Source organism: Miscanthus floridulus, chromosome 6 (genome assembly GCF_019320115.1).
Source record: "Miscanthus floridulus cultivar M001 chromosome 6, ASM1932011v1, whole genome shotgun sequence".
Classification (NCBI taxonomy): domain Eukaryota; kingdom Viridiplantae; phylum Streptophyta; class Magnoliopsida; order Poales; family Poaceae; genus Miscanthus; species Miscanthus floridulus.
The window spans coordinates 2,416,459-2,474,388 of NC_089585.1; the positions used below are offsets into that span (position 1 = coordinate 2,416,459).

The following is a 57,930-nucleotide window of genomic DNA, read 5'->3' on the forward strand; positions in this document are numbered from 1 at the left end:
GCATGTGCTCCTCACTTGAATGCTCTAAAGTTCTTACAATGGGGGATGCAAAAATGATAGAATAGGTAGAAGAACCTAAGCTAGGTGATGGACTGCTTGGAGAGAAGCTCTAGGAGCCCTACTATGATTGAGAATGAATGAAATGGTAGAGGATGGATCTGATCCCCCAAGAGGGGTGCCCTGGATGCCCTTATATAGAGTTCGAGGCCAGGGCGCATACAATGCAATAGGTTCTCTCGACTAAAGGGTCGTGAGCCTAGGGAGGGCCTAGCTAACCTAGCTTGCAAGCTATGCCGTCTTGTGGAGCTCGTTCGGACATATCTATCATCATGGTCTTGTGGCCATATCGTGGCATGGCATGGCGTGGTGCTACTGTGCCGGCCGTGGTAGCACTGTAGGCCCGATGATAGTTCGCCAGGCGTCCTGTGCGATGTGGTCTCCACCGTGGCCTTCGTCATCGTCTCCTGGTTTCCTAGGGCGACGTACATGAGTTGGTGGTTGTCTCCGGATCCTTGATTGCCTTGTTGTCTTGAGGAGCAGGGGACCACAATCCCTATCATTGGGGTCATGGTTCCCGCTAGCCTGGATGGCCTCTAAGTTAAGGCCTCCGTCGTGGATCCCATCCCATAGTGGGTAGGACGTACTCTTGTCTTGTCGGGCCATATCCCAACATGAAAAGCGGCCTGACAGGCCATGCCTGGGCCGTAGGTGAGGCATGATGCCCACCTCGGCATGGGCCGAGAGGCACGTCGTGTCATGTCGGCCCGACCGCTGTTGGGCCGTGCTTGGCATGGGCCCATGTCGGGCTAGGCCAGGTCGGCCCGTTAGACATCTATGCTGTGTTCTCCACGGGTATCGATGCCTTGATCTTCGAAGTTGATGCGTCATTAGGTTCTGGCATGTCGTGTTTGACGAATCACAGTTTCCTTTCCGAATGATTTAGTTTGCTCCTTCATCGACAATAGTTGGACCAGCTAAGATACTGTCATTCTTCAGCAAACATCGCCTTTGCTTGCATCTGCTTCTTTGTCCCTAGTCACAAGTACACCATCCGGGACATCATCATCCTCATCATCACCACCCATCACCAACATGTCGCCACCGCACGTCGGATCGACTTCTCCATCTCCAGCACCACCTGCCGCTCCGGCGCCGCAACACCCAATGCTGACTCGAGCCCAAGCAGGCATTTACAAGCCTAACACCAAATATGCTCTCGCCAGTACCACCACACCAGCTCCATCTTCTTCTTCTACTGCTATTTCACCACTGTCCAGCTCCACTCGTGCTGCACTCAAAGATCCTAATTGGCATCAGACCATGGCCAACGAGTACGAGGCTCTGCAGCGCAATCGTACTTGCCGTCTTGTCGATAGACCATCCGGTGCCAATGTCGTCTCTAGCAAGCGGGTGTTCCGCCACAAACTAATTCCCGACGGCATGCTGGAATGCTACAAAGCTCGTTGGGTCGTGCGCGGATTCACTCAACGCGGCGGGGTTGATTTCGGTGAAACTTTCACGCCGGTCGTCAAACCAGCGACAATTCGAACTGTGCTCACTATTGCTGCTCTCGGGGCTGGGCCACTAAACAACTTGATGTCTCAAATGCATTTCTTCATGGCCATCTCAAAGAACATGTTCTATGTCAGCAACCCATTGGGTTTGTTGATCCTGCACAACCCAATGTCGTCTGTCTATTGGACAAGTCCCTCTATGGCCTTCGCCAAGCTCCACGTGCATGGTTCACCAGATTTGCCGAGTTTGTCACCCGTCTCGGGTTCACTACTACCAGCTCCGATTCATCTCTCTTCGTTCTTCGTCGTGGCACCGCCATCGCTTACTTGCTCTTATATGTTGACGACATTGTTCTCACGGGCTCAAGCTCAGCCCTGCTACAAGACATTGTCGCATCCCTTCATGCCGAGTTTGCCATCAAAGACATGGGTGACCTCTGCTTATTCCTTGGCATCGATGTCAAGCGATCAAGTGCCGCTTCTACCTCTCGTAGGAGCGCTACACCGAGGATATTCTCGAGCGCGTTGGCATGACCACCTGCAAACCCGTCGCCACACCAGTCGACTCCAAAAGGCAAGCTCGACGCCGACGGCGATGCTATTGATGACGCTGCCTCCCACAGAAGCCTGCGCGGGGCCTTACAGTACCTGACGGTGACCAGGCCCGATCTGACGTTCGCGGTTCAGCAACTTTGCCTCCACATGCATGATCCACGAGCGCCGCACATGGGGTTGCTCAAGCGCATTCTACGATATGTGTGCGGGACATCGTCGCATGGTCTTCTCCTCCGTGCTTCCCCCAAGCTCGCTGTCACCGCATACTCCGACACCGACTGGACGGGCTGCCCCGACACCCGGCGTTCAACATCCGTATTTTGTGTATTCCTTGGAGACTTGCTGGTGTCGTGGTCGTCAAACCGATAGCCCACGGTGTCGCGATCGAGCGCCGAGGCAGAATACCGCGACGTGGCCAACGCGGCGGCCGAATGCATCTGGCTCCATCAATTGCTCGACGAGCTCCATTGCGGCATCTCCAAGGCGACCGTGGCATATTGTGACAATGTGTCCGCTGTCTACATGTCCTCCAATCCCATTCACCATGAGAGGACGAAGCACGTAGAGCTTGACATTCACTTTGTTCGGGAACGCGTCTAGCTCGGCGACTTGCGCGTTCTACATGTTCCAACCGGAGAACAGTTCGCAGAAGTCATGACAAAGGGTCTTCCTACAGCTACCTTCGAAACTTTTCAATCCAATCTTTGTGTAGTACCTACCACACTTCAGACTGCGGGGGGTGTTGAGGATACATGCACTGTGTTGACTTGTAACTGACACACACAGAGCGCGGTCACCACACGCACACAGCGTGCACTGAGTTGGGTCAGTTGCTGAAGATAGCGACTCCCGTTGTTGTACTATATATAAACATTCAACAGAGATCAATACATGTTGTTGGCTCTCCATTCTATTCTACAGTAAGAAGCACAGGGTTAGCTGCATACCTGCACAAGGAATTAAGAAATACCTACATCAGCTTTTTTGCCAGACATGCAACAGTGCAACCGTATTGCCGCTCTAGCCGTCCTCTGCCTTCGCGAATTCTATAGCTGTCTGGGATCACCTTCGTTGTGGCGCTACGTATCTAGCACACCAAGAAAAATAATAAAGTAGTCTTTGAATATTATGTTATTGTATGCCACAAAAAAATTAGGACAAAAATGTTTATAAACGTCCCTTCGCAAGCTTTCCATCTAAGAAAAATAATAAAGAAGACTTTGAATATTAGACCATTATTGTAAGCCGCAAGGAAAAAGAACAAAAATATCTATATGTGTACCTTCACAAGCTTTTTATCTAAAATGAGAAAAATAATGAAGATTACTTTGAAGATTAGATGTAGTGTATACTGGGAAAAAAAAAGAAAAAAAAAGCTATACGTGAGCCCCTCCGCAAGCTTTCGATCTAGCATTCTAGCTTCAATATATAATATATACATCAAATCTATACTATAAAAGTCTACCACTGATTTAAGATTGAATTAATTAAAGAATAGGTAATCATGCACGCAATCTTATGTGAAAACAACTCCGACACGAGACGATGCCAACATCAGGGCACGCACAGACTCGTTGGTAGTACTTGACGTACCTGTAGCCGAAGTAGCTACCTCCGAAGAGCACGTGATTGGGAGTCACCCCGGGTGCTTTTTCACCGAAAACTGAACACCGAACCGAACCGAAACCGAACCGAAACTGAACCGAAAAGTCGGTAGTTCGGTTTTTCGGTTCCATTTCGGTTTCCAGTTGCTGTGAAGGTCGGTGTTCGGCTTCGGCTTCAGTTTCTATGCCATACCGAACCGAAGTACCGAGAAACCGCTGAGCTGCTCGCCGCTGAGCGCTGAGCCGCTGAGCGCTGAGCGCCAGCCGCCAGCCCACCAGGCACCGGCCCACCACCCACGGCTGCACCCGCACCACGGCACCACTTCACTTCCCCAGTTCCCCGCATCGAATCGAGTCGCACCGCATTCCGCACGCAGAGCCTCCAGCCTCGCACTCTCGCTCCTAACCCTAACCCTTCGGAGGCGCGGCAGGCGGCTGGCGGCGCACCCAGCAGGCTAGGGCGCTAGGCGGCCAGCAGCGGCGGCTCCACCGTCGACCGTCGTCAAGCTCCTCAACCACGACCACAAGAACAGAGCAGTCCTCCAATGTAAGTCCTAATAGATCAAGATGCCTGTTGGTTGCTTTGTGACAATGCGAGTTGATTAGTTAGTTAGTTTGTACCCTGACTAAGTACCTAGATGGCTGGTTTTTGTTTTGATGTCTTGTAGATGGGGGACACTGAAGAAACAGTGGCGCATCTGAATGTTCAAGTGAATGAGAATGAAGTTGTAAATGGGGAGAATGACAAGCAGGATGAGCAGCAGCAGTCCAAGGATGGAGAGGAAGTGGGAGATGAGGAAAGCAAGAAAAGGAAGCCCATGGTTCCAAGATCAGATGTTTGGGAACACTTCAGCAAGATCAAACTTGATAATGGGGAGGAGAGAGCCAAGTGCAAGTACTACGGCAAGCGACTCCGCTGTGACACAAAGTTAAATGGTACGTCCTCCATGAAGGCTCATTTGAAAATCTGCAAGAAGAATCCTCACAAACCTGTAGTAGATAATCAAGGTACTTTACAACTACAACCTAGCCCTAGCAATAGTAGTGTTGGTACTCTATCTACTTGGAAATTTGATCCTGAGGAGTTAAGGAAGAGTTTTGCTGAGATGATAATAGAAGATGAGCAACCTTTTGTGTTATCTGAACGTTGTGGCCTTAGAAAATTTATGTCAAAAGCATGCCCACGTTTTGTTTTGCCATCTAGAAGAACAATCACTAGAGCCTATGTGAAAGTGTTTGATGATGAGAGAGAAAAACTTAGGAAATTTTTGAAAAACAACTGTGAAAGAGTTAGCCTGACAACAAACACATGGACGGCTAAGAACAGTCATAATTACATGTGTGTTACATCACATTTTATTGACAATGAGTGGAATTTGCACACAAAAATTTATTGGTTTTTTTCTTGGTTAAGGGCCATAGGGGGGAGGACATTGAAAAATCTTTAGAGAATTGCTTGGCTGACTGGGGAATTGAGAATGTTTTTACAATAGCAGTAGACAATGCTAGTGCAAACAACACTGCAATTAAGTACATGCAGAGGGTCCTGAATGAATCAAAAGGCTGCGTTGCTGAAGGAGAGTACCTTCATATGAGGTGTTTTGCACATATTATCAACCTGATAGTAGGTGATGGGCTGAAAGAATTTGATAGATCAATCGCTCGTGTTCGGGCTGTTGTTAAGTATGTTAGGAGTGGACCATCTAGGTTGGTAAAGTTCAAGAAATGTGCCGAGTTAGCAAAGGTTCAGACCAAAGCATTTTTCAACTTAGACGTCTGCACTAGGTGGAACTCAACTTACCTGATGCTACAAACTGCACAAGAGTATGAAAAGGCCTTTGAAAGGTATAGTGATGAAGACCCATACTATAGTCTAGAGTTAGAGAGTGAGAAAGCACTAGGAGTTCCAATCAAATCAGATTGGGAAAAGGCAAGGAAAATGGCTCAATTTCTTAAATACTTCTTGAGTTGACCCTCCGTGTCTCTGCCACAAGTCGCCCAATATCTCACACATACTTTCATGAGATTGCTGATGTTTTGGTTCTGCTGAGACAATGGTGTCACAGTGAAGATACATTATTTAAGGAAAAGGGTCAGAAAATGTTAGTGAAGTATTACAAATATTGGGGAGAAAAGTATGGAGAAAGGCTAGGGGATAGAGGGAAGAGAGGAGAGAAAGACAAGGGAGATCAATTGCTTAACATTGTTATTTTTTCTGTGTTGGTATTGATCCTCGGTTCAAACTTTCTAACTATGTCAAGATGGCAACTATGGTAATGTTTGGTGATGAAATAGGTCAGAAATTGTGGGCAACAGTCAACACTTATTTTCGTGCTTTATTTGAGGAGTACAGAGAACTATATGCTCCATCTCTAAGTGACAAGGTGCCTGCTGAAACTCAAGAAACACCATAATTTTGTTCTGGATTGATGAGCTCCATAATTACACAATAGATGAGCAATAAGGGGAGTGCCAATACCACTGTGAAGTCTGAACTAGACAAGTACCTTTTAGAAGATAATGAGGAGCTTAGTAAAAGTTTTGACATTATGAAATGGTGGAAAAACAATACTACTAGATTTCCCATAATGTCTCGTATGGCCCGTGATCTTCTAGCAATTCCTATCTCAACAGTAGCCTCTAAGTCAGCCTTCAGTTCAGGTGGAAGAACACTTGATGATTTTAGGACATCACTCACACCAACAATGGTTGAGCGGCTCATTTGTACAAATGATTGGCTTCGTGAAAACAACTACATCAGTGTTGAAGAGGACAGAGAAGCATTGGTCAAGCTTGAGGAAGGTAATTTTTAATGCTAAGTCTAAGTTGTTATCATTTCTATTGTTTATCTTGATAGTTTATTGCAGTAACATGATCACTTATTGTAGAAATTGGTGCCTAGGCCATTTCTAAGGATAGCACTACTGCTACTGCATCTTGATAATGGTAAGTTGGTTAGCTGGAGTGCTGGACGCCTGGACACATCCTGGTGGCGCCACGGAGCATTGTTCTCTTGCTGTTGTTGATGCCTGCTGGGCTGGAAGTCTGGAACCTGGAACCTATTTTTTTTTCCTCACCAACATGGAGCCTGTAAGGCTTGGACTTGTTTTTTTTTCCTCACCAACATGGAAGTGCCGGCTGGAAGTCTGGAACCTGTTTTTTTCCTGTTGTTTATCAAAACTGATGGAGTACTGTGGTTTATTATCAAGAATGAACTGCAAATTTGTAATATTTGATTTGAGCATTGAATTGTTAAGTTTATAACAGTCTTGAGTCTTCAAATAATATATTGTGTTGTGCTGTCAGTTCTAAATCTTGTCTGTTGTTTTTTTGCATCGGTTATTCGGTTTTAACCGAAAAACCGAAATTGGTTGGTTTTTGGAATTTTAGCAAACCGATCGGGGGTCATTTTCTGAAAACCGAAATTTTGGAAAACCGAAAAACCGAACCGAACCGTCGGTTAAAACCGAACGCCCAGGTTGACTTGGGAGCGTTGTTGCTGATCCTAGCGCCGGCGATGACGTGGATGCTGTGGAACTCGTTGATGTGGATGCAGTGGAGGCTACGGAAATCCAGGCCGCATATGAGGGTATACGGTGGTGCTTGCTTCTAGAGCGCCACGCATGCGATCGCGGTGCGGGACGCACGAAGTCCTTGGTCACGGGGGCAGAAGCTGCTCCAGGTCGGACCGACGTCGACCGGAGATGGGAACTTGAGACGATCATCGCGTGCATGGATGACAGGATGAGATCCGGGAGCTCAAGCCTGCCGCCGCCATGGCCGCCGACTCGTCGGCTCCGTTCACTTGAGTTTATAAGCCAGAATTAGCTTTATTTTTTCAGCTATGGAAGAGTATTTTTCTCTCACAACAAATCAACTCTACAAATCAGCCGCAGCAGCAATAAATTTTGCTGAACAGAGCCTTCGTCTCCCTAGGCCATCGAGCGATCATCACACAGATACACTCGCGTATACCTTGGAGACGAATTTTTTTTATCTGTTCGAGACGAAGATTTACCTACCTGGTGGGTACGCATGGACGGGCAGATTTATTTTGTGCACGAGTGAAGACGGGGTCCATGGGTATAGGCGGGTGGGGTAAGATTTTTCGTGCCAAAAAAGGAAAACAGCGCGCCAAGGATGCACAAGAGAGAAACACGCGTAAACGTTTATAAGTTTTTCGGCTAGGCCCATTTGTCAGTTTAGGATGAGAGATTTAGGTGTATTTGATCTGATTTTTAAAGCATATTTAAGGGACAAGAGTTTACATGGGTAAGAAACATCAGGGTAGCATGCTATTTACATTTCATTCCTTCGCTCTTTTATAATATAGATAGATAAATAGATATTGATATATCACGTTATATGTTGCAAATATTGCCCATAAGCGCAGTACACCAATACCACTTCTGGATGGAGACTAGAGTAGAGATAAAGAGATATTGTATCCTAGGCATTTGTTTTTTACACCTCATTTAATTCTAACCATTCGTTCATTTCTCTTTCTCAGTCCCACCAATCCCAATGTCAAAACGGCACCCAAGTTCTGGCAGCCCACGAAGAAACCAAGCCCAAAAATGCTGAAACCCATCGACTCGTTGTCTGCCTGTCTCGCTCTCCCTCCCCGGCTCTCGTCCGTCGATCCTTCGCTCTCGCCTCGCGGCGTGCCGCCGCCCGCAGCCAGGCCGGCCGGCGTTCAGCTTCCACCCGCCAGGCGCCAGCCACCACCACGGCAGGCCGGCAGCCCGCAGCCAGCTCCTCCCCCACTCCGGCCGCCCCTTTCTCTGCTGCCTTCTCCTAGCGCGAAGGAGCCGTCCACCGGCGACCAGGCGGCGGCGCCCCTTCGGCGTCCGTGTCCGGCCCTCCGCCCTCTCCCTCGGCAGCTTGAAGCAAGGTGAACAGAACACCCCAGATCGATTCTTCAGTGTACGAATTTGAACTATTGAAGATTTATTTTTCTAATTTTTTGATTGTATTCTTGTAATGTAGATGAAGTAGCATATTTACATTGCACGAGCGGCCAGCGAGGTGTTCAGTTAGTACGGTTTAAAACGAAAAACCATGTGGGAAACCGACATCGAATTCGTCGGTTTCTCATTCTGAAGATAACCGATCAGTTTGGGATTCTAGAAAACTGAAGTTTTGACAAATCGAACCGAAATGTCGGTTTAAACCGATTGCCCACCCGTCCCAAATCGACCCCAACCCATTGCAGACCAACTCATGCCATGGCTGGTGCGGCACCACCCGCCCTGCGCATGTCGCACGCGCAATTCATCGAGCACCTTCGCTGTGCAGCCTCGTCAGTCCGCACCCGTCGCGCCGGCGATGCTCTCCACGGCTGGCCACTCAAGTCGGGTGCATTTATGACTTAGGTCAAAGTTATAGATATCTGTGATCGGAGGAAGTAACTACGACTTTTTTTGCCGGTTGCATTGTCTTGTACTCTTGTGCTCCTTTATATGATGGCATATAAATTTATGCCCACACAGTCGATTAAAGCATGGGAGCAGCAGCAACAATCGCACCACCAGATCCAGCAGCAACTCTTGCTACAGAGGCATGCGCAACAGCATCCGCAAGAACGGCAGCAGCACCTGCAGCAGAAACAGCGGCAGCAGAAGCAACAGCAGCGCAGCGAAAACACTGATTCTACAACTAGTGCCCAGAATGGTACTGTTGCTGCTGATCCACCAGTGTGACAAAATGATATAGCTGCAAGTGCTTTATCTGCAAAGATATATGAGGATAGGATGAAAATTACTGTTCAGAGGGATGTTTCAGAAGAGGCTTCGATGAAGGTAATGTTCTCAATTGTATTACCCACTACTGCTTCAATATTTGCTAATTTGTACACTGATGGTGTGTTTTATTTATAATGAAGCAAAGGCTCACTGAAAGCATTGGCCCATTACTGGAATCAACCCCAAGTTCAATGCTAAAGTCACTTGCAAGATCATCTCTAGCTTCAGGGTACCGTCTACTCAATTTTATTCTGTAGCATTTTGAAGGACCGAACACATATCAACCTTGTGTTCACACATTTACATGTGAGGACATATCTAGTGCAAACCTTTCTCAAAGTTGATTTGACTTTCTTCCAACTGTTATTAGGCAAATCTTCCATAGATCGGCTGGTGGTGTGTCCGGTTCATTACAGCAAGCTCAGGTGAGGAGCCAGCCACTTCTGGGATCAACACAGGTTGATAGTTTATATTCAGATATTATATCCTTCTATTGTTAGTATCTGTAATTGATGGGGGAAGTTTGTATCAGGATATGAAGGCAGAAACAAATGTAGCTTTGAACCTGAGAGCTGCAGGTGTAGATGGGTCGCTATTTGGAGTACCAGGTGTTTGACATCGAACTCTCTTGTTATTTGATGCTTCTTTTTGTACATTCACTTGTTTTTTCACGACTAAAGTCCTTCTAAATGTAGAATTCAAAATAAAAATATAACTGTGGGATATTCTTCAGTCTGCATATCTAATCAAGATTTTAAGGGCTGCATTGTTATGTTTGTAACATACTTTTCCATCTTCGTTTTCATGCTTGGCAGGCTCTAATCAGGTGGGGAACAATTTGACCTTGAAAGGGTGGCCTCTCAAGTTAGTTCTTCACCTTTTCTAGGCTTCCATTCACTAGCATTCTAAGTTATAATTGGAAGCAAGTTTGCCTGTTACACATTCTTGTGTTCTTATGATATGTGTCCTTTTAATCATAAATAACTATTCAGGGTTTAGAACAACTTCGATCTGGGTTTCTCCAGCACAAATCTTATATGCACCCGGCCCAACCATTACAACACCAGCTCCAGTTTCTCACTCCTCTGCAGCAGCATGCTCTGCTTCAAGTTCAAGCACAACAAAATATCACTTCACCTGGAGACATGGATAACAGACCACTTCGGATGCTTTTTAGCAGCCGAAATTTGGTTCCTGGGAGAGATGGTCAATCAAATGCATTCACGGAAATTGTTCCCAGTGTTGGTCAGTCATTGCAAAACATGTGCTTACCTATGCAGCGCACTGAGACAGATATGCTGATGAAGGTAGGTTTCTCTTAGTTGTACGTAACTATGTATGCATAGTCGCTCGTATTTGTGTGGATGCATCATGTGTTAGTATGTTGCATTTATTAACATCTTTTGGAACAAGATTTTTTTAAAAAAATTGATCACTGGATCATTGAATCAACATTAAGTTTCTTGAAAAGAATTGAGTCAGTAGTCTAGGTCTCTAGAACACATTGCACCAGCCCTAAAATTATCAAGGATAAGTTCAATATCGGCTAGGAGAACAAAAAGAAATAAACTTTGATAACTTTTGACATTTCCTTAAGATGGTGGTAACTTGGGACCTTTCCTTGTTATTCCCTCCACTCCAAATTGTAAGATGTTTTGTTTTTTCTAATCCAGAAAAGCCAAAACGTCTTACAATTTGAAACGGGGGGAGTAACACCTATGAATGCCAACGATTTTTCTTTATCATATGCTATGGCACAAATCAAATCTAAGCATTGAAAATATGGATCTCAAGTTAAGGCTTACATTATTAAATGTTTTATTTTTTTATGTTGATTCGGTTCCCAAACTATTAAGATTTTCAAGTCCCCCCAAAAAATGCATGTTTCACCTGATGACTCCTTTTCTATGTATATCGATGTCCAGATAGCATAATACCGGAATCTAAATGGGTGAGCATTACTGAACAGTAATCGAGTTCCAATGAACTTTTCTTGATCGTGACATTGTCAATTGTCATGGACTAACATGAATGCAAACTAATATCCCATTCCCAAGAACATAACCAAATTTCTCATCTTTTCCTAACAGTTATATAATGCATTGCATTGGCTGTCAACCAAAGTGTTGAATGAAAAGACAATGCTGGTCATTCCCATTTGAGAGCTTCCTGCACTATCCAATTTCTTGTTGCGAATTATATGTTAAATCATGAAAAATAGCGGGTTATTGATCATTTTTATTAACTAATTGTACATGCAGTGTCGAAATGAGATGTACTGGTATTGTTATGATCACTTGGTGATCTGGCTACTAGTGTACATGTTTACAGATGTATCCCAAAGCCACCATTGGGGAACTAAATCCTTCATATTTTCAGTTAAGCCTTACCACATCTTCTGTCTTGTATAGAAGGTAGCAGCTCTGCAGCAACAACAACCGAGTAACAATCTGCAGCAGTTCCTCCAACATCCATTACTGCTCCGCCTCTTCCTCACCAGCACCTGCAACTCTGATTGTGCTGCCTCTGTCCGCGGCACCACCTAAGCCCGTGCCTGGCCAGCTACCTCTCCCTCACCAGCATCCATGACTCCTGCCTCTGCTCTGCCCGCAGCTCCCCTGCTCCTGGACCCCTCAAGCTCCACCCGCCTCTCCCCTGCCGTGGGCCTCTGTGGCTCTGCCTGCAGTCCTGCAGTCAGCAACAACAAAGCTCAAATCATCTTGTAGGCAAGCAGGAAAAAATGGGTGCTGGAATTGTAACGGTGGCTTTTGCTGGAAATGAACAGGTCACCCCCCCCCCCCCCCCTCTCCCTCTCCCTCCCTCCCTCCAATCATAATCTTATTCATCTGTTCTTTTCTTGATTTTGTAGTTTCTGTCAAACCGTATAATTCACACTTTCCTATGGTTTGTCTCACAGGTTTCTAAGAATCAAAATGGGCGAAAGCGTAAACATCCTATCTCCTCGGCTGGCCCAGTTCAACACCATCAACTCCTGCACATTCTCCAGGAGAGACCATATCAACGCCACCGCAGCACCAAAATGCCAGCTCATGTACGGCTTTAGTTTACAGTTCTGAGAGCCCGGTACCAATAGGATCGCCGATCCAACTTGTAAGTTGCTCTATGCTAGTACACTCTTTGGTGAGGTGGCTGCACATACATTTATGTGGAAGCCTGGGAAGTCTGTTGTTACGTTGAATTTTATTTTATTTGTTTATTTGTGATATTTCTTAACTCTAGGTTGATACGGATCGCTATGCGGAGGATGACTCCATGGAAGATAAATTAGAACCATTCTTGTCACATAATGGCACAAATCCAAGAGCTGCTGGGAGCCATTGTATCAGTTCTGGAAAAGGTTTGTGGCCTATCCTATCTGACTATCTGGTTAGTTATACATCAACCTAACGTTAAGTTGTGCAAGTTTTTGTAACAAAAACTGTTGGCACTGACCTGCACCGAAAGACCCCATTCTTATTAATTGATGCATGTCCTTTGAGGACATTTTGGGGATTTTGGTGTTTTTTTCTGTCACAAATGGCTAGTAGTATATGCTTTTGTTTTCTCTTACATGTTGTGTTCAGGATATATCCATAGAGAGGTCTCTTCAGCCCAAGCAAGCACAAGCAGTGTTCTGTGTTGTCATTCCTCATCAGATGGAAAATTAATTGCTACTGGAGGTCATGATAAGAAGGTAAAAAGATGTGTTGTTGTGCTTGCTAAGCTATTTAGTGGACTTGATAGCCATGTAACTTGTTCAAAATCACCATTAGTGCTGTAGTAATATGTAATTGCTAATTACCTTTTGTATCTCGCAATGCAGGTTTTCCTGTGGAATGCTGACACTCTGAAACAAAAATCAATACTAGAAGAGCATTCTCTGTTGATAATTGATGTGCGCTTCAGCCCAAGCACTCCACGCCTTGCCACCTCTTCATTTGACAAAACTGTGAGGGTTTGGGATGCCGATAACGTAAGTGTTATTATCAATCCAAGTTTTCCTGCCCTTTTTTCCCACATGATCATGTCCTTATGTCAGGTGACGTGTGTTTCACCATGCTGCATTGCACAACTGTCAATTAACACTTACTAATACTTGTCATTGCATTTATTTTCTTTCTAGCTCTAGGTTCTTTCCTCTGCAGTTCATGCTTCACATATCTGATGATTTTCTCTTGATGATCACATTCTCTGTCATGTAATATGCAGTTATGGTATATTAATACCTCTGCCAGTAACATTCAATGATATTTTGCATTGCTCATTTTTATTTTGAAATCCAGGGAGGCCTTACATTGCCCTTTGCCACTGAAAATATGTGTATTTGATTATGGTGTGAAGCCTCAAAGAAAGCAGTTAGCAACCCCTGTTCATGATTGTATTCTGTGAAGGCCCATAGCATCCGTTACGTTCCTTAATATGAAATGTAGTCAATAGGTGATGTGCATCATGCATGATAATTCTAAACATTTGGCTACATGAGAGATGCCTGCCCTTATTTTCTTCAAAGCTGTAATTGCAGCAAAGAATGTTTGCATTTTACTGCTTTTCAGTTTTCTATATCTCATAGTTAATTTCGTGGAATTGATTTCTGCAGCATGGTTATTCAATTCGTACATTCACGGGGCACTCAGCATCTGTTAGGTCACTTGATTTCCACCCAAACAAGGATGACTTCATTTGTTCTTGTGATGGGGACAATGAGATGCGATTCTGGAGCATCAAGCATGGAAATGTTGTAGGATATTTCAAGGTTTCTCAGCTTGACTTAGTTTTTTGTCAGACATGTAATTTTCTTCTTGTTGCGAACACAAAAAAGAGTTGTCCACCTGAGTACCAACCTGTTAAATACAGTAGCCATTTAGTATCACATCGACTTGTATGATGGTAGCAAGCATTGATAATATATGGTGTATGCCGTAGTGAATAGCATGCTGTAAAAAAAGAGTAAGTTATCACCAGGCACAATCAGCAACTTGTCTCAAATGCGACAATACTATCTCCTGTGCTTTTCTATTTTTTTTCTTGAACATGTAGAGAGCTGTACAGCAATTGTAGTAAGATGATTTTTATGTATGCCATACCTTTTGTAGGGAAGTTCGACCCGTCTGAGATTCCAACCATGTTATGGAGGATATCTTGCAACAGCTTCAGATAATGTAGTCTCTATCCTGGATGTGGAGACACAAACTTGCGTGAGGAGATTTGAGGTTCGTAAGTGATTGAGGTGCACTCTAGTACAGTTTGCTAACTTGAATATGTTTGCAAGTCACACCTTGCTAGCTGTTCGTCCCTACTTAATGCAGAGGCTGGAACCTTATTGGAATAAATCCTTTATCTCAAAAGAATCTTGCTAACTGTTGTCAGCATTCATTTCTATATTAATCACTATAGTTTCCCTGTTATTGAGAAGAGATCACTTAAAAGCAGCCCTGATAGTCTGATTTCTTGGAAATTGCAGAGCCGCACTAAGGATGTTGATTCCGTGTGCTGGGATCCCAATGGCGAATATGTGGTGTCTGTCAGTGAAAACACAGTGAAGGTGTGGTCTTTGAATGATGAGAGCTTTGTGAATGAGCTTAACTGCAGCGGGAGAAAGTTCACTTCATGTACTTTCCATCCTATATATCCATCCTTGCTTATCATTGGCTGTTACCAGGCAGGTTACTTTCCCTTGCATGTCTTTACTCACAGTTCATTCCAAAACTAGATTGCATGGACCTAGGGTGCCTGTCGTCAAATGGTGGTTTTCAACTTCATACACTGAATTTGAACTATTCAATATGTAGATTTCAGCTGCTGCTAGTTCCCCCCTTTTTTTTTGAAAGCTTTGACAGGAGCTCTGCCTTTCAATTAAGATAGGGATGAAGGGATGTTTATGTACAAGCGCTAGTTCTACTTTTAGTAGAGGATAGAATTATAGAAAAATGCCCATCTTCTAACAGAATTGCTACGTACGAAGTGTCACAAATATCAACATGTTGCAGCTGTTGTAGGACATGAAGTGGTACATACGTACATACGAGTTAATAGTTTAGCACAATTCCATGACGACTGCAACTGCTATTTTTTCTACACCGTCTAATAATCTCTGAGGTATCTTACTCGTGGTCCTGTGCTGAATGCAGTCTCTGGAGCTGTGGGACATGTCTGAGAACCGGAGCATGACCATTGCAGCACACGACAGCCTCGTCTCAGCCTTGGCCTCGTCATTCGTCAAGCTCTGGCCTGGTTGCTTCCACAAGCCATGACAAGTATGTCAAGCTGTAGAGATGAGCTTGCCTTGAGTAGTTCAGTCTCTGGCGCCCACTGGCGTTAACTACGGTTGGACGCCCAGCCCTTTTGGCACCATTAGCTGCCCTGCTGCTCAGCTGTGCTGCTGGTGTGTTGCAGTAGCACTCAGGATGGTACCCAAACTGCCTAAGTGAACATGTGGGCCGGGGAAGTAGCGTGTAGTAAACCCTGAAGCAGTGGTTTAGCACTAGCTGTTGTATAGGAAATTAGAACACGGGTTATATTAAGTATCGAATGTCTGTCACTACCTGGACATCTGAAATGGACGTGGCTTGAAAGCTTTCGCTGCTGCAACTCAGGCTTCGGGAAGGGATCATCTGTGCTTGTGACGTGTGTGATGCAGGGGTGTTTGGTTATTTAGTCGCTTCTAGAATTTATGTCACATCAAATGTTTAGATACTAATAAGAAGTATTAAATATAGATTAATTATAAAACCAATTACATAGATGGAGACTAATTTACGAGACGAATTTTTTAAGCCTAATTAATCCGTCATTAATATATGTTTACTGTAGCACTATGTTGTCAAATCATGGACTAATTAGGTTTAAAAGGTCCGTCTCGTAAATTAGTCGTAAGTTGTGCAATTAGTTTCGTAATTAGTCTATATTTAATACTCCATGCATATATTCAAATATTTAGGCCCCAATTGGCCAGGCTCCGGCTCTGGCCTGTCAGCCCCTGAGCGGCCGACACCTGGTACTGTTCACCGAAGCCGTTTTTCTCTCTCCTCCTTTCCTCTCTCACAAACACCGTCGGAGCCGGAGAAGCTCGTTTTTCGGGCTCCGCGGCTCTAGCTCTTCTGGCACCTATCGGCCCCTGAGCGGCCGACAAGTGCGGGAGCCGGAGCCCTGCCAAACGGGGCCTCAATGTGACACAAATTCTAGAAGCTCCTGTAATCAAGGCAGAAAGATGCAGAGTGGTAGTCCCAACTTACAAGAAAGGAATCCTTGCCCGTCATGCCTAGTGGAACGAGATTCTCCTAGTTCAATTCTAATTCTAATTCGCACGTACTTAGAAAATGTAGAGCTGCAGTTCCGATTCCTCAACGCCATGAGCTGCAGTTCCGATTCCTCAACGCCTATAGCGACGGCTGACAAATTTTCGCTGCGTCGTACGTGTGCTTTTTGCTGCGCGTTTAGTTCCGGCCGGATTTGATACGACGGTAAACACTATAGTAATTTTATTTGTATTTGTAAATTATTGTCCACTAATTAGGCTCAAAAGATTCGTCTCGCAAAATTCAACCAAACTGTACAATTAGTTTTTTATTTCATCTACATTTAGTACTCCATACATGTACCACAAATTTGATGTGACGGGGAATCTTCTTTTTACATAGTGCCAAAGTTGGAAGCTTGGGGAATCTTCTTTTTTATACTCCATACATTTATTGGGCTGTTTAGTTACCCCAAAATCCAAACTTTGGCACTATGGAAAAGAAGATTCACCGTCACATCAAACTTGCGGTACATGCATGGAGTACTAAATGTTGACGAAATCAAAAACTAATTGCACAGTTTGGTTGTATTTTGCGAGACGAACGTTTTGAGCCTAATTAGTCAACGATTGAACAATTATTACCAAATACAAACGAAATGATACAGTGCACTACAGTGATTCCAACGGGTGCCAACTTTGGACAATTAAACCAGGCCTAAACAATGATCGAGCACATGCATGCATACGAGTGCGAGAGCTTTTGCACTTGCACCCGACCGGTTCGCACCACAACAGGTATAAAAGGCCCTGTGGCAAGCACCAGGGCTGAACACACACACAAGCGGTATAGCTGTCTTCTTCGTCCAGTTCCTCGATCAGTTTTCTCACGACTGCAAGCTAGTATCTAGCTTCTTTCCTTTCCACGATCGACACAATGCCACCGTCGTGGCGGCCGCTGCTCGCCGCCGCTCTGCTCGCTGATGGCGCTCTCCGCGGAGGCCAAGGTGCACCACCACGGCACCACACGTGGGACATCGCGTACCACTACAAGTCCCTCGACTGCAACGAGAAGCTGGCGGTGACCATCAACGGCGAGTCCCCGGGTCCGACGATCCACGCCACGCAGGGCGACACCATCGTGGTCACCGTGCACAACAAGCTCGAGACCGAGAACACGGGCATCCACTGGCACGGCATCCGCCACATCGGCTCGCCGTGGGCCGACGGCACCGTGGGCGTCACGCAGGGCCCCATCCTCCCCGGAGACACCTTCACCTACTGGTTCGTCGTCGACAGGCCGGGCACCTACTTCTACCACGCCCACTACGGGATGCAACGCGTGACCGGGCTCGACGGCATGCTCGTCGTGTCGGCGCCCGACGGCGTGGCGGAGCCGTTTACCTACGACGAGGAGCGCACCGTGCTGCTCATGGACTGGTGGCACAAGAGCGTGTACGAGCAGGACGTCGGGCTCGCGTCCGACCCGCTCGTCTTCGTCGGCGAGCCGCAGTCCCTGCTCATCAACGGCCGAGGAGTGTTCGAGCCGTTCCACTGCTCGCGCGCTCCCAACGGCAGCAGCGCCGCCGCCTGCAACGCCCCCAAGCCAGCAGGATGCGCGCCGCCGACGCTCTTCACGGCCGTGCCGGGGAAGACGTACTGCTTCCGCGTCGGCAGCCTGACGTCGCTCTCGGCGCTCAACTTCGCGATCGAGGGCCACTCCATGACGGTAGTGGAGGCGGACGGGCACTACGTGAGGCCCGTCGTCGTGGATAGCCTCTACATCTACTCCGGCGAGTCCTACTCCGTGCTGGTCAAGGCCGACCAGGACCCGTCCCGGAACTGCTGGGCCGCCTCCCACGTGGTGGCCCGGGAGCGCAACACAACGAGCGCCATGGCCATCCTCAGCTACGCCGGCAACGACCCGCAGGCGCCGCCGCCGACGCCGCGGCCGGAGGTACCCGCCTGGGACGACGTGCGGCCCCGGGTGGAGCAGAGCAGGTTGTTAGTTGATCTCCACCAATAGGCCCAACGGCCTATTGGGCCCTATCTCTGCTCCCTGATCGGGGGAGCCCAACCCTAACTCGGTTGGAGGGCCCCTGTCGCACGGCACATATAAAAGGAATGTGGAGGTGAGGGCTCGGACTACGAGGTTGACCGGAACCGCCACACACACCGAAAGAGAAACCCTAATCCGATCCTAAAGCGTGCTGCCAGCGACGGGATGAGCCCGCCACTGTCGATGTTTTACCACCGATAGCCTGCCACGGGGGTACCCAGGGCAGTATGTTCAGGCTTCGGCGTATGCCGAACTCGATGGTTAACGCAAGACACAGTCAATTTATCCTGGTTCAGGCCCTCGATCGTAGATCGAGTAATAACCTTACGTCCAGTCGGCGTTAGCCTTTGCGTTGGATTGATTGTCAAGTGTTGTGTTGTACAATGGTCGTGTCCTGTCCCAGGAGTCCTGCCCTCCTTTATATAGTCAGGAGGCCAGAGTTCTAGTCCGTTTACAATGAGATTTCCTAGTAGGATTACTTAATAGCTATACTACTAAGATTACATGGGGAGAGTCCTGGTTGGACTAGATATTCTCTCTCCCTTGCGGAGTATCCTATGGGTCCCGCATCGACAAGCCCCCGAGCACTTCATGGTTGAGCTCCGAAAGTCTCGCTTTGCTTCTTCAAGTCTTGTTGAGTAGGAACAAAATGTCATCCGAGTACTTTCTGGAGTGAATCCTTGTAGCGCTTCTTGGGATCTTCGAGTGGTGAGTGCTTTTTGAAGAAAAAGTACATCCACCTGGTTGTAGCCCCCGAGCCTCTCGCTATTTGGAACAAGGAGCTGGAGGATCTTGTCTTGAAGTTGCTCTGATTGTTCGTTGAAGTTTTATGAAAAAAGAACTCGAATATGGCTCGTTCCGGGTTCTTTTTGTCGTAGTGTCTTGAAGTGATCTGCGTTGAGGAAGTCTTTTGGTGACGTGCGCTTTTTCGAAGAAAAAGGGCACTCACTGAGTGTAGCCCCCGAGCCTCTTGCTATTTGGAACAAAAAGTTGGAGGGTCTTGATTCTTGTCTTCTAAAAATTCTATGGCTATGTATCCTGCTTTCTCCGAGTTCTTCTCTTTTAGAAAAGAAGTCGGATGAAGAGTCTTGATGTGTTGTCGTCGTTGTAGTCTTGAGCTTCTTGTATTCTTAGTCCTTTGTCTTTGGTTCCGAGCTTCCGGGGGGTAGTCAAAATGAAAGGCCAAGCTCCCTAGCTTAGTGTTGATTAAGCTATGGTGTTGGTTGAGGCCCCGAGCATATATCCGTGTTGTTTTGTTCGTGAAGAACTCGGATGCGAGGTCTTGGCATATTCTTTGATAGTCTGCTGTTGTCAGATGTAGTTGTATGGTGGTGGTTGAGTGTAAATGTCTTTTGTTCACGGGTTGTACTGTGCTGGTATATTCTTCCGAATATGCCCGTCTTCGAGTACTGCCTCTTCTTGCCTGAGTCGTCCATTATTGTGTCCTGTCTTTTCACTATGTCCTTTGTTAGGCTTATTTCGTTGGTACTCCTAGTCCATGTGCGCCGATCCTTTGGTCTATAAATACTGTCTCGGAGTGCTTGTTTTCATTCATTGGATACTCTGTTGAAGCCTTGGTGGTCATGAACATGGTAGTTTGTGAAGTAGAGCAGCCCCCGGGCATGTTTTGTAGTTTCTGTGTGTCTTGCCGTAGCTGGAGGAAGTCTTGTGATAGGGATTAGAGGTAGGCTAATCCCGCGACAGCATTGTGCCAGGATGTACGTGGTGGTAGTTGGAGGAAGTCTTGTGATGTGGGGCTTTGTTCCTTCATCCGGCAGTTCTGGGTTGATCCTCGTCGCCTGTCTTGAGACCGTCCGGTGCAGATCAACACCATATCCAGCATCACATCGGTCTTGGGTAGACAGATGCCCACCGGCCTTCTCTGCTCCATGTTGCCCTGCCGTGCTGCCGATTTCCGCCTTGGATGCACTGCGTTCGTCCTTTGAAGAAAACAGTGTAGCTGATGGCGGTCTGTCCTTCCGAGTAGCAATTTGGGACACGTAGTCGTTCCAGAGCCTAGTCGTGTCCGTGTTCCTCTTTGCTACTTTGTTTTTCGTGGTTCTGAGTTCGTTGGGTCTTGTATGATTTGTAATCTTTTATTTTGAAGTCACTTGTAATGTAACGAATCTTGTCTTCTGAGTTGTCTTTGACTTTTCTGTTGTGATCCCTGTCGTTCATGAGACTACCGAGTTCTTTCTTACATAACCGGGTTCTTTTGTTCCTCGTGAGGTAGCCCCTTTTTTTTCTTCTTGGTTCAACGAGTTGTTCTTGTGGCTATCTGATAACCCTGTTGTGGTGCTGCGCGGATAAGTCTGAAATCTGCCCGTTGGTTTGTACCGTTGTGTGGATTCGTGCCCTCCGTCGTTTTAGCTGCGTCGGTAAATGGACCGTTGCGTTCCCACGCTGTGCTTTAACGGGCCTTATGGGCCGTTTGTATCACTGAGAAATCTATTTAAAGACCTTTTATCTTCCTTTTCCTTGTCACCCAGCTCTTGCCTTTAAACCCTAGTTCTCAGAAAACCGCCGCCGTCATTGTCGTTATCGCCCGAGCACCATCATTCTAGCTTCATCCTCCTTAGCGCCTTTGTTGCTTCCGCCAGTTCATGGGAAAGAAGAAGACCGCAAGCAAATCTCAGGCGACCTTCGTGGACGAGGAGTCATCGCTGACTTTGATTGAAAACCAGGAGTTCGTGGCCATGAGGGCAGCTTAGAAGGTTTGGCCGGCTCCAACAACCAGCGAAGACCAGCTGCGCGAGCTTGTTAGTGATGGCTTGATCCAAAGCAAAGTCATCGCTGAATGGAGAGTTCCGGGCGAGCATCGGGTTCCGGCCCCGGGTCCTGGTGAGATTGTCCTTTTTGTTTCTTTTGTCCGCGCTGGTCTTTGTCTTCCTGCTTCCGTCTTCCTTCATCAGTTTCTTGGGTATTTCGGGGTTAGTTTGAACCATCTAACCCCCAATGCCGTTCTCCATCTTTCTGTTTTTGTTCACCTTTGCGAAGCCTTCCTTGGGATCCCTCCTTCTCTATCTCTTTTTCGTTTTTTCTTTCGCCTGAAACCTCAACCCCGCCGCGAGGAAACCAGTGCCCTCGGTGGTTGCGGGATTCAGTTTCGCCAGGGTCTCAAAATCAAGTTTTTTTGATTATGACCTGGTCGATTCTGTCAAGGATTGGCGCGCCGAGTGGTTTTACGCTGCCAATTTGATCCCTTCTCTTGTTGTTCACTCCGGATCCGGTCCCATGGCGAATGGCCGGTGGGACAAGAAGCTTGAGTCTCCTGCTGAGATTCAAGCGATCCAGCCACTCCTTGATAGGATTAGCACACTGAAACAGCAGGGATTGACCGGCTTTGGTATTGTCTCAAGTTTTCTTCGTCGCCGGGTTCAGCCCTTGAAAGAGCGGGAACATCTCGGCTTTGAGTATTCTGGGGCCGAGGATCCTTCACGCATGGTCCCAGCTCTTGAGCTGACCGGTGAGGAGGTACTCGAGCGTCTCCAGAAGATGCTGAAAGGAGTGAGCGTCATTCCTCCTGCCGTCCTTGAGTACTCGGCCAACAACCCGCCCCCAGCTGTGAGTTGTCTATCCTCCTTTTTTTTATTTGAGTTCTTTATGTACTCTTGCTGTGTCCATTCTTGCTTAGCTTTTCCTTGTCTTGGTGTTTTGTCTTTTTTCGCAGGAGCTTGGGCAGAATTTTGTTGATCCGATCCCCCTTGATGTTCTCCCTGCTGTGGCGGAGATTGGGGATCGTCTAGCCGGTACTTCTGCAATTAGTAAGTCTCAAACTTTTACAGCCCTTCCTGGGGTTTCTTTCAGTTTTGATGATGTATATGAAGAGTATGTTCCTCGTCTAGTCCCTCGCGGTCCTCGCAGTGTCCCGAAGAGGGGGCGAATGGACGGGTCTTCATCTGGCTTGCCTGTCTCCAAGAAGCCTCGCAAACCAAGTACTCCCTCAGGTACTCCAGTTGTTGCTAGCATGCTCTTAGGTGAGCACATTTAGTACTCTTTGTCCTTTTATTTTCATGTTTCTCTCTTGAACCGAGTACTTTTCATCTCTTTTTCAGCAGGTGCTCTGGTTTCGCTGGCTGAGGAAGAAGAGGATGATGAAGTTCCCCTCATCATGCGGTGGTGAGTTGTTTTTCATATTCTTGTCGCATTGAGTTTTTCCTCTTTGTTTTTAATTTTAGCCTTGAACTTTTTTGAAGTAATCGGAGGTTGGGTGTGAGTTCTTCCGAGGCTCTCGCGCCGACTTCTTCCGAAGCTCCGGGGTCGAGTTCTTTGGTTGCCTCTGCCCCGAGCTGTACTGCTCCTCCGGTGCGGAGTTCTTCCACGGCTCCAGCTCCAGCTTCTTCCGCGGCTCCGCTGTCGGCTGTCCCGCTCCCATCGCTGGGTGGCAGGGACGTCTTCGCCGTCGTGGTTCCCCCTGCGAGGCCTTCTCTTGGCTTCGCAAAGAAAAGAGTAGTCGGGTGAGCAGATTCTTGCTTCATCTTTTTGGCTTTTATCTTCCTACCTCTGGTTCTTATTGGTGCTTCCTTTTATCACTTTTCAGTGCTTCGTCTTCTCTAATTTCTTCATCGACTTCTTCTCTGCCTCCCGCCGTGCCAACGAGTTTTGAGCCTCGAGACTCACAACATTCTGTTGATGAAGTCACGGCGGGGGCTTCAGAGCTACCTGGCGGAGTCGCGGACTTGGTCGCTCCGGAGGTAACTGTGGCCGTCGCGCCGGGTTCTTCTGGGGGTTTGGCTCCGGCTTCCCTGGAGGTTGCTCTGGTTGCTCCTGCTTCGCCCCAGCCGGCTTCTCTTTCCCCTTCTTTTGCCTCCGGCGGCCCCTCCCTGTTCGATGACGTGGTGCAACAGTTCGATGCCACTCATCGGTTATCGGAGCTGACCGCAGCCTGGGGGAGCTTGTCGACCCTCGCGACTTCTTTTGGTGAAAAGCTCCAGGTAAGTTTTACTGCCACTTCTCTTTTGCATGCTTGTTTTTCTTCTATCCTTACGCCTTGTTTCTCTTTGCCTCTTTCTGCTCAGTCTTTTTCTCGTGATCATTCTGGCTTCTTTTTCTCATCTGAAAATGAGAGGAAGTTGTCTTCGGAGGTGGACGCTCTGAAAGCCGATCTTGACCTTCTCCGGGTTGAGTTGGAGACGGAGCGTCAATTGCACCAAAAGGAGGAGAAAGCCCTTCGCGCCCGGGTAGTGGAGACGGAGAAACAGGGAGATGCTGCGGTGGAGTCTGCGAAGAATGAATGCAAAGGTGCCGCGGATTCTGCCTGTTTCTTCTTGTATTTTGATTTCCGCTAACTTGTTCTTTGGTGTTCTGTCTAGCTCTCCGAGTTGAGAAACAAAAGCTCTCGGAGAGTATTGATGAAATGAAGGCCCTTGTCCGTTCTAGTCATAATAGAGCTGAGGAGGTAAATACTCATGCTGAGGAAGAACTCGCCCTTGCTAGGCTGATTAGGCGTGGAGCTGACAGAGATCTTGTGCAGGCCCAAAAAACCATTGAAGGCTTGTCCGGGAAGCTGGCGACGGCTACCGAGAATTGGAATGCCTTGTGGAAATCTTTTCGCTCGGTGGCCGATGTCCTTCGGACTCCAGCGGATGACGGGCAATCTTGGGCGCAGTTCATTCCCCGAATTCCGACTCGTTTCCAAGAGTTCGCGAAGAGGTGTGCCCAAGTATGTACCAAGAATGTGCTGGCCCAGGTCCGGGTCCTTGCTCCAGAAGCGCCTCTCTCCAAAATAGCAGAAGAAGCTGAAAGCCAAGAATATCTTGACGTCGTTGAAAGGATGGAACCCGAGGTTGAAGATCTAGCCAGTAGGGTTGTAGATAGTCTAAATATTGATATTTCCCTTTCTGATGACAACGCCTGACTCGGTTGAGCGTCCTTTTGTAATATTACACTTCTTTTTAAATGAAGATTCTTTATCTTTGTTGATGTATTCTTTGCATGGGTGTGGTTGAAGTTACTTGACTTGCTGAGTACCTTGTCTTGTTCCCGTCTCTGCTTCGTAAGACAACTCTGTGCGTTATCCTGACGAGGCCCCTCGATTTGTCGAGTACTTTTATTTTCTTCTTTCCTTTGTGATTCGTCGAGTGCTTTGTCCGTGCTATGACTTGTTAGATGTAGATCTTTTGTGTTAACAACCTTTCGCCTACGCTATGTAAAACGACTCGGTATAGAAAGTTGCCTCGACAAACTTCGTTGTCCGAGTGCTTTCTTGAGTGGCGCTTGTGCTTTTGTGAGGAAAAAGTATTCCTATCTGGATGTAGCCCCCGAGCCTCTTGCTTTTCGGAACGAAGTGCTGGAGGATCTTTTGAAGTTAAATTTCGGTCGACTCAGCGAATTTGCTTTTTGTTAGCTTTTAGCTACCCTCATTGGCGAGTTGAAGCATTTTTTCAGCTATTTTGCTCTTGGCCGGGATGCTTAGGCATGTTTTCAGCCATTTTGCTTTTTGTTTCGGGTGTTAGCTTTTTAGCTACCCTCATCGGCGGGCTCAAGCGTTTTTTTCAGCTATTTTGCTCTCGGCCGGAATGCTCAGGCATGTTTTTAGCCATTTTGCTTTTTGTTTCGGGTGTTAGCTTTTAGCTACCCTCATCGGCGGGCTCAAGCATCTTTTCAGCTATTTTGCTCTCGGCCGGAATGCTCAGGCATGTTTTTAGCTATTTTGCTTTTTGTTTCAGGTGTTAGCTTTTAGCTACCCTCATCGGCGGGCTCAAGCGTCTTTTCAGCTATTTTGCTCTCGGCCGGAATGCTCAGGCATGTTTTCAGCCATTTTGCTTTTTGTTTCGGGTGTTAGCTTTTAGCTACCCTCATCGGCGGGCTCAAGCATCTTTTTAGCTATTTTGCTCTCGGCCGGAATGCTCAGGCATGTTTTCAGCCATTTTGCTTTTTGTTTCGGGTGTTAGCTTTTAGCTACCCTCATCGGCGGGCTCAAGCGTCTTTTCAGCTATTTTGCTCTCGGCCGGAATGCTCAGGCATGTTTTCAGCCATTTTGCTTTTTGTTTCGGGTGTTAGCTTTTAGCTACCCTCATCGGCGGGCTCAAGCGTCTTTTCAGCTATTTTGCTCTCGGCCGGAATACTCAGGCATGTTTTCAGCCATTTTGCTTTTTGTTTTGGGTGTTAGCTTTTAGCTACCCTCATCGGCGGGCTCAAGCGTCTTTTCAGCTATTTTGCTCTCGGTCGGAATGCTCAGGCATGTTTTCAGCCATTTTGCTTTTTGTTTCGGGTGTTAGCTTTTAGCTACCCTCATCGGCGGGCTCAAGCGTCTTTTCAGCTATTTTGCTCTCGGCCGGAATGCTCAGGCATGTTTTTAGCCATTTTGCTTTTTCGTGAAAACAACTCGTTGGAGTTCGTGACAAGACATGCTGTGGATGAATATCATCTTTATTGATCATGAGTATAAACTAATACATATGTTGTTGAAGAGTATTGTCTTTCGTTGATTGTAGGTCCCTTGTGGCTTGCATATCTATTTTTTCTTGAGTTGTTTTTACGCGTAGAATCTTCTTAGCTGGCTGATGTGCCATGTATTGCTGACTTCTTTTTCATCTTCGGTCATCAACTTGTATGTGCCTGGTCCGGTGACTTTTGTGACAATGAACGGGCCTTCCCATGGACTGAGTAGCTTATGTCGTCCATCAGTCTTTTGTATCCTTCTTAGTACTAAGTCTCCAACTTGTAGTGATCGCGGTTGGGTACTCTTGTTGTAGTGCCTTTTTAGACCTTGTAGGTATCTGGCTGATTGGAGGGTAGCGTTTATTCTAACTTCTTCTGAGCTGTCGAGTTCTAATCTTCTTGTGTGTTCTGCTTCTCCTTCATCATATTGTTCTATTTTTGGGGAAGTCCAGATCAAGTCGGCGGGTAGTACGGCCTCTGACCCGTAAACTAGGAAGAAGGGTGAGTGGCCTGTTGCTCTGCTTATCTGAGTTCGTAGCCCCCATACTACTTTCAGTAATTCTTCAATCCATTGGACCCATAGTCCACTAGTTCTTCGTATAACCTTGGTTTTAATCCGGCTAGTATGAGTCCGTTAGCCCTTTCTACTTGTCCGTTGGCTTCTGGATGTGCAACGGACACATAGTCTATACTGAAACCACAGTCTTGTGCCCAGCTCTTGAATTCCGTAGCCGTGAAGGGGGAGCCTAGATCTGTGATAATTCGATTGGGCATGCCGAAGCGGTGCATAATGTCTTGGATGAACTCAACTGCTTTGGTTGCGCTGTACTTCGCGAGCGGTTTGTATTCAATCCACTTGGTGAATTTGTCGATCGCTACGAAGATGTACTCGAAACCGCCTTTTGCTTTTTTCAAGGGTCCTACTTGATCTAGCCCCCAGCAGGAAAAAGGCCAAGCGGGTGGGATGCAGATAAGATTGTGAGCTGGTATATGGGCTTGTCTTGCAAACATTTGGCAACCTTTGCATTTTCTGACAAGCTCTTCGGCGTCTTTTAAAGCGGTTGGCCAGTAGAATCCGGTGCGAAATGCTTTGCCAACCAGTGTCCTTGAGGCGGCATGATTTCCACAGCAACCTGAGTGTATTTCATTTATGATTTCTTTGCCTTCTTCAAATGAGACACATTTCTTTTCTTTCATTGTCAGCTTGTGCTTTAGCTGCAATTTGGATCACCTGAACGTCGTAGTCAAAAGCGCGCTTTAAATCGCTTCGAAGAGAAAGGATATCCTGGCATCTTAAGCAGTAAGTACGGATAATGTGGTATTGCCATGAATTTGGCCAGTGCTGGACGTCCTAGGATTGCATGATATGATGAATCGAAGTTGGCGACTTCGAATTTGATAAACTCTGTTCGGTAGTTTGAAGGAGTTCCAAAGGTAACAGGTAAAGTAATTTGTCCTAGTGGCATGGCTGCTTTGCCGGGTACTATTCCGTAAAAAGGTGTGCTTGTTGGTGTAATCATCCCGGCGAGTTGTAGTCCCATTTTCCTTAGAGTTTCTGAAAAGATGATGTTAAGCCCAGCTCCTCCATCGATTAGTACTTTGGTGATGGTCATACCAGCTATAGTCGGATCCAGAACCAATGGATAATGGCCCGCGTTTCCCACGCTAGTCCATTGGTCTTCTCTGGTGAATTGGATAGGATACTGTGACCAATTGAGGTATCTTGGTGTAGCTGGTTCTGCGGTCATAATGGTCCGCAGTGCTAGTTTTTCTTGATGTTTGCTTCTGCAATCCGGAGCCCCTGAGAAAATCACTGCTACCGTTCCCCTAGGTTTTTGGAATCCTTTGTCCTCGTGGTTGTCTTCTTCTCTTTTCTGATTGTCCTCTTTAGTGTTTTCCTTACTATCTTTTCTTGTGTATCGATCTTTGAAAGTATAGCAATTTCCGATGGTGTGCCTCCCACTAGGGTGTAATGGGCACCGTATGTTTTCAATGTCATCATATCTTCTGGGTTTGGTAAACTTCTTTGATTTGTTGGCCATTGCCACAGTATTGTCTGGTCTACGTTTTCTTTCTTGATGTCTGTTATTTCGATGATTTTGCTTGTTCGAGTTGTCCTGGTTGTTTCTGTCCGGGAACCTTTCTCGTGTTTTTTCTTCTGCAGTAATCATCTTTTCTACTGTTTGTCTGAATTCTTCATTGTTTCTCAGATTTTCTTTGCAGAAGTCTTGAAATTGCCACCTAGCCATGATTCCGTGAGAGAAAGCTTCAATTACTTCTCGTTCGGTTATGTCATGCACTTGAGCTCGTAGTTCGCTGAATCGTCGATAGTAATTTCTGAGACTTTCACCTCCCTTTTGCTTGAGTCCTTTTAATTCTGCATGGGTGATTGGATGTGTAATGATTCCTGCAAAATTCTCACAAAAAGCTCTTTGCAAATCCTCCCAATTTCTGATAGATCCTGGGTTCAGTTTGTCGAACCATTGGAGAGGCATGGCTTCCAGTGCCATGGGAAAGAACAGGGTTTTGATATCGTCGTCTCCTCTGGCTAGTTCAATTGATTGTGAATATATTCTAAGCCATTGCCTTGGTTCAGTTTTGCCATCATACTTGGAGTGGTTAGACGGTTTGAATTTGTGAGGTAATCGTACCAATGCAAGCCTGTTCGCGAAACAGGGGAATCTGTCGTGCGTCTTGGTTTCTTTGAATTCGGATTTGGCACCTTCTTCTGGCCAACTGTCGTTCTACCGGGAATAATCCTGTGAGACTGTCCGAGTAGGTACCCTACTCCTAGTCTTCTTTGGTTGTTCAAATCGGTGGCCTTGATTATGTTCCTTCCTACTTCCTTTGTCATGGCTTCCACCCAGCCCAAGTCTTTCGAAAGCGGATTTCCTTTGATTTTGTTCTTCTTGCCTGTGGGTTGTTGATCTGGCGGGTAGTCTTGATCGAGCTCTTTCTTCATGCATTTTCGGGATCATCGGTCGGAGCAAGTCCTGGAGCTGTTCATACTTCTCACTGGGATGTGAAGTTTTTCCGAGTTCTTCTAATGCTTCTCGAATCTTATCGTAAGGTGTATTCGCCGTGCGTCTCCCCTCGACTTCTCGTTGCGATTTTCTTTTGTCGTACTCTGCCAATTCTGACTCGTATCTGATCCAAGCTTCCCTGCGCTGCCTAGCACGGTGTTGACGCCCTTGCTTCAACTTGTTTTTTCTTTCTCTAGCTTGTTTCTGACTATCTGTTTCTCCATCGTAGCCTTGGGCAAAAGGTGATATGTTGGATTCTGATTCATCTGATGATCTGACATCAGGTACTTCTGGGGGATTTAATGGTGACCGCGGTCATCGAACCATGAGCACTTCTCACGCATGAGTCGTCCTGTTATTGGCGTTAGTTTTCATGCTGTTGGAGTTGCTAATAACTTTAGTGGATGCCTCGGTGTCGTAGATCGAGTCTCCTTCTTGGTAGGGTAGAATTGCTGTCGTCGTCGTGCCGACTAGTTGGGTACCGCTGTCCTCAGGAACAGAACCTGGCTAGTGGATGATGCAGTCTTGGGATGTTATTGTTAGCACGAGACCCTCCTGAGCTCCTGTCAGTGGTATCCTGCATCTTGGATTGAAAGATCTTTCGAACTGTCCCTGATAGGATTTTGCCATGTTGTCAAGCCCAAATGGAAAAGAACTCGACTTCTTGGAAGAACTCTGAGGGTAATCCAAGTTGTTTTGGGTTGTGCTCTGGAATCTTGCCAAAAAAGAACTCGGTTTTTTGAAAGCACTCGGATAAAGCTTCGTCTTGATGTTTGAATTCGAATCGGATATGAGTGGTCGTGAGATCTGATTTGAATCGGATACAGTGAGCTGTGCGAATCTTCTGGTGAGCTGATCCGTTGTAGTAGGTGAAATATGGAATTCTTTATGATGATCTGGATCTTTGAGGAGATGGCCCTGAAGCTTGCCGTTGTTGTCCGCCTCGCAGATCCACGAGCCGAAGATGAAAGTTGATCCCATCGGGAAGATTATGTTGTCGAGGTCCATCGAGTTCTCGGATGCAAAGTCGCCGAAGTCCCCTACCTAGCGCGCCAGCTGTCGATGTTTTACCACCGATAGCCTGCCACGGGGGTACCCGGGGCAGTATGTTCAGGCTTCGGCGTATGCCGAACTCGATGGTTAACGCAAGACACAGTCGATTTATCCTGGTTCAGGCCCTCGATCATAGATCGAGTAATAACCTTACGTCCAGTCGGCGTTAGCCTTTGCGTTGGATTGATTGTCAAGTGTTGTGTTGTACAATGGTCGTGTCCTATCCCAGGAGTCCTACCCTCCTTTATATAGTCAGGAGGCCAGAGTCTTAGTCCGTTTACAATGAGATTTCCTAGTAGGATTACTTAATAGCTATACTACTAAGATTACATGGGGAGAGTCTTGGTTGGACTAGATATTCTCTCTCCCTTGCGGGGTATCCTGTGGGTCCCGCATCGACAGCCACCACCACTACCGTCGCGCCTATGCAGGTTCTCCGACGCCCCACTGCCTCACCACCACACCGTGCACTGGCGTCCGCGAGGCTGCATCCAGGGCGGCAACGGCGTCCACGCTGTCGTTGCGGTGAAGCTCCGCAAGGTCGTGGAGCCTAACTATGGAACTACGGGTGAAACACAGAGGTACCAATTCTACGATTCTCACAATGGTACCAGAGCCAGGTTCACTCTGTGTAACCCTAACCCTAGATCAGGTACGGGAAAAGTGGACACGGTTTCAACAAAGAACCCTAGCAGTTCGTCAGCCTAGGGTGTAGATCTAGGGTTTCAGATTGAAAAACAAAGAAAATGCCTGATCCAGATTGGATCGGGACGGAACTCGAACCCTAACCATACAAGAGAAAGAGGACGGTCATGAGGCTACCTACCTGGAGCCTGGCCGTCCTGTCACTACCGTCGACCAAATCCATGGCCGATGAGAGAGAGACAGAGGCGCCGGGCTGGGTAGCCTGGCGCGCGCGAACTCCGGTAGATCAGTCCAAATCGGAGAAAGAAAAGGGGAAGAAGGGAAGAGATTCGGATGAACTCCGAAAAGGAAAAGAAATCAAAAGAAATTAAAAGAAAACAGAAAGACTAACCCCCTCATCCCAATCGGAATCAAACCCTAAAAAGAAAAGAAACCCTAACCCTAACCCCATTCCCCACATCAGTTCGGATGAGAGAAGAACCAAATCGAAAAGAAATAGGGGAATAAGAAAGGGAAGGGAGAAGAAACCCACCCGAACCGGCCCTTGGCCGATGCGGGAGAAGAAATGCCGAACCGGGGCTGCTGCTCGCCGGGCTCGGCAAACGGGGGCACCACGGCCAGGCCGCTCGACGGCGGCGTGCTCACCCGTCGGGGAGCACGCACGCCGGCGAGGGGGCCGGCGACGGCGCCGTGTCTGCCTGCTCCACTGCCTTCGCTGGCTCTCGGTGTCTCGCTGTGGCGGCGCTGTTGTGCTAGGGAGAAAGAAAGAAGAGCAGCGAAGAGAGAGAGGCAGAAGACCAAATGGGCTAGGGTTTCGGCCGACGCGGCCGGTCGGGTTGCTTTTGATCGAGCGAGACGGCCGGGCGACCATCGGATGTGATCCGACGGCGGAGCGCTGTTGGGCCAAATCTGGCCCAGGCGGGTGCGCGCGCCAGGCTGAATTCCCGGCCCAGGCCTAGGTTGCGGCCTGGGCGCGGGGGGCGCGCGGGAAGGGCGTGTACGGCCGTGGGCCGTGGGCTGCCTTGCTCTTTTGGGCCGAAAGAACAGTACAGAAAAGAATGAGTTTTTCCTTTTTTTTCTATTTCCAGCAAATATTTATTTCTGGAAAATGAATAAATGGTTCAAAAGAAAAATAGAAAATGTAATTTTTCCCTGTGGGTAAAATTCAAGAAAAAGAAATTTTTTCCAGTAAATGTTTATTTCCTGGAAATTGATTAATAGATTAAAGGAAATAGAAAATACATTTTTTCCCTGTGGGTAAAATTCAAGAAAAGGAGAAGTTTTTCCACAGCTAGAGAAATTGTTTATTCTCCAGTTAATTTATACCAACGTGGTATTTAATTAGAGAAAAAGAAAGTTTTTCCGCTGCTAAAGAAATTATTGATTCTCCAGTTATTTTGAACCAATGTGGTATTTAATTGGAGAAAAAGAGTTTTGATATGATTATGATGTTGTTGTTTTCTGACCAACGTTGTTAATAACAATATCGTAATGTTAATGATTTATGCATTAATTCTACTTCTGCCCAACGGTGATGTAGAATTAGTGCATAAGAACAGATGTTAATTTTAATGATTTATACATTAATTCTACTTCTGCCCAACGGTGATGTAGAATTAGTGTGTAAGAACACTTATGAAAGTTAAAGATTTATGCATTAATTCTATTTCTGCCCAACGATGATGTAGAATTAGTGTATAAGAATAATTGTATGTTTTGATTTTGACCAACGTTGGAATCAAGGCATGCAAATGATGTTATTTTTATGTTAAGAAAAGTTTTAACCTGGTTTTCATCTTGTCTAAGGTGGACTGGGTAGTCACCGCACCGCGTTCCACTGAGTTTGTGGCACCAGTGAGGGAGACAAAAGAGAATGATGGCACTTGGGCAACTAAAGAGAGGGTTTTTGAATCCCAAAAGATAGTCCTATGATTTTTGTGCATAGGAAGTGGGTCACTGCCAACAAGAAATGTTTTGGTTGTGATAAAGAACATGATTAAACCTGCAATTGTGGGCTCAATCCCAGAGTATGACACGATCACCGAGTACCTCGATATAATAAAGAGTCAGTTCACTGCCTCTTCAAAGACATATGCTACTCAGCTGATAAAGCAGCTGGTAACAGAGTGTTACTCTAGAAATGGTGGATAAGAGAGCTCACAATGCGTTGTCGAAATTATGGCACTATTGTTCAGGCCATATTTCGAGGGGGAGAATGGAAAGACAAGTTAAGTAATGATATTCTTCCTCCATTAGAGCTCTTAGTTTTAGAACAATGCAAAGAATGCATAAAAGGAAAGTATGTAAAAGAATTAAGAAAAGATGACAAACGAAGCGCAGGAATTCTATAGATTATTCACACAGACATCTGTGAACATCTGTGGTCAGTTTCCTGTAAAGAGTGTGGATGGTAATGATTTGTTCATAACATTCACAGATGATTGTTCCCATTATGGCTATATTTATCCAATCAAAGAAAGAACAGAAGCATTGGATAAATTTAAGAAATTAAAGATTAAGATAGTCAGGTCTGACCGTGGGGGAGTACTACGGTTGGCGTACCCTAAAAGAATGGCATAATAGCCCAGTATTCCATACTGGGTGAACCTCAGCAGAATAGAGTAGCTAAAAGAATTAATCATACCCTAATGGATATGGTAGGCAGTATGATAAGTTACTCCACCTTACAGTTGAGCCTGTGGATGGAGGCGTTAAAAACCTCATTCATATTCTCAAAAGAGTACCAAGTAAATCGGTGCCCAAAACACCGTATGAGTTGTGGACAGAAAGTGTACCCTCACTAAACCACTTGCGTGTGTGTGGGGGAGCCCTGCTGAGGCTAAAGTATTTAACCCAAACATTGAGAAGTTAGATCCCAAAACAGTAAGGTGCCATTTCATTGGCAACACAGAAAAGTCAAAAGGTTTTCGTTTTCCACTGTTCAGAGAGACATACAAAGTTTGTGGAAACAAGACATGATGTTTTCCTAGAGAATGAAAAGATGAGGGGAAGCATGGTAGCTCGAGAAATTATACTTGAAGTGGAGCGGGTGTATGCGTCCACTCCAATGATTTATGAGCCATTTTTCTCACTACCTGCTATAGCTGCACCGACAGTGCTAGATACTATGGTGCCAGCACCTGTTGTTATTTCACCTGTGGCAACAATGAATGAAAATGAGGAACCTGTTCTTCAGGATTCTATAGAACCTATTGCCACACATGAGGAGGAGCAACAACAACCTCAAATAGAAGACGTGTCAAATGTGGAGGCCCCTAGAAGGTCTAAAAGAGTTAGAAAATCAGCTATTTCTGCTGATTATGAAGTGTATAACACTAAGGAATTTCAAATGGAGGATGTTCCCACCTTATTTGAAGAAGCCATGAGGAGTGATCATTCATCAAAGTGGCTTGAGGCCATGCAAAATGAAATGAAATCGATGAATGCCAATAAAGTTTGGGATTTGGAAATAATTCCTAAAGGAGTCAAAACAGTAGGCTATAAATGGGTCTACAGAATAAAACTTGGCTCTCAAAGGAATATAGAGAAATATAAAGCGTGACTTGTGGCAAAAGGCTATATGCAAAGAGAAGGGATTGATTATAATGAGACCTATTCTCCAGTCTCATGTAAAGTTTCCTTCAGAATCATAATGGCATTAGTGGCACATTACGATTGAAAATTACATCAGATGGATGTAAAGACGGCATTTCTCAATGGAAACTTGAAGGAAAATGTTTACATGGCACAACCGAAAGGTTTGTCATGGAAGGAAAAGAACGAATGGGATGCCGCCTAAAGAAATCCATTTATAGATTAAAGCAAGCTTCAAGACGGTAGTACTTGAAGTTTGATCAGTCAATAAAGAATTTTGGGTTTTAAAGAGAATGTAGAGGACAATTGTGTCTATGCAAAGTTTAATAATGGGAAGTTTATCTTCCTTGTCCTATATGTAGATGATATCTTACTTGCTAGTAGTGATGTCAGTCTACTACTGAAGATAAAGAAATTTGATATGAAAGATCTTGGCGAAGCCTTATTCGTTCTAGGGATCGAGATTCACCAAGATAGAAGAAAAAGGGTATAAGGACTGTCACAAAAAGCATACATGGAAAAGATCTTAAAGAAATTTAGTATGCACAAATATAGTCCCTCACCTGCTCCTATTGTCAAGGGCGACAGATATGGGGATTTTAAATGCCCCAGGAACCAATGTGAGCTCAATCGATAAAGTGAAAGTGGTTCCATATGCTTCAGCTATCGGAAGCTTGCAACATGCTCAAGTATGTATGCGCCCTGACTTGGCATTTGTTACTGGGTTTTACTTGGTAGATTCCAGAGCAATTCTGGAATAGAACACTGAAATTAGTAAAGAAAGTCTTGCATTATTTGCAAGGAATGAAAGGCCTCATGATGACGTATAGAAGATCTGATTGACTACACATGGTGGGATATTCAGATTCTGATTATGCGAGAGTGAATGCATATCCAGACGTGGATTTTCTATCATCTCGCAAAGGGGAGCTATTTCATGGAAAAGCTCAAAGCAAACTGTCACTACATCGTCCACAATGTATGACGGTTTGTAGCGTGTTATGAGGCAACGGGCAGGTGAACTAACTAACAAAGTTCATACCCGGTTTGAAGGTGGTTGACGACATCTATAGACCACTTAAAGTAATACTGCGATTATAATCTGGCAGTACAGTATGCTCACAACATAAGTCAAGTGGTGCTGCCAAACACATTGACATAGAGTATTATGTTGTGAAATATTAAGTCCGGGATCAAGTCATAAGTCTTGAGCATATAAGAACAGAAAGGATGCTTGCGGATCCGCTTACAAAAGGCTTACCACCCAACATGTTCAGAGGACATGGTGTTCAGAGAACATGTAGCTAGCTTGGGTTTAAGGAAAAGCCTAAAATATTCCTGGACAAAAGAAGGCCCAAAGATAAGTATCTATTTCAGAATAGAGTAGTGAGTTGTAGCTGTTAAGTCTATCGGCAATGGACCGTGACGATGAGACATGCTCTATGAGCTAATCTGTAATGGAATGAACAAAAGCAAATGATATGAAAGTGAAAGATGGAATGAGATCAAGGGGGAGAATGTTAGTTGATCTCCACCAATAGGCCCAACGGCCTATTGGACCCTATCTCTGCTCCCTGATCGGGGGAGCCCAACCCTAACTCGGTTGGAGGGCCCCTGTCGCACGGCACATATAAAAGGAATGTGGGGGTGAGGGCTCGGACTACGAGGTTGACCGGAGCCGCCACACACATCAAAAGAGAAACCCTAATCCGATCCTAAAGCGTGCTGCCAGCGACGGGATGAGCCCGCCACCACCACTACCGTCGCGCCTATGCAGGTTCTCCGACGCCTCACTGCCTCACCACCACGCCGTGCACTGGCGTCCGCGAGGCTACATCCAGGGCGGCAACGGCGTCCACGCTGTCGTTGCGGTGAAGCTCCGCAAGGTCGTGGAGCCTAACTACGGAACTACGGGTGAAACACAGATGTACCAATTCTACGATTCTCACACAGGTCCCTCGCCGTCGCGCACCCGGACCACGTGATGCCCGTGCTGCCGCGGCCCGACCGCGCGCTCCTCCTCCTCAACACGCAGAACCGTATCGGCGGCCACACCAAGTGGGCCATCAACGGCGTCTCCCTCGCGTTCTGCGGAGCGCGTACGACGTGCACCCCCCGCCGGAGACGTACGACTACAGGAGCTACGACATCGCCAAGCCACCGCCGGCGAACGGGGCGGTGGTCAGCGCCGTGTACCGGCTGGCGCTGGGGTCCGTGGTGGACTTGGTGCTGCAGAACACGGTGGCGCTCAACAACAGGAGCGAGACGCACCCGTGGCACCTCCACGGGCACGACTTCTGGGTGCTCGCCTACGGCGACGGCAAGTTCGACCCGGAGAGGGATACGGCCGGGTTCAACCTGAGGGACCCCGTCATGAAGAACCCGGTGGCGCTGCACCCCAAGGGGCAGGGGCGGATCTAGCGGTGGGGCGGGGGGGCTCAAGCCCCCCCTACCCAAACCGAATCAGTGCAAATTACTGTAGAGCCCTATGAATTTTTAGGCAAAGTTCTATAGTATAGGGAGAGCTGAGACTTAAGATCGAGTAGCAGTGTTGTTCAGTCCTCCTAAAATATTTCCTAGATCCGCCGCTGCTGCCAAGGGGTGGACGGCGGAGAGGTTCGTGGCGGACAACCCCGGCGTGTGGCTGTTCCACTGCCACATTGAGGCGCACGTGTACATGGGCATGGGCGTGGTGTTCGAGGAGGGTGTTGACAGGGACGGCCGCTTGCCAAAGTCCATCATGGGCTGCGGACGTTCCAGGACCCTGCCTTGAGCTAGGTAACCAGGCGACCACATGACAACATTTCTTCGTGACCAATTCTTTATTTGTGTACAATTTGTAATAAATCCAATCAATTTGTTCAATATTTTTCAAGACTGTATTTTGTACTAGTAATACTACTTACTGAGTGATAAATAAAGCTAGTTGATTTCTTTTCTCATATAAAGTGGGATTATTGATCAGTGCTCACTCGCCTGTACATGATGAATTCTCAAATTGCATATTCGACAAGTCCATGCTGAATTTGTACGGCAAACTGGTCCACATCAACCTCTTTGCCTATTTGGTGGCCCATCATAGGTGTTGTTTAGACACTGCCCCTAGGGTCAGAATTCAAGCTTTACCAAATTTTGGAAAATAAAAACTTTTAGTTGAAAACATAATCTTGATAAGTTTGAAATAATATTAATAAAACATCATAAAGGTTCTAGGTAAAATTCTATTTATAGATCACATGGAACTCAAATAAATTTCTAGGCTTGAGGAACAGGTTCTAAAAGTTTATATTAAACCACCACTAAGATTAGGAAAAGGAAAATGCTTTCAAAAGTATAAAAATACTAGTGTAAATATAATACTTATATTTTAAAAGCACCATGTTTTTTTTACCATGACAGAGGAGAGAGAGGAAAGAAAAAGTGATTTAGACCGGTTTGGACATACCTAAAATAAGTATCATGTATCAAAATACTCCTATACAATTCCAAGATAAGTTTGGAAACCCACTAATAAAATTAACTCGACATAATATAATACTCCTTTCGTTGGCACTTTAGCTTTATCTTAAATCAGTTTGTATAATTTTGATCAAGTATATAGAAAAAACATACCAACATTAAATTAGTTTTTATTAAAGTGTCCATGAAATATGTTTCATAGTACATTTATTTGAATTAGTATATATTAATATTTTTTTTGAAAACTTGCTTAAAACCAAAAAAAACTGACTTCACACAAGTTAAAGTTATGTCAACTCTTATTGCAGCCCTTTGTCATGACATCATGCATCTAGATTTGGCTTTTAAATTTTGATCTTATTATTCATTCATTTTTTTCATATAATGTTAAGTTAAAACTCTAGCGCCCAGTAGTATTTTGATAAAGAAAAAAAGGATTTTAGGTTCTAAATTGCACTCTTAGTGACTAAAGGGTATAAGCACTTGTTTCAGCTTGCGTTGTGGTACTCAAAAGGTTGAATTTCCTCTATTCAAGGTTTTGCCTTGGACTAAACTTTGACCAAGTAAACATAAAAATGCACAAACATTTGTGAGATCAAATTAGTAAGTCCACTGCGTAATATTTCTTGATAGTGCATTCATGTAGTATCTTTAGATGTTAATATACTTTTCTATAAACTCAGTCAATACCCTCTCTATTCTAAACTATATTGTAGTTCAGTTTTAAATCTGATTGGTTAAACTTATCTAATTTTATTAAATTTATAAATATATCAACATCTACAATGTCAAATTTGCTCAACTAAATTCTTCATAAAATATGTAGTGCATTTATTTGGATTCTTACATATTAATACATTTTTCTTAAAATATGCTAAAATTAGAGAAGTTTGACTTTGACAAAAAGTGAACTAGTAGTATATACCCCCGCATTCTAAATTATAAGATGTCTTGGCTTTCTAGATGCATTGTTTTTACTATGCGTCTAGACATAGTGTATATCTAAGTGCATAGCAAAAATTATATTATAGAAAAACAAAATGTCTTAATTTGCGAAAGGGCATGTAGCGTAGTGGTTACAAGAGCCTCAGTAGCACCTCAGGTCCTGGGTTCGACTCCTCGTGGGAGCAAATATTTTAGGATTTAACGACTCTCGAGGATTTGTTGGTTTAGTCTTCGAAGATGTTTATAGGGGTAGGGTTGAGTATGTGCGTTCATAGGTGTGAGTGTGTGCGCGTTATGAGTGTCTGAGTTATATTGTGTAATCGCAAAAGAATGTCTTATAATTTGAAATAGAGGTAGTAGTTTATATAATTCATAATGGAGGAAGAAATTTAGAATACAACCATGGAGGGAGCAACTCATGTTAATCGGATGTTTTTTTTAGTGGAGCACTGTCTTTATTCAATTAACGAAATGTAGTTACAAATACCATCGAGAGGCTCCAAAAACCAAACATGCCTATCTACTAGAAAATTTACGGAGCTTTTAGGTAGGAGATGTGCATCAATATTTGAACTCCGCCCTTCAAAGACGCAATCAATCCTTGTAAAGTTCTCCATTCTAGACTTTATTTCCAGGATGATGGCGCCATGCATGCCTACCCCCTCACCCTGGATATTTCGAACCGTGTTGGCACAATCACTAGCCATCCTTGTTGCCTGCAAACCATGGTCACTGGCTAGGGACAGTCCTTCACGGCAGGCTATCACCTCGACTACCTCCGCGTCAGTGTTTCCTTCCACTACCAGTGCTGAGGCTCCCAAGAAGTTGCCTCCTTCATCACATGCCACAGCAGCCGATGCCAAGCGCCTTAAATTCTTGGAAACTGTCGTATCCACGTTGATCTTGGCTAGCCCAGCTGGTGGTCTGATCCACCGAGGAGGCCGCCCCTGAGGTCTCTGGCCGAGCCTATTTCTTGTATAGTCGGAGTGTTATTGTTTTTTAGGGAAGTGTCGGCGCGAAATTGCGTCGACATACGACAAGTCAGGAGGATCTGCTCGATAGAGTCGGAGATCCGCTTGACTTCAATGCAGAGGTAACCGATTCTGCGTATTTCTCCGAGACGTGTCAGTCAATTTGACCCTACAATTGACAAGGAGAAAAAGTTTATCAGCAATTTAAGCTGAAACATGCCGGTCTGTGCCTAGACAGTTCCAAGTGTGCCGCTTCGGGAGCAGTCAGACGGAAAAAGCGACCACATAGCCGATACGCACAGAAATCAGCTATTACGGACTAAAGCTCGTGGGTAGCAATTGATTTTACGTTGATAGGTACAGTACACATAGATGTAAGTGAGATCATCAGCTAGGTAGATATTACCAGTATGAATCATTGAGCCGATAAATCTAATTGGGAAAAGATATAGCATATGAACAAATCGACTATCTAATACGAATGGACCTACAAACGCTCTGAATCTAATATGTTACCATCAACAGTGAGGTTCGACTGGATCAATGGCAGCTATGATGATAATAACAAACTAAAACCGAAGAATCCGTAAAAACATCCATACTTCGACAGGCTTTTCGAAAGACATGCTATACGTAAATGCTCGGATGAATCGGCTAAAATAATCGATTCAGGTGAAGAGGACTACAACGTGTGAATAATCGACTATTTTGCATGAACAAATCTATGGACTCCTCAGACTCAACCTGCTATCTCTAACAGTGGGGTTCGACCAGATCGTTGCAGCCGTGAAAAAGACAACGAATCAAACCCTTCAAGTACACAGATCTATTCACGCTTAATACAATCATGGACGCACACTGTAGGCGTTAACGCACAGGCGATCGGCTATTTAGCCGATGCAGGCATAGCAGACAGGTAAGGCCACACCTAATCAAGAACAAATCTACTAGCTAGCATCCTCCAATCTACAGTGCCATTAGTGGAGATCGACAAGATCGTTACAGCTATAATGGTGAACTATAAACTAGATTTAACTAGCCAGTAAACATCTTCAAGATTATTCATGCATTAACCGCGTACTATGCATGATCAGGATCGAGATAGAACAGCCGATGAAACATAACCCGTCGCTCAGAGTAAGAAACATCGTGTTGTAGTAAAGCGAACGACAGACCGAAAGGATATAAGGCTGATCTAACTCGATCTTGATCGGGCGGATTGATGTTGCTGTAAACTAATAACAATGAAAACATTAGCAAGATCGGTAACTTAATGAATCTACCCGAAGGACGCCACCCTTAGATAGAGCCGATAACTTGACCTTAATGTAGTTTAAGCAGTAGAGGTCGACCGGATCGATGCAACCGTACTTGAACTAGACAAGAGTCGATAACTAGCTTATACTAAGGTTCACAGTGGAGGTCGACCGGATCAATGCAGTCGTACAAACCAAAATATAAACCATGAGGGTACTTACTGCTGGAATTCTCATTGGGCGACTGGTTGGGGAAGGGGAGGGAGGAAAGCTAGCCTGATACCATGCTGGAATTCTCATTGGGCTTGGGCTAACCCTAGAAGGGTAGCAATGTATATTAGTCATACATGGGCCTCATGGGCCTAATACACTCATACTCTCATACTCCAACACTTACAGACAAACCGAAGGTCGGCCGGACCGATATAGCCCTGCTTGCTGAAGAACTCGCTGAGATCTACTCTAGTCCTACTCCTAAGGGTTGGCCGGAGCCGAAAAAGTAAATAACTTGTATTTGATTGATTGGATGTCCTTTTATAATAGCCGGGGTTCAATATTTATACCCGAAGCCAAAACATGAATCCTACTTAAGTACGACTCATTACAATCTTTGATATAGAATAAAAATATTCCTATTTTAAGATAACTTGGACCCTAATCTTTCCCTTTTTGTAGAGTCCGACATATTTCTTCCGGCACCAACCGTAGCTTTTGTTGTTATCTGTTGGCGCTATTTGAAGACACGATCTTGAAAGCTTTGAGTTCCTGTAATTCTTGTTTCCAAGTTTTGGTTTAAACAGGAAGGCTAGAGTGCTAATCGCCACATCACTTCGTTGGGATTTGTCTGGGCCGATGGCCTAGGCTGACGAATCTTTGGAACTGACGAATATATGGCCCATTATAGTGCAAATAGTGGGCCTGTTCCTCAAGGCCCAACTCTTTGGTAGGCTCCACCCATGTATCTATTGTCGTCTCCCATCGTAATTGAGAAGCAGAGGAGGTAGGCTCCATCTTCCTTGAGCCTTTACCTGTGTGCCATTATGAAAGATGGTCCTAACCTATAGGCCACTAAAAAGTTCAAACGCAACGTGGTGCCATGACGCTAAACTTTCTTGCCTTCCACACCATTCCATCCACTTTAGCTGCTAATGGTGTCAAATGGAGCTGCGAAAAGTCAAAACTACCCTCTAGCTATAGTACCTCGCTGAAAGTTGTGTTTTCCTCCCATGCCACTCCTTGGTCCTGTGACTTTGGCATTCGCCTAACAGTGTCAACTTAGGGCTTAATTAGTCGTTAATCTAAAGTGCAAATGATCCTGCCCCTTTAATGAAAGTTGTAGAGCTTGGGAGAATGATAACTTTGTTGCAGGCAACCCAGACCGAATCTAAATGAAATATGATGTAAATGAGATTCCAAGATGCCTACTCTGGCGCCTGCCAGGTGCTCGGTAGAATGCCACTTGGCCACATGCATTCCATGCTGCTGCTAGTGCCACATGCCCCTGCGCTAAGGATGCAAGTAGGGCAGCGGTGGGCAGCCCACCCCGCGTCCGCATCAACTGCAAGTGTTATGTGAGCTGACGCGGTAGCCCATGTCTTGCCGCTCTCTATTTGTGTGCTGGAGCAACAACCTGCAAAGTGCCATAAGCCCACAACGCACTTTCGCTGCTATCTGCTAACCTCCTCCACCCTACCACAGTGCCATAGTGCCAGTGTAGTGAATCAAACACAACTGATGCTGCTCCTGGTAACACCACGTTGGGTGATGGGTACCCCCACAAGCCGTGGCAGGCGTCGAAGCATTGGGTCTCCACCTTCATGGATCCATCTAGGTGCACTACGTAGGAGTCTAGGAGATGATCTTGATTCCATCGAGCAGCAATGGCACCGGCATGCTATGACAGTTCTAGTTCTAGCGCCATTCCATGGATGGACCCCATGGCTCCACCTTGGTGCCGCTCCCACGCCCCATCCGAGTAGTTGCACCTTGGCGCCGTGATCTTTCTTGTTGCTCCATCAGAGGAGGCGAAGCATGGTCATGCCAACCCCGCCACCCATGCGCACGGACTCCTCGGCCCCACGCGCACTAACTCCCTAGCTGAGCTCACCACGGCCACCACCTCCTACACCTGGCAGAGCTCATCATAGCCATGGTCTTCTGCGCCTCGATCGAGGTCATCATGAACACTATCTATGCTGACCCTAGCGAGCTCCCACCCTCGGCATTCCGCTCCCTAGCTGGGTGCCTACTTCATAGGCTCAATGAGTCTGCCACCATTTGCGCTAGGACAAGAGGAACAACGGGGACAGCGATGGTGGGATGTGGAGGCGCTTGATGGCGGTGAGGCGTGTTGGTGTAAGCCAGCTGCACAATGACTAGTGAAGTGAGGAGGAGCGCTAGACAACTGTGAAGGCTGGCAAGACAAGAATTCAAATTCAAGTCTAGAGTGTGAGCGGTTGGCATAGCCTGGAGGTGGTGACCGCACCCACGGCACGATCTAGAGCTGGCGGTTACACTAACACTCCTTTGTATCATGTTTTTATGGTTTTTGTGTGCATCACAATGTGTATTACCTATTGGCATAAATAACCGGGTATTTGATGAGCATGTGAGCATTTTGGTTATGTTGTAACCGTGTTTGTAATTGAACATCTAAATAGTGAAAAGGGGCACTGTCATCCCTGGCGGTTGCCATGGGTGTTCGTCGTGTTCATGCGCGTTCTTATGAATTAGGCTTAGCCATCGTGTGATTTTGCTTGTGATTGTTGATCATGTGCTATCATTTGGTATCGGAGCCATCAATCACTTGCAAAAGTGTCGTGTGATCGTGCCATGGGTGACCGGAGCGCCGGTGGCGGAGGCGGTGGTGATCGGATTACATATCCACTGCTCACCGCAACCAATTATACAAGCTAGAGCATCCACGTTCAGGTGATCATGGAGGATCAAGGCATTTGGGAGATCATGGAACCATCGAGGGAGACATCCGATCAGAGCATGATGGTGGTTACGGAGGTGAAGGCAAAGGACAGGAAGGCGCAGGTGCACTTACTCCAGTGCCTACCCGATGATCTGCTAATGCAAGTCACGATGAAGAAGACTGGGAAGGAGGTCTAGGTCTCGCTCAAGGCGAGGTTCATCGGCGAGGAGCGTGTCAAGGAGGCGCATTTGTAGATGTTGAAAAGCAAATTCGATGGCTTGCGGATGAAGGAGGAGGAGTCGATCGATGTGTATGCTAGGAAGCTGACGACGGTGTCGGTGAGGTATGCATATCTAGGTGGCACGTTGGATGACACTGTACCAATGAAGAAGCTCTTCGACACCGTGCCGGAGCACTACATCAACGTGGTCGTCGGGATCGAACAATTCTACAATCTCAAGAAGCTCACGTTCAATGAAGTTGTTGGGTGGTTGGAGGCATATGAGGAGCGCACCAAGCAGGGAGCAGGTGGTGGGAAGTCAGACATCGGCTAGGTGCTGCTGACGCAAGCTAAGTGGGAGGCTTGGCAAAAACAGACGATCGATGACGTGTCTAGGAAGAATTGTTCATAGGATGGCGGTGGCCATGGACGGGGTCGTGGCCATGGTGGTGGTAGCGATGGCTAGGGCAATCATGGAGAAGCTAGAAAGGATGGTGCGGGGAAGCGTGACAAGAGTCACATCAAGTGCTTCAAGTGTCATCTCTATGGGCACTATGCCAATAGGTGCCCTGGCGAGAAGAAGGAAGAAGAGGCGCACCATGTCAAGACGGTGGAGTATGAGCCTACAATGCTGCTCACTGAAATGGTGGAACCAGGACAACTCGAGCATCTATTGTAAAAAAAGGTCTAGGAGGAGTTGTGTCTGAATGAGGTGCATTTGGATACTGAATTGCACTTCACTGGTGATAGGGAGTCCTGTGGTGAACTGTGGTACCTAGATAATGGAGCCAATAACCATATGACAGGTGATCATCAGAAATTCAAAGATTTAGACACCACTGTTGGTGGCAAGGTACGTTTTGGAGATGGTTCTATAGTAGAAATTCATGGTAGAGGTTCCATTTTATTTCAAGGCATCTCTAGAGATCAGTGGATACTATTTGATGTCTATTTTATTCCAAAGCTTAAGAGTAATCTTATTAGTTTGGGTCAGTTGACTGAAATTGGGCATAGAATAGTGATGGATGATGATCTGATAGAAATGACTGAGAAAAGCACAATGAGAATGATAATGAGAGTACAAAGAACTAGGAATAGATTGTACAAAATTGAGTTGAAAACTGTAGAACCAGTGAGTCTTCTAGCCAATGTGGATGATGAGTCATGGTTGTGGCATGGCAGGCTTGGCCATGTCCATTTTCAGTTAATCAGGATGTTGGTAGAAAAGAAGATGGCAGGGGGTACCTCTAATTGAGCACCCAGATCAAGTTTGTCATTCTTGTTTAGTAGCAAAGCAAACAAAAAAAATCTTTTCCACAATGTGCTAAGTGGAGGGCAAATGAGCCTTTAGAGTTGATTCATGTTGATTTGTGTGGACCTATTACACCTGAAACAATTGGTGGAAACAAGTAATTCATGCTATTAGTTGATGATTGTACTAGATGGATGACAGTCTCAATTCTAAAAACAAAAGACCAAGCTTGTGCTGCATTTGTCAGGTTTAAGGCAGAGGCTGAGAATAGCTTGGGTCACAAAATTAAGATGGTAAGATCAGATAGAGGTGGTGAATTTTTAGTAGTAGCTTTTAGGGATGTATGTGAGCAGGTTGGCATCAAAAGGCAGTTCACAGCACCCTACTCACCATAGCAAAATGGTGTTGTTGAAAGAAGGAATAGGATTGTTATGGAGATGGCTAGATCATTACTAAAATGCATGAGTGTACCAGGATGTTTCTGGGGAGAAGCATTGAGACACTCAGTGTACTTGTTGAATAGGTTGCCAACTAAAGTAATGAGGAGCAGAACTCCATTTGAGGGATGGTGTGGTAGAAAACCTCAACTTGGGCATCTGAAGGTATTTGGGTGTAGAGCAAATGTCAGGCCAACAGCACCATATTTGAAGAAGTTAGATGACAGGAGTGTGCCTATGATTTATTTTGAAGTTGAGGAGGGCAGTAAAGCTCATAGGTTGTATAATCCAAAATCCAAAAGAATTGTAGTCAGCAGAGATGTTGTCTTTGAAGAAGGAATGGCTTGGGAATGGAGCACTAAATTTGGTGAAAATTCAAAATTTGTAGTGGATGAGTTTGTGGGTGTTCTAGCTCAACCATGGACTGGTGTTGTTGTTGTTGGTAATCTGCAAGATCACTCAGATGAGAATTTAGGGGGAGCAGGAGGTCCATTTGATGGTGTACAAACCACTAGTGAAGTGGTTGAGTTAGTTCAGCAAGGAACTGAGACATAGACTGACACTGTTCATGGTCAGACAACAGATGCAGAATTAGCTCCAGCTCAAAATGCAGACTTGGATCTAGGTGATATGGACATGGAAGATTCAAGTGACTATGATGAGGAACCTTTGAGGTTCAGAAGCCTGAATGAAGTGTATCAGGATAGTGTGGAAGTGGAGTTAACTTTTGACACATAAGTTGATGCACTATTAGTAGTGATGGAGGAACCTAATTGCTACAAAGAAGCAGCTGGTGATAGAGATTGGGTGCCATCTATGAAGAGTGAGATCCAATCCATAAACAAGAACAAGACATGGGAGTTGGTGAATTTACCAGCTGGTCACAAACCTATAGGACTGAAGTGGGTTTTCAAACTAAAAAGGAATGCAGATGGAGAGGTGGTGAAGCACAAAGCCATATTGGTTGCCAAAGGATATGTACAAAAATAAGGAATTGATTTTGAGAAAGTGTTTGCTCTAGTGGCAAGACTTGACACTGTGAGACTAATTTTGGCCTTGGTAGCTAAAAGAGGTTGGGAGGTGCACCATCTAGATGTCAAAACTGCATTTCTCAGTGGGGAACTTGCTGAAAATGTATATGTGTCTCTGCTAGAAGGGTTTGTGAGGAAAGGAAAGGGGCAGATGGTGCTTAAACTAAGCAAAGCTCTATATGGGTTGAAACAAGCTCCTAGAGCTTGGAATGTGAAGCTAGACAACAGTCTGAAGAAACTTGGTTTTAGAAAATGTGTGACTAAACCAGCAGTTTACATCAGAGGAGCAGGCTTGTCAGCTGTGATGCTTGGTGTATATGTGGATGACTTGATAGCGACTGGTGGTGATCCAGTAGAAATAGTAGCTTTCAAGGAGCAGATGACTTCAGTATTTGAAATGAGTGACTTGGGTTTACTGTCATTCTATCTAGGAATTGAAGTTGAGTAGAAAAAAGACTACATAACTATCAAGCAAACTAGTTATGCCAAGAAAGTGAGTCAGTTTGGAATGACTAACTGCAATGCCACTAAGTGTCCAATGGATCCAGGTGCTAAACTTGATGCAGATAAATAGGGAGAGAGGATTGATGCTATAGAGTATAGGAGGATCATTGGTTGTCTCAGGTATTTGTTGCATACTAGGCTAGACCTTTCTTTCTCAGTGGGCATGGCTAGTAGGTTCATGGAGAAGCCTACTGTCAAGCATCTGAAAGCAGTGAAGCAAATTCTGAGATACTTGAAGGGCACTTTGAACTTTGGGTTAGTCTACACTCAAGAAGGCAAAGAGGAACTATTGGTAGGGTATACTAATAGTGATGTTGGAGGTGATCTTGTGGGGAGGAGCACTGGTGGAATGGCTTTTGATGTGAATGAGAGCCTAGTGACTTGGAATTCCCACAAGGAGAAAATAGTGGCATTGTCATCATGTGAAGCTGAGTTTATGGTAGCAGCTAAGCAAGCTTTGTGGCTCAAGAATCTATTGGGAGAGCTCACTGGTACTCAATTGAAGACAGTGACATTGATGGTGGACAACAACTCAGCCATTGCTTTGATGAAAATCCTATGTTTCATGGCAGAAGCAAGCACATAGACATTAAGTACCATTTCATCAGGGGGTGTGTTGAGCGTGGCCAGATTGTTGTGAAGAGGGTTAGGACTTTGGATCAAAAAGCAGACTCTCTGACAAAGCCACTGTCGGCGGTGAAGTTGGGGGTGATGAGGCATATGCTAGGTGTCCGAGAGCTAGAGGTACATCAGGCTTAAGGGGGAGATTGTTGGTGTAAGCTAGCTATATGATGACGTGGTGAAGTGAGGAGGAGCGCTAGACAACTGTGATGGGGGAAAGACAAGAATTCAAATTCAAGTCTGGAGCGTGAGCGGTTGGCGCAGCCTAGAGGTGGTGACTGCGCCCTAGGCACGATCTAGAGCTGGTAGTTACACTAACATTCCTTTGTATCACGTTTTTATGGTTTCTGTGTGTGTCACAGTGTGTATTAGCTATTGGTATAAATAGCTAGGTGTTTAGTGAGCATGTGAGCATTTTGGTTATGTTGTAACCGTGTTTGTAATCGAACATCTGAATAGTGAAAAGGGGTAGTGTCATCCCTGGCGGTTGCCATGGGTGTTCATCGTGTTCATGCGTGTTCTTGTGAATTAGGCTTAGCCACCGTGTGATTTGCTTGTGATTGTTGATCCTGTGCTATCAGGGCGGTCAGTGGGCGGGAGGTACGCGAGGAACATCGTCCCAAAGCCGTCGTCGCCGAGCTTGCATGCCACGTCGAAGCCCACGGTGGTGGCGCACAGCTACTCATAGGTGAAGGACAGACGATGGTGGTGGAGCCCGTGCCACCGGAGGAACGCCACCGAGGAAGACCCCACCACTGCTGGCTCCCGCGCCACTGCGCCTAGGAGCGGAACCGGCGCACCGCGATGGCGGCGTAGAGGTAGAGCAGGAGAAGTGCGAGGAGCGACGCGGCGGTAGCGAGTGCCATAGTGGGCATGTTGGTGCCGTTGCCATGCTGCTGCTGCTACCGCAGCAGCGGCGGGGGCGTGTGGATGTGCCGGCACACGGCCGGCAATGAGGAGGAGGAGCAAGATGAGGCGGAGGAGATGCGGTCACATTTTGGCGTGGTGCGGCGAGCGATCTAGGCCAGGGCCGCACGGGTGAGAAGAGGGAGAGAGATGTCCAATGCGTCGTCATTAGCAGTATCAGCTGGCCTCCTGCGCCAGCGTGGCCACGCCCGCCCGTGGAGATCTCTACCGTCGGTGCCGGCGGAATCGAGTACCGCCACCACTGCAGCCAGATCCACGTGCATGTCAGCCCCCAGCGACAGTGCCGGCCTGACTCGTGCTCACGACAGCCCCAGCGGTAGTCTAACCCATGTGCATGGTGAGCCTCGGCGGCGGTGTGGCCAGATCCGTGCATGGGCAGCCCCTAGCAGTGGTACCGGCCTGACGGCGTGCACGGCGACCCTTGGTGGCGGTGACTCTCTTCCTTGACCGGCGTGTCGTCTCCCTCCCTTCTCGACTCGCTGGCATGGACGTTCCGGTGTGTGAGCATGAGAGAGAGGACAGGGCCAGTAGAGAAGGGCATCTTGGACATCTTCACCCGCTGGATCTACATGTCAGAGCTACCAAACGGTGAAAAACAAACGGAGGGTGGATGGAATGACGTGAAAGACAAGAAAGTTTAGCGTCATGGTATCAGGGTGCGTTTTAACTTTTTAGTGGCATGTATGTCAGGACCATCTTTCGTAATGGCACGGAGGCTATCTTCTTTGAGCCTTTTATCTGTGTGCCATTATAAAAGATCCAAATTATCTGTGTACCATCAAAAAACGAAAAGTTGTTCAGTACCCTTGCATGAAATTTTCTGGTTGTCGCAATTGTCGAATTTTTATTTATTGGAATTGTTGTAATTGTTATATTTATTGGTTCTCGCAATTGTCTAATTTATATATATTGGTTGTCGTAATTGTCGAGTTTATATTTATTGGTTATCGTAATTGTCGATTTTATATTTATTTGAATTTTTATGTGCAACACACAAGTTGTCATAGTGGTATAGAGGCACCAGAAGAAAAAGGGAAAATTTGATGGATACCACAACTAAGGGTAAAAGAATTATTTTCGCTGGTCGTTAGCTGCTGTTACAGATAAAATAGACGAAAGTGGTATGTAAGGAAAAAAAAATTCATATAAGAATACTCTAGAATTTTTCGTTTTTTTATGGTATAAAGGTAATATCCATCTTTTGTAATGACACGCGGGCTAGAAGGCTCATCTTCTTTCCAGTTCCGTTCCACCGACATCCTCTCCTTCCACTTCTCCCCAACCCCAACAAGGGTTTTCGCCGACGCGTCGGCAGCGGGAGATGGACTCCGCGGAGGACGCCGCGGCGAAGTTCTCCTCCCTCTACGCCGAGCTCGCTGCCAAGGCCTCTCGCGTCGCCGAGCTGGAGGCTAGGGTCTCGGCCCTCGAAACCGAGAACGCGGGCTTGAGGGAGGCCCTGGTGGTGGCGAGGCGAGAAGCAACGGGCAGTACAGGCGGGGAGGAGGACCCAGTTCTACGCGGAATCAAGCACGAGGCGGTCGAGAAGCGTGGCGGGGGCGTGGCCCGCGACGCAATTGAGGTCAGCGACGACGAGGAGGGCGCTGCTGCTGTAGGTGCCAACAAAGGGGGAAGCCCGGAGGAGGCCGTGGGTGCCGTCCCGGCTCCTCGGAAGCGGGCGGTGTCCGGAGAGAGCGTGGGCGAAGCCGATGCGGAGGACGCGGAGGGAGGCGGAAGAGGCAACCGGGAGAGCAGCGCGGGTCTGGAGGATGACGATGTTTCGGTCACGCCGCGGGGGAAGAAGCGTGGCCGTGGGGCGGCGGCGGCGCGGGTGGTCACCAGTGATAGCGAGGATGATGGTGGTGATGAGGATGAGCTTGGGAGTGGCAAGGATGACGTCAACGATCAGGAGGGTCTCATGAGCAGTAGGAAGCGCGCCTTTCGTCGAGTCAGTGACAGTGAGGATGAGGATGGCGATGAGGACGTACCTCCGCATCAGACTGGGAGTGGGGAGGAGGATGTGCATGATATGGTTCCCATCTATGAATTGCTCAAGAGGGTGCCTAGTGAGGACGGTGATGAATCGGATGAGGACAAAGGGGATTCCGCTCCCGCGACGAGGCGTTCTTCTCGGTTGGTTAAGAGGGTTCCTAGTGAGGATGATGATGAATCAGATGAGGCCAAAGGGCATTCTGCTCCCGCAACGAGGCGTTCTGCTCGGTTGGTTAAGAAACAGTCAAAATCCGACCGCGTGTTTCGTGGAATCAGTGAAGGTGAGGATGAGGATGGCAATGAGGGCATAGCTGCGCCTCAGACTGAGAGCGGGGACGAGGAGGATGATATGGTTCCCATCGATAAATCACTCAAGAGGATGCCAAAAGAGAGGGCGAGTGAGGAAAGCGATGAATCTGATGTGGCCAAAGGGCATTCTGCTCCTGCGTCTAGGCGTTCTGCTCGGTTGGTAAAGAATCAGTCAAAAGGGCGAAGAGCTGCATGTCCGGGGCTCCACTTTGTTGAACCACCCAAGGATGTTGAAGGGAGTGAAGATGATATGGAAGAAGACGATGATATGAATGAGTTCATAAATGATGGTTCTTCTGATAATGCTAGTGATTCTGCTGAGGAATCCTGTGACGAATCAGATGTACCATCTGTTCTGAATGAAAAATCCTCCCCAGGACTAGAAGTGTCTGATTGTGAGGTGGACTATAAAGATGTTATGGCTTACATTGGCCGTAAAAAGAAAGCTAAAGAGTGGGATTATGAGGCAGATATGCTAGCAGCATTTGGTGAACATCCTGAGCTTTGCTTGAAGGCTGTTTGTGCCATCTACCGGAAGCAAACTGAGGATGAACAGGTGGAAAAGGCCTCTTTAGTTCATAATAAGCAGGGATTTAGCAACAAAGATGCCCCAAGGTATGTTTATATGCATCTCATTGGTTTTTTGCACAGTTAATTGCAGATTCATTGCTCGCAAATAAGAAGGCGGTGCTGTTTGAAGCAGCATGAATTTGAGCATAGTAGGGACTTTCCTGTATACATGTATTTGTTACCGTAGGTTCCTAGGAAGGTACATTATCTAGATTGAATTTCTAAATGTGTCGACATTTCTTGTTAGGAATCATTTTTTTTTTGAGCCTGGACTCCAAGTGTACAAGTTGTAGTATCTGTACTCAACACAACACACTCACACCACCACACACACACACCCCTAGAAACTACAGCCTATACACCTTAAACGTCCTTCTGGAGATCACCAAAGCTCCACAAGCCTCGTAGACGATGGGCACGTCGTAGTCCCATTGTAGCACCACGTGATTGTCCAGGACCTGCACGAAATAAATATGGGTGCGAGACCGAAAATTCTGCTCCCCGGGGGGATCGAACTCCGGCCGGCAAGCCCCAACACCCCTGGGCACTTGCCACCCGAGCTAGGCTCGGTCCGCTGTTAGGAATCAATATTGAATTAGCTTACTAGCTCTGCACTTGATTATTAACAAACATTTCATAGACAGTGTTAATTAACAAAAAAAAGGTGTTTTTTGTTAAGTTTCTTGAACGCAATGCTCAAAAAACCGGCTATGATTTTTGTTCAGCTAAACAATTTAGGTTGAGAGGAAATTTCAGTGCTAAGTAACTTGCACGATATGCTTGTATTTTATTTAGCTCGTCTGTAGTATTTTGTAGTAAAGTAGAATGAAAAGATGAGCACTAAGGGAAGTTGGTGTTCTCAGTCTGCTGATAGTTGATTGCACTGTACTGTTCATATAGGGGATCTCGCATAGCAGAATTTCTTCTGGATGGTGATCGGGTTGGTCCACTGAAGAAGACCGTCTCAGATTTGGACGAGTATGATCGTTATGCTTTTGAGTTCTGTCGCAAGGTGGCTTCACACTACTCAAAACAACTTTTTGCAATTTACCAGAACAAGGAGGACCCTTACTTTCATCCATAGCTCTGGTAATGTCTACACCTTACATTGACCTTGTATGTCTCCCCTTTAGTATTCTGCCAACTGCCTGCTACACTCTTTTGTACATATATGTTTAATTGTTGGGTCTCCTGAAGAAGTTAGGACCTGTTAAATGTAGTTTCGGAGAATGTAGTGGCCTTAATGTGCCATAGGAGTGTTGTTTAGGAAGACAAGTGCTTATGGTGTTTGTGTTATGGTCTTGTCCGTGCTACAATCCTGTTTAATATACCTCATTAAGATACTCTGTTTATTGAGTTGGGGGCATGAATCCTTCTCTTCTGCAAATGGATGTGTGACCAATGTACTGTTACTTCCAGACTCATATGCACTTATGAGTGCTTAAGTTAGGCCTGCAAATGGGGTAAGACCCACCCCACATCCGCCCTAACCCGTTCGCCTGACAACCTGACATAACCTGCCAACCCAACCCCACCCAAAAATCAAATTACTAAACCTGCCCCACTCTTGTGGGTCCACTCAAGCGCGAACTTGTCGTCCGTCTTGGCCTCTTGACTCGCCTGAGCGCCTAGCACACACAAATATCACATCGCATCATGAGCTCGCTTGGCTGGTGCACCACCTACCCTCCCAGCTCCGCTGCCCGCTCGCAAATCACCGGTGCATTCCCAAACCCGATGTGCAACCTCGCGCAGCACCACCGTCTCCTACTCTCTTAAACCGGTGGCTGACCTCAATGTGCCTTCCAGGAGCAAAAGGCAGATATGAGGCATAATCTCCCATTTAGATACATAGGACATGGAGTTGCTAGCTCATGCCTCTATAACCATTCAACCAAGGTGGCAAAATCCCTTCCGTGCAAACCATGATAAAGACATGCATGTAGCCGTTTTCAATGTAACCATCTGCCTGCTGTAGCAATTACAAGAGTAGATTCTGTTTCTCTCATTTACTACAACTAACAAAAGGGCACGTGCTATATATATATATATGCAACAGTGAGGAGCTCTTGTCAGCAATTGAATACAGAATATGACGAGGAGTCTGCTGCATTATTTTCAGACGTTATGGGCGGCCCGCAAGTATGTTTTATCATGTCAATGGCTGTTATGTAGATTTCCTTTTCGTATTGATGTCGGGGAAAGGCACCATTGTGCCAAGAAGAGCTAATACGACGAGTCTGATGCATTCTTTTCAGAGGGTATGTGGCCTGCAATGATGTTTTCGTCATGGCAATGCCTGTTAATGCAGGTTTCGTTTTCGTATTGAAGTTGGGCACCATTGTGGCAAGAACAGCTACAGCTTGTTTGTTTCCTTTCCAAGCAATCTGTATTAAACACAGGGACCCAGCCTAATCTGCACCACTCCTTTCCTGACTAAATCATTATATTTAACTAATACGTAAATCATTATTCAGCTTTCTGTCTGCACTCTGCCACATGTATCCAGTGTGAGCTGAGACGTGTTGGAACGGACGCTACACGTCTGTAAGAGCAGACCGGAGCACCGTATGCTGCATTTTGAGTACCCACAAGTGAACGGATGCCTCATGTATGCCAGATTGTACTGTTGCTCATCGTCTCTTGTACTGCACCTGTGAACTGTGGTCCATTGTCCGTAGCAAAAACTTAGTTTCTGAAAGTGAACTGTGATGCATTATCCGTAGCAGAAACTTGTATGACTGAAAGTCTGAAACTATTTGCAATAGCGGAACAATAATGTGGCAAGTCTGACTGTCAGTTAATGTGCCCGACATTGAGTTTGTTACAAGTTGCTTACCGCTTTTGTACTTTCGACGACTTGCCGCAATTTGCAAGGCGCAGTCATTGTCCAAGGCCCTGCTTGCTAACTTATCAGCCATACAATTTCAACGAAATAACGTTATTTTTCTCTCAACAAATCAGCATCAATTGTTTTTGCAGTCAGCCGAACAGAGCCTATATACGAGGACGAGCAGGCAATGGCGTTACTCCCCCCACCCAAAAAAACAAACTACTTTTAATCAGCTTGTAGTTGCAATGTTGCCTGATGCGAATAGTAGGAGGCTTTGGACGACAGATAACTGCCGCGAATACGAGGCAATGGACAGAACAGATCACCAAATGGGACCTGGCGGAGGGCGAAGAGAGGCAGATCTTAGCCCGGCTGTCACTCTCGCTGCCGCCTGTCCGCAGAAGCTGTAGCTGAATAGAATGTGTCGCGGGGGCCTTCATGGCGTCGTTGACCTATATATCACTCCCAGAAACCCCACCGGTTGGCCATGAATCTGCTCTGCATCATCTTTCTGATCGTCAGAGGGACACATGACAACAATACTGTCGTGCTTCAGATCAGAGCAAGGGAAAATGCCCCGTTTCATTATCTGTTTTTATTTTGTTTTATTTATGTGAATGAAGGAGTAAATAATAAGTCATGGGGCAGGCATTCAGGCAGTTACCCCACCAGCACCAGGACCATTGTACAGTACAGGACGCTAGCTCTAGGCTCTAGCTGCCGATCAGTGAGCACCCAGGTGGCCAGGAAGGACATGGGCAGTCCCCAGATGTTTAGGCACTGATGACTGATCCAATCCAAACAGAAAGAGGCAGGCAGAGGCACAGTCATGAGCCCATGACTGAGGCTGGAGCCGCTCTTCAGTCCAGTCTCCAGGGACCAAGCTCAGTAGGCGGTAGCTCACATGGCAGTAGCCGGTGCCCCAACCCCAAAGGCCCGAGGGGGACCGGTAGGGAGTACCGGACGACGACCTGTAGACACTTAAATTGGGCCTGGACCAATTTTAAAAGCTATGATTAGCTTTGGCTCAAACTAAATAAAACTTTTTATAAAGTGACATAATAATAATAATGCCACGTTGGTTTTTTAACGGGATAAGACCATTCTTACTCCTTATAAAATAGAGGTACATGTCCGATTGAGACATCCAATAATCCAATCGTCTTTATATATATATATATATATATATATATATATATATATATATATATATAGACACACACACACCTCTTTTATGCCTTTTTTTTCAACCCTACGTTGTCGTTCATCACTTTGATCCGACGATCAAAGACCTACGGGGTTCATCACTTTGATCCGACGACCAAATATGGTGTCCTAAGCTTGCCGGCCCATCTAGGACAACCTGGCGACTACCCATCCTGGCCCCTATGGGGTCCCTCCTGGACAAGAGCTTTTAACGGTTCCTTTGTTAGTTTGCTTAAAAAATAGTTATTCTTCATCACGTAAATATAATTGGTTACCCTTTGCTAGTTTATGCGGAAACTAGCCATTCTTCACCCCGTAAACGCGAAACCTATTCTTCGATAGTTTGCTAGGAAACCTCTGTTCTTCGACATCGCGCCGTACGCCCCTGACACGCACGCCCCGGCCAACCAACCGGTGGCCAGCTAATCCCCGCCGCGAGGACGTGTCCTTCCAAACGGCACGTCCACCGGCGGCCCCCGCGGCCGGCTCGGCTCGGGCTCCACCCCCGGCCGGCCGCACGGTACGTGCCCGGACCAGCTCTCGTGCGGTCCAGTCCAGCCGCTGCCGCTGTACTTGCTTGCGTGGCCATTATCCATAGGCTGTTCTGAGATCCCCACGGCTGAGCCAGGCCGTCCGGCCGTCCGGCGGCCACCCTAGGATGGTCCTCCTCTAGCTCCTCCGTAGACCACTGCACAGTCCGACTCCGGCACCGCACTAGTGCGCACTCTTTTCCCGTCAGATTCCTGGCCATGCTGTCCGTGTCTGTCTTTGTTTCTCTCCTTGTCCAGACTCCAGTCCAGAGTCCAGAGTCCGGACCATGACCTGATGGCCATCTATCAGACATGCACGCCAGCGGCCAGCCCCGTGAACCATGCACTGTTGTCGGTGCGAAAAGTAACTAACATATAAATATTTATAGTTTTATCGTGCGTTATGATTGAATATGACCTAACACTCAATGACATAGGATTTATATTGGTTCAGACAACGTAGCCTACATCCAGTTTCGGTCGGTCGGTAACTTTATTCCTAAGTCCAGGTGCTTAAAGTTTGCTGTGGGGTTACAAACGAGTGGGAATAAGATTAGGGGTGTTAAAGGTCTGGTCGGACTCTGAACCGAAGGACCGAGAGTGACGAGAACTCTAACGTGCGCTAAGTATTGGAGCGTATGCTCTTTGTAGCTTTTGAGTTCTAGAGTTGTGGAGCTGGTCGAATGCTCTAGAGCCAGCCAGAGAGAGTCTGAACGACCGTCCCTGTTGGAAGAGATTGCATCCCCTTTTATAGGTGAAGGGGTGGCCTTACAAGTTAGAGAGAGAAAGTGTATGTGTGCTTGTTGCTCACGCCATCGGGTACGAGATGATTGTCGGTGCCCACAATACTGTTCATACACAGACGCGTCTGGCAGGTTTTACCGTGTTCGCCTGATATGTTAAATGTCGGCGCCTACAATACTGTAAGACAAATATCGACGCCCACAACACTGTTTGGGTTATGACACGCTCGGAAGGTTGCATAGTACCCGTCTGGCACGGTCTAGTAGCACTGTCCTGCAGGTGTGCAGGGTATGACAGGGTACGGTCCTTGGTATTACGGTTGACTTGAGCGTCTTACCTTATCTGCTCCGCCTGATTCTTGGGGCCTCACCGTATCGGTCGGGGAAGAGCTGTAAGTAGAGGTCCGGTGTATTTTCGGTCGGAAAAGGAGATCGGAGTCGTACAATATCCCCTCCTTTACCAGGCCTTCTGGTCGAAGATCGGATCGATCTCCTGGCCTGTCATTAGGTATCTGAGCCAGCCTAGGTGACGCGCGTTGTCACTACGCCGTCTGCTGGGCTGAGTTTTCGCTGAGAAACGAACTTCATTGCCAGACCTTCTGGTCGGAGATCGGATCGATCTCCTGGCCTGTCATTAGGTATCTGAGCCAGCCCAGGTGACGCGCGTTGTCACTACGCCGTCTGTTGGGTTGAGTTTTCGTCGAGAAACGGACCCATTAAAGATCCCGGTTTATAAACCCGACATGAACACAGCCTGTTAGGCAAACACAGCTCTTATCAGATTGAGATAGTGAGCACC

General features: G+C 46.4%; 2 protein-coding genes and 2 pseudogenes across 5 annotated transcripts; all 4 read left to right on the forward strand.

Moving 5' to 3' along the window:
• Positions 1 to 4,341: 4,341 nt before the first annotated feature.
• Positions 4,342 to 16,020, forward strand: LOC136457354 (transcriptional corepressor LEUNIG-like; annotated as a pseudogene).
• A 1,568-nt stretch (positions 16,021 to 17,588) lies between these two features.
• Positions 17,589 to 37,181, forward strand: LOC136457410 (L-ascorbate oxidase-like; annotated as a pseudogene).
• Positions 37,182 to 47,566: 10,385 nt separating this feature from the next.
• Positions 47,567 to 48,712, forward strand: LOC136457355 (secreted RxLR effector protein 161-like). The gene is made up of 2 exons (XM_066457383.1): positions 47,567 to 47,894; positions 48,606 to 48,712. Exons 1-2 carry the CDS (start codon positions 47,567 to 47,569, stop codon positions 48,710 to 48,712), a joined length of 435 nt encoding a protein of 144 aa, XP_066313480.1.
• A 1,464-nt stretch (positions 48,713 to 50,176) lies between these two features.
• Positions 50,177 to 54,625, forward strand: LOC136457411 (uncharacterized). 4 transcript variants are annotated; one of them, XR_010759712.1, is made up of 4 exons: positions 50,177 to 51,864; positions 52,720 to 52,908; positions 53,879 to 53,961; positions 54,078 to 54,625. XR_010759712.1 is itself a non-coding variant. In XM_066457439.1 (3 exons), the coding sequence occupies exons 1-2, from the start codon at positions 50,273 to 50,275 to the stop codon at positions 52,901 to 52,903; spliced, it is 1,776 nt and encodes a 591-aa protein (XP_066313536.1). In that variant the 5' UTR covers positions 50,177 to 50,272; the 3' UTR covers positions 52,904 to 52,908; positions 53,879 to 54,625. The 4 variants fall into 4 exon arrangements, 2 of the variants coding, with proteins under 2 accessions (XP_066313536.1, XP_066313537.1); XR_010759713.1 differs by having other exon boundaries at positions 54,131 to 54,625; XM_066457439.1 differs by having other exon boundaries at positions 53,879 to 54,625.
• The last annotated feature ends 3,305 nt before the right edge of the window (positions 54,626 to 57,930 follow it).

Bases quoted from the DNA above. Each gene is read 5' to 3' on its own strand.
- LOC136457355 (XM_066457383.1), top strand. From the start codon at position 47,567: ATGGCTAGTAGGTTCATGGAGAAGCCTACTGTCAAGCATCTGAAAGCA. The intron at 47,895-48,605 runs GTACTCAATTGA...CTGTGCTATCAG, and splicing joins TCTATTGGGAGAGCTCACTG to GGCGGTCAGTGGGCGGGAGG.
- LOC136457411 (XM_066457439.1), top strand. From the start codon at position 50,273: ATGGACTCCGCGGAGGACGCCGCGGCGAAGTTCTCCTCCCTCTACGCC. The intron at 51,865-52,719 runs GTATGTTTATAT...CTGTTCATATAG, and splicing joins AGCAACAAAGATGCCCCAAG to GGGATCTCGCATAGCAGAAT.